This window comes from Budorcas taxicolor, chromosome 25, assembly GCF_023091745.1.
Source record: "Budorcas taxicolor isolate Tak-1 chromosome 25, Takin1.1, whole genome shotgun sequence".
Taxonomy (NCBI): Eukaryota; Metazoa; Chordata; class Mammalia; order Artiodactyla; family Bovidae; genus Budorcas; species Budorcas taxicolor.
In genome coordinates this window covers 27,046,884-27,118,972 of record NC_068934.1, presented here as the reverse complement: position 1 = coordinate 27,118,972, position 72,089 = coordinate 27,046,884, and the positions used below count along the sequence as shown (strand labels likewise).

At 39.5% G+C, this 72,089-nt stretch overlaps 3 protein-coding genes and 2 pseudogenes across 3 annotated transcripts; 1 reads left to right on the top strand and 4 right to left on the bottom strand.

The window, feature by feature from the left end:
* Positions 1–4,055: 4,055 nt before the first annotated feature.
* LOC128068958 (olfactory receptor 10G4-like) lies at positions 4,056–4,991 on the bottom strand. Its single transcript, XM_052662240.1, has one exon. The coding sequence runs from the start codon at positions 4,989–4,991 to the stop codon at positions 4,056–4,058; it is 936 nt and encodes a 311-aa protein (XP_052518200.1).
* A 12,043-nt stretch (positions 4,992–17,034) lies between these two features.
* On the bottom strand, positions 17,035–17,970 carry LOC128068959 (olfactory receptor 10G4-like; annotated as a pseudogene).
* A 20,970-nt stretch (positions 17,971–38,940) lies between these two features.
* On the top strand, positions 38,941–39,873 carry LOC128068969 (olfactory receptor 10G4-like). The gene has a single exon (XM_052662249.1). The coding sequence runs from the start codon at positions 38,941–38,943 to the stop codon at positions 39,871–39,873; it is 933 nt and encodes a 310-aa protein (XP_052518209.1).
* A 10,268-nt stretch (positions 39,874–50,141) lies between these two features.
* On the bottom strand, positions 50,142–51,440 carry LOC128068783 (olfactory receptor 145-like; annotated as a pseudogene).
* Positions 51,441–62,422: 10,982 nt separating this feature from the next.
* On the bottom strand, positions 62,423–63,358 carry LOC128068986 (olfactory receptor 10G9-like). Its single transcript, XM_052662271.1, has one exon. It carries the CDS (start codon positions 63,356–63,358, stop codon positions 62,423–62,425), a length of 936 nt encoding a protein of 311 aa, XP_052518231.1.
* Between the last annotated feature and the right edge of the window lie 8,731 nt (positions 63,359–72,089).

Sequence of the window (72,089 nt, the reverse complement as noted above, 5' to 3'; positions counted from 1 at the left end):
TACACAGTAGGCACTCAATAAATAACTCTGTACATTACATTGTTCTCTGGTAAAAGCCTTCCAAATGTTTCTCACCTTTCTCACATGCTCGGCGTTAGGGTCAACAGACACACTGACTTCCATCCTTTTCTGTCAGCCACCACGCAAGTTCAGAGCTTTTTAGGTTTTTACTGAACTATATGCTTAAATGTAATGATGTCAGTTATACTTATAGCTTTTCCCATATATTCCCTCTCATGTGGCCATATAAATAGCTGGAGAATATGTTCTGAAAACATACATCTGCCCCTTTCTAATTTAAAATTTTTCAGTGATCTTCAGTTACCCAATGGGCTACTGAAACATTGTAATAAAAATACAGCTATCAAAACTATGGTTAAGTTTTGGATAAAATTAAAGAAAAAGTTAAGTGAAATTCTATACTTAATCCAGAGGGTTTCCTTATTAGTTACAAAGTGCCAGGTTCTTCAGATGTTTCCACTGCTCAATATAGAGAGAGCCTCCAAAAGACATGGAGAAGGTAAAAGAACAGCACACAAAATGAGAGAAATGTGCAAATCATCTGTTTGATAAAGACTTATTATCCAAAATACGTAAACCACCTCCACTCAACAGTGAAAAAAAAAAAAAAAGAAAGAAAGAATCCAAGGAATTTACAAGTTCAGTAAGATGAGGTACAGAGTCCAGAAATAGATCTGCACTTATAGGAACAATAATTTTGACAAAAATACAAAGGCAGTTTATTGAAGAAATGATGGGCTTTACAATGCGGTAGAACAGTCTTTTGGACTCTGTGGGAGAGGATGAGGGTGGGATGGCTTGGGAGAATGGCATTGTAACAAGTATATTATCATACGTGAAATGAATCGCCAGTCCAGGTTCGATGCATGAGACAGGGTGCTCAGGGCTGGTGCACTGGGATGACCCAGAGGGATAGGCTGGGGAGGGAGGTAGGAGGTGGGGTTCAGGATGGGGAACACGTGTACACCCGTGGCAGGTTCATGTCAATGTATGGCAAAACCAATACAATATTGTAAAGTAATTAGTCTCCAATTAAAATAAATTAATTTTTTTAAATGTGGCAGGAATACTTAGATATTCATATAAAAAACAAACAAAATAGAGACTCAATCTGTACCTCACATTAACAAAAACTGTCACAAAATGAATCAGATATTAATGTAGAACATGAAACTTAAGAATTTTTAAATATAAAAAAGATTCTAACAGAGTGTCCATTGACAGATGAATGGATAAATATTGGTGTGTATGTGTGCTAAATTGCTTCAGTCATGCCTCTTTATGACCCCATGGACTGTAGCCCACCAGGCTGCTCTGTCCATGGGATTCTCCAGACAAGAATACTGGAGCAGGTTGCCATGCCTTCCTCTAGGGGATCGTCCCTACCCAGGAATTGAACCTACATCTCTTATGTCTCCTGCACTGGCAGGCAAGTTCTTTACCACTAGAGCCACCTGGGAAACATATATATATGTCACAATGGAATATTGCTCAGCCCTAAGAAAATAAAATAAAATCTTGTCACTTATGATATAAATGGATCTATGTGAAATGAGTCAGAAAGAGAAAGGCAGATACTGTATGATCTCACCAACTTGTGGTCTCTAAAAAACAGATAAAAGAAAACCAGATCTCAAACACAGAGAACAAGCCGGTAGCTGCCAAAGGGGATGGTGTTGGGGGAAGAGAGAAATAGGTGAAGGGAATTAAGAAATACAAATGTCCAGTTGCAAAATTTAAAAGTCATGGAAATATACAGCATAAGGAAAATGGTCAATAATATTATAATAACTTTGTATGGAGACAGATAGTTACCACATTTATCATGGTGATCAGTTCATAGTGTAATTAAATATTAAACTATTATGTTGCACACCTGAAAATAACATAGTACATCAAGTATATGCCAACAAAACAAAACAGCAACAAAAAGAAAATCTTGAAAGAAACCAAGAGCAAAGGATATTTTACCTACAGGAAACAGAGATAAGAACTACAGAGGAACTCTTATTGGAAACTGAGCAATCAAAAAAGAGTGGAGTAAAAAAATTAAAGTGTTAAAATGCAAAAAACACCAGCTTAAAATTTTAAATCCAATATTATCCTTCAAATTGAAGGTAAAATGATGACATTCTCAGATAAACAAAATCTGAAAGAATCTGTTACCCGAGGCCTGCCTTGCAAAAAATATTAAAAGAGTTTCTTTAGGCAAAAGAAAAATAATCTAGGTCAGATGCTTGAACTGACATTTTAAAAAATCGTCACAGAAGAATAAATATAAGTAAAATATTATTTTTCTTATTTTTAATTTATCTAAAACATAACTGTGAATTTTAAATAATGAGTAATACTATAAAACAATTGGAGGAAAAAGTACTCAGAAGACACTTTGACGTAAATTACAGCAAGATCTTTTTTGATCCACCTACTAAAATAATGAAGAATAAAAAAATGGGACCTAATTAGAAGATTTTGCATAGCAAAGGGATCCATAAACAAAAAGACAATACAAGCCCCAGAATGCGGAAAAAAGTGTGTAAATGAAGCAATCGAAAAGGGTTTAATCTCCAAAATATGCAAACAACTCATGTAGCTCTATGTCAAAAAACAAACAAACTCAATCAAAAAGTGGGCAGAAGATCTAAATACACATTCCTCCAAAGAAGACATACAGATGGCCACAAAGTACATGCAAAGATGATCAATATCACTAATAATTAGAGAAATACAAATCAAAACTACTTTGAGATATCACCTCACACCAGTCAGAATGACCATCATCAAAAAATCTACCAACAACAAATGCTGGAGAGGGTGTAAAGAATGAGGAACCCCCTACACGGTTGGTGTGAATGTCAATTTGTGCAGTCACTATGGAGAACAGTATGTAGATTCCTTAAGAAACTAAAAATAGAGCTACCATATGAGCCAGCAATCTCATTCCTGGGCCTATATCTGGAGAAAACCCTAATTTGAAAAGATACATGCACACAAATGTTTGCTGTAACACAATTTACAACAGCCAAGACATGGAAGCAACCCAAATGTCACTCAGAGAACTCAAACAGGGCCACTGAGACAACCTAAAAGGGTGAGATGGGGAGGGAGATGGAAGGGAGGCTTGAGAGGGAGGGGACATGGGTGTACCTCTGGCTGAGTCTTATTGATGTTTGACAGAAAACAACAAAATTCTGTAAAGCAATTATCCTTCCATTAAAAAAATTAATTAATATTTTTAAAAAGATGATGTGGTACATATATACAATGGAATATTACTCAACCATTAAAAAGAATGAAATGATGCTATTTGTAACAACATGGATGGACCCAGAGATTCTCATGCTAAGTGAAGTAAGTCAGACAAAGAAAGATAAATATCAAATGATATGACTCACTTGTAAAATCTAATTTCTAAAATGATATAAAGGAACTGACAGACTCAGATTTCAAAAACAAAAATATGGTTACCAAAGGAGAAACATGGTGGGAGAGAAAGGGGAGAGGGAAGACCCTGGGTTTAACACAAACACACACACACACACTACTTATATATGAAATAGATAACCGACAAGGACCTACTATATAGCCCAGGGAACTTTATTCAATATTCTTTAATAACCTAAGTGGGAAAAGAACCTGAAGAAGAATGAATATATATATATATATATATGTATAACTGAATCACTATGCTGTACACCTGAAACTAAAACATTTTAGATCAACTATACCCTAAAACAAAAATTATAATGCTTCAATTTAAAAAAAAGATTAAACCAAATTATATTATAAGGAGCTATGCAGTTTAAGACAATATATGTTTTCATTTTACTAAATTAATAAACTGGAAAATCGTGTTCAAAAATATAATATAATTTTTATAATAAAATTCCTCAGGAACATTTGTAAAAATAATATTCCTGAGTAGCAGGTTTGGATAAAGTTAAACACCGAGAAATATAACTGTAATACACTTCTTATTGATCACAAAGTTATATTACTAACTTCGTTAAATGAGTGTATCTTCATTACAGAGATTATTTGCTCTGTGAATGCACTACTTTGTCTTTAAGTGTCAACAGAGCTTTCTTCACTTCTTTGTTCCTCAGGGTGTAGACCACAGGGTTCAGAAGGGGTGTCATCACAGTGTAGAAAACAGCCACAATACTGTCCATAGCCTCCTTGGAGCCTGGTCTCAGGTAAATGAAAACACCAGGGCCAAAGAAGCAAAGGACCACAGTGCAGTGGGAGGCACAGGTCTGGAAGGCTCTCCATCTCCCCTCTGACGTGCGGATCTTCAGGATGGAATGGACGATGGACACGTAGGACAGCACTATCAGAAGAAAGCAGCCTGAAGCCACCACCCCAATGTTGACAAAGATCACCAACTCATTGGCAGAGGTGTCTGCACAGGCCAGTTTGAGGATGGGTGGTGCATTGCAGAAGTAATGCTGGATCTGGTTGGGCCCACAGAAGGGCAAATGGAATGTCAGTGTGGTCTGGACAGCAGAGTGCAGAGAGCCACTGAGCCACGTGGTTGTGGCCAGGGTGGCACACGTCCTCCCACTCATCATGCTGGCATACCTGAGAGGGTAACTGATGGCCAGGAAGCGGTCATAGGCCATGACGGTGTAGAGGAAGCACTCGGTGCTGCCCAGGAAGTGGAAGGAGTAGAGCTGGGCCACACAGCTGGGAAAGGAGATAGGACTGCCTTCTGGGGACACCAGGGTCATCAGCATTTTGGGCACAGTGACTGTGGAGAACCACATGTCAATGAAGGACAGGTTGCTCAGGAGATAGTACATGGGGGTGTGCAGACGGGGATCCACTGTGATCACCAGCAGGATGAGTAGGTTCCCCAGCACAGTGAGGACATAGATCACCAGGAAGATTCCAAAGAGGAGCGTGTCCAGCTCTGGTGTATGGGGAAGGCCCGTGAGGATGAACGTTGTCACTACGCTCATGTTCGTCATATCTCCAGGCTTTTGGTCTCTCTCTCTCTCTATGGGAACATCAAAAGCATCCAACATTTTATTGAGAACTGAGAACTGAGAACTGCACTATACAAGTCATATTCAACTTTGCTTACCACAAACCTCTCTTGAAAAAGGAGATAAAGCGATTTCATCTTCTCTCTCTTATATCCCTCTCACTCTCTCTCTCTCTCTCTCTCTGTCTCACACACACACACACACACACACACATAGGCACACACAGATAGATGTGAAAAAGGGAGAAACCACACAAATTTCTATTGATATATCATGAATACTAACTTAGCACCATAAAACAAGCCAAATTTTCTATTTTATACTTTCTCCGGATCATGTTAGCTTGTTGTATGCTCCAGGTCTCACAATGTTGAAATCAAAGTTTCAGGTTGCTCTCTCATCTCATCTGAAGTTCAGGATCACCTGCTTCAGTGACAATGTCAGAGTGAAGTAAGATAATAAATGACAACTACTTAGTAAAGTAATGACATTCACAGGTATTCAGTAAATGATACCAAATTATATGGAGCTGTTGCCTTGCTTTTTAAATGTATAGATATAGCTATGGAGGGAGAGAAAGACAGAGACAGAGAGGGAGGAGAGAGAGAAGATAAATTCTCATTGTGCAATAGAGACTTCTCAATTTCAAAGCTACAATTTTGAGGAAAATTTCATCACTGGTATTGGTACTGGTGTCTCACTAACTACCACTAATTGTTTACATAGGAAATAATCTTAGAGCAGGTTAAGAAACTATAAACTTCATATAGAATCCTGACAACCTCTTATGTGATCCAGAAAATATCAACCATCACAACACTGCAAGCCTCAAACTTTTCTTTTATGCAGTCATTGATAAGGCACTGAAAATATAAACTTGATACGTGTTCTCCCAACCACAATCCAGTGGGAAGTGGTGGTTTCTCACATACATTTCTATCCTAAATATTTAAATATAATATTTTCTCTTATCAGCTTTGTTAGAGATTATATTCTCCCCCAACTTCCATTCCTTATACTCATAAATCCAGGAAATGAACTCAAAAGAGAAGACAATTAACTCTATGAAGCATATGATTCTTATGTAAAACCTACTACCTGTAACAAGGAAGAACAAAAGAAAAGGATCTATGTTAACTTAATATCAAGAAATATTGGACAAATAACACCAGAAAGAAAGAAGAGATGGAGCCAAAACGAGAACAACACCCAGCTGTGGATGTGACTGGTGATGCAAGTAAAGTCTGATGCTGTAAAAAAAAAAAATATTGCATAGGAACCTGAAATGTTAGGTCCATGAATGAAGGTAAATTGGAAGCCGTCTAACAGGAGATGGCAAGAGTGAACATTAAAATTTTAGGAATCGGTTCAGTTCAGTTCAGTCGCTCAGTCGTGTCCGACTCTTTGCGAACCCATGAATTGCAGCACGCCAGGCCTCCCTGTCCATCACCAACTCCTGGAGTTCACTCAGACTCGCGGCCATCGAGTCAATGATGCCATCCAGCCATCTCATTCTCTGTCGTCCCCTTCTCCTCCTGCCCCCAATCCCTCCCAGCATCAAAGTCTTTTCCAATGAGTCAACTCTTCGTATGAGGTGGCCAAAGTACTGGAGTTTCAGCTTTAGCATCATTTCTTCCAAAGAAATCCCAGGGCTGATCTCCTTCAGAATGGACTGGTTGGATCTCCTTGCAGCCCAAGGGACGCTCAAGAGTCTTCTCCAACACCACAATTCAAAAGCATCAATTCTTCAGCGCTCAGTCTTCTTCACAGTCCAACTCTCACATCCATACATGACTACTGGAAAAACCATAGCCTTGACTAGACAGACTTTTGTTGGCAAAGTAATGTCTCTGCTTTTGAATATGCTATCTAGGTTGGTCATAACTTTTCTTCTAAGGAGTAAGCGTCTTCTAATTTCATGGCTGCACTCACCATCTTCAGTGATTTTGGAGCCCAAAAAAATAAAGTCTGACACTGTTTCCACTGTTTCACCATCTATTTCCCATGAAGTGATGGGACCAGATGCCATGATCTTCGTTTTCTAAATGTTGAGCTTTAAGCCAACTTTTTCACTCTCCTCTTTCACTTTCATCAAGAGGCTTTTTAGTTCCTCTTCACTTTCTACCATAAGGGTGGTGTCATCTGCATATCTGAGGTTATTGATATTTCTCCCAGCAATCTTGATTCCAGCTTGTGTTTCTTCCAGTCCAGCGTTTCTCATGATGTACTCTGCATATAAGTTAAATAAGCAGGGTGACAATATACAGCCTGGAATCAGCAAATTTAACTCAGATGACCATTATATCTACTACAGTGGGCAAGAATCCCTTAGAAGAAATGGAGTAGACATCATAGTCAACAAAAGAATCTGAAATGCAGTACTTGGCTGCAGTCTCAAAAATGACAGAATGATCTCTGTTCATTTCCAAGGCAAACCATTCAATATTAATGCTGAAGAAGCTGAAGTTGAACAGTTCTATCAAGACCTACAAGACCTTCTAGAACTAACACCCAATAAAGATATCCAATTCATTATAGGGGACTGGCACGCAAAAGTAGTAAGTCAAGAGATACCTGGAGTAACAGGCAAATTTGGTCTTGGAGTACAAAATGAAGAAAGGGAAACAGCTAACAGAGTTTTGCCAAGGGAACGCATTGGTCATAGGAAACACCCTCTTCCAAAAACAGAAGAGAAGACTCTACACATGGACATCACCAGATGCTCAATAAGGAAATCACGTTGACTATATTCTTTGCAGCTAAAGATGGAGAAGTGCTATACAACCAGCAAAAACAAGATGGGGAGCTGACTGTGGCTCAGATCATGAACTCCTTATTGCAGAAATCAGACTTAAATTGAAGGAAGTATGGAAAACCGCTAGACTGTTCAGGTATGACCTAAATCAAATCCCTTAGACTTATACAGTGGAAGTGACAAATAGATTCAATGGATTAGATCTGATAGACAGTACCTGAAGAACTATTGATGGAGGTTCCTGACATTGTACAGGAGGCAGTGATCATGACCATCCGCAAGAAAAAAAAACACAAAGAGGCAAAATGGTTGTCTGAGGAGGCCTTACAAATAGTTGAGAAAAGAAGAGAAGCTAAAGGCAAATGAGAAAAGGAAAGATATACCCATTTAAATGCAGATCCAAAGAATATCATGGAGACATAAGAAAGCTTTCCTCAGTGATCAATGCAAAGAAATAGAGGAAAACAATAGAATGAGAAAGACTACAGATCTCTTCAAGAAAATTAGGGATACCAAGGGAATATTTCATGCAAAGATGGGCATGATGAAGGACAGAAATGGTATGGACCTAACATAAACAGAAGATATTAAGAAGACGTGGCAAGAATACAAAGAACTATACAAAAAAAGTCTTCATGACCCAGATAATCACAATGGTGTGATCACTCACCTAGATTCAGACATTCTGGAATGGGAAGTCAAGTGGACCTTAGGAAGCATCACTATGAACAAAGTTGGTGGAGGTGCTGGAATTCCGGTTGAGCTGTTTCAAATCTTAAAAGATGATGCTGTAAAAGTGCTGCACTCAATATGCCAGCAAATTTGGAAAACTCAGCAGTGGCCACAGGACTGGAAAAGGTCAGTTTTCATTCCAATCCCAAAGAAAGGCAATGCCAAAGAATGCTCAAAATACCAGACAATTGCACTCATCTCACATGCAAGCAAAGAAATGCTCAAAATTCTCCAAGCCAGGCTTCAGCAGTACATGAACCATGAACTTCCAGATGTTCAAGCTGGATTTAGAAAAGGCAACGGAACCAGAGATCAAATTACCAACATCCATTGGGTCATCGAAAAAGCAAGAGAATTCCAGAAAAACTTCTGCTTTATTAACTGTGCCAAAGCCTTTGACTGTGTGGATCACAATAAACTGTGGAAAATTCTGAAAGAGATGGGAATACCATACCACCTAACCTGCCTCCTGAAATCTGTATGCAGGTCAAGAAGCAACTATTAGAACTGAACATGGAACAACAGACTGGTTCCAAATAGGGAAAGGTGTATGTCATGGTTGTATACCGCCAACCTTATTATTTAACTTACATGCAGAATATATCATCCGAAATGATGGGCTGGACAAAGCACAAGCTGAAATCAAGATTGCTGAGAAAAATATCAGTAACCTCAGATACAAAGATGACACCACCCTTATGGCAGAAAGTGCAGAAGAACTAAAGAGCCACTCGATGGAAGTGAATGCAGAGAATGAAAAAGTTGGCTTAAAACTCAACATTCAAAAACTAATTTCATGACATCCAGTCCCATCACTTCATGGCAAACATATGGGGAAGCAATGGAAACAGTGACAGACTTTATTTTCTTGGGATCCAAAATCACTGCAGATGCTGACTGCAGGTATGAAATTAAAAGCCGCTTGCTCCTTGGAAGAAAAGCTATTAAAAAGCAGAGACATTACTTTGCCAACAAAGGTCTGTCTAATTAAAGCTATGGTCTTCCCAGTAGTCATGTATGGATGTGAGAGTTGGACTATAAAGAAAGTTGAGTGTCCAAAGAATTGATGCTTTTGAACTGTGGTGTTGGAGAAGACTCTTCAGAGTCCCTTGGACTGCAAGGCGATCCCACCAGTCCATCCTAAAGGAAAGCAGCCCTGAATATTCATTGAAAGGACTGATGCAGAAGCTGAAACTCCAATACTTTGGCCACCTGATGTGAAGAAGTGACTCAATGGAAAAGACCCTGATCCTGGGAAAGATTGAAGGCAGGAGGAGAAAGGGATGACAGAGGATGAAATGGTTGTATGGCATCACCAACTCAATGGACATGAGGTTGAGCAAGCTTAGGAAGTTGGTGATGGACAGGGAAGCCTGGCATGCTGCAGTACATGGGGTCGCAAAGAGTCAGACACAACTCAGAGACTGATCTGAACTGAACTGAATATCAAGAAAAGCTGGAACTGTGTACAATGGAAAGTGAGGCAGAAATGATGTTTTTAGTTTAATCCAAAATATTGTTGAATTCAAGATTGTTGCTATTTTTCAAGGAAAGATTCACCAATGTGAGAGAAATGAGGTTCTCTTCTGTTAATAAAGTCCCCACAGAATAGATACTATCTCCAGAAAATCTGGCTTAAGCTAAACTAAAGCTGTATTCTTCAAACGAAAGAGTAAATAGCAGTGACAGTTACTCTAATATCCTATGTGGGTATCAGAACCAAAAAAATGAAACAAACGTTATCTCTAAAATTTCTGCTGTACCAGTGGGACCCCATTACCAGGATAAATCACATAGATCAGATAAAGTATGAAATTTTTCATCAGGTGAATTGCAAGGCAGCCTGAAACCTAAAGCTGATGTTATCAGTGAGAGATAACAGGCTTTGACTTGTCTGTTTATACTCTAGCAACTTTGTCCCTTTTCCTAGGTCCCTATTACTAATCATGCATATAAAGATATATATATGTTGTGTGTATATACATATATGCCTATATATATATATGTGTAGTTTGCATGTGTGTATTACACATACAGAGAGAAAGAATAAAGAATAGAAAACAAAGTGAAAGAGAGACAGTCAAGACTTGATAACCACGAGTGGTTATCAATGTCTTATCTAACAATGTTAGATAACAATATCTTATCTCTCAATAAAAGCTTAAGAGGGAAAGCAAAGAGAGAAATTTACCTTTCTAAGAACACACCTTCACTGCATGATTATTTCAATATAAAATTCATTTGTGTTTATGCTTCACCCTGGAGAATGTTGAACACTCAGCATGCTATGTCAAGGTGCTTATTTGCAAGTTACTACTCAAAGAGCTGGTGTATCTGTGATTGCTTGTTGAGAAAGAGTGGTTCATTTCTGTTCAAGGACCCAATTAACTTAAGGGCAGAGAATGGAAACTCATGTAGCTAGAAAGGTGGAATGTAACTTGATTTGCTTCCTCAGGGAATAGGATTACTCTTGGGTGTTCAGGCTCCCTAGATGAACAGAAAAACAACAGAAAGGGACTAATGAAAGATTTTTAATAATTACCTACATATTTCCCTATGTGTTTGTTATCTGAACACTTGTGAGAGGAGTTCATGACTTTCTGGAGCTAGTACTTATGCCTAAGAGGAAAGGTCTCTGTAACCCTTATCAGTGATACAGATAAACTCACAACTGTTTATTCTAACCATAAAATTGCCCAGAACCCATAAATGGTCATCTCACTTTTTCCCCTTTAATTTGCCATGAAGTGATGGGACCAGATGCCATGATCTTAGTGTCTTGAATTTTGAGTTTTAAGCCAGCTTTTCCACTCTAAGTCATCCCTATTCATTTTGGAGTTGAGCCAGATTTTATGTTAACTATTTATTTCTTTTTTTTTAATTTTTATTTTTACTTTATTTTACTTTACAATACTGTATTGGTTTTGCCATACGTTGACATGAATCCACCACGGGTGTACATGCGTTCCCAAACATTTAGGATCCTTTTCAAGTACTAATAAACTCAGAGAAAACAGCTTCAATGAATCAATCATACACATCATGTTATTACAAACAATATTTTTAAATATCAGGTTAACAAAGGAACAACACCATAATAATGTCTCCAAGGATAAGCTCAGGGCTCCACAGAAGTTATTTCAGTTATTTCAGGGAGAGTCTCAAGCTGCTGCTGCTACTAAGTTGCTTCAGTGATGTCCAACTCTGTGCAACCCCATAGACGGCACCTCACCAGGCTCCTCCAGCCCTGGAATTCTCCAGGCAAGAACACTGGAGTGGGTTGCCATTTCCTTTTCCAATGCACGAAAGTTAAAAGAGCAAGTGAAGTCTCTGCTGCTGCTGCTGCTAAGTCACTTTAGTCGTATCCAACTCTGTGCAACCGCATAGACCACAGCCCACCAGGCTTCCCTGTCCCTGAGATTCTCCAGGCAAGAACACTGGAGTGGGTTGCCATTTCCTTCTCCAATGCATGAAAGTGAAAAGTGAAAGAGAAGTCGCTCAGTCGTGTACGACTCTAGTGACCCCATGGACTGCAGCCTACTAGGCTCCTCCATCCATGGGATTTTCCAGGCAAAAGTACTGGAGTGGGGTGCCATTGCCTTCTCCAGAGAGTCTCAGGAGAATACATCAAAATACAGCACAATGTGTTGAAAGTTTCACTCAGCTTTCATCATTCCTGAGAAACCTGTATGCAAATCAAGAAGCAACAGTTAGAACTGGACATGAAAAAATGGACCGGTTCAAAATTGGGAAAGGAGTTCATCAAGGCTGTACATTGTCACTCTGCTTATTTAACTTATATGCAGAGTACATCATGAGAAATGTCATACTGCATGAAGTCCAAACTAGAATCAAGATTGCTAGGCAATGGCAACCCACTCCAGTACTCTTGCCTGGAAAATCCCATGGACAGAGGAGCCTGGTAGGCTACAGTCATCCATGGGGTCGCTAGGAGTAGGACATGACTGAGTGACTTCACTTTCACTTTTCACTTTCATGCGTTGGAGAAGTAAATGGCAATCCACTCCAGTGTTCTTGCCTGGAGAATCCCAGGGATGGGAGAGCCTGGTGGGCTGCCATCTCTGGAGTCACACAGAGTTGGACATGACTGAAACGACTTAGCAGCAGCAGCAGAAATATCAATAACCTCAGATATGCAGATGACACCACCCTACGGCGGAAAGCAAAGAGAAGCTAAAGAGCTTATTGATGAAGGTGAAAGAGGAGAGTGAAAAAGTTGGCTTAAAACTCAACATTCACAAAACCTGTGGCAGATTCATGTTGATGTATGGCAAAACCAATACAATATTGTGAAGTAATTAACCTCCAATTAAAATAAATAAGTTTATATTTTTAAAAATGAATAATGAAAGGTGTGAAAAAGAAAAAAAAATCTAAGATCATGGCATCCGGTCACATCACTTCATGGCAAATAGATGGGGAAGCAATGGAAACAGTGACAGACTTTATTTTCTTGGGCTCCAAAATCACTGCAGATGGTGACTTCAGCTGTGAAATTAAAAGATGCTTGCTCTTTGGAAGAAAAGCTATTACCAACCTAGACAGCATATTAAAAAGCAGAGATATTACTTTGTCAACAAAGGTTCATCTAGTCAAGGCTATGGTTTTTCCAGTAGTCATGTATGGATGTGAGAGTTGGACTATAAAGAAAGCTGAGTGCTGAAGAATTGATGCTTTTGAACTGTGGTGCTGGAGGAGACTCTTGAGAATCCCTTGGACTGCAAGATCAAGCCAGTCAATCCTAAAGGAAATCAGCCCTGAATATTCATTGGAAGGACTGATGCTGAAGCTGAAGCTCCAATACTTTGGCCACCTCATGCAAAGCACTGACTCACTGGAGAAAACTATGATGCTGGGAAAGATTGAAGGCAGGAAGAGAAGGGAATAACAGAGGACAAGATGGTTGGATGACATCACCAACTCAATGGACATGAATTTGAGCAGGCTCTGGGAGATGGTGAAGAACAGGGAGCCCTGGTGTGCTGCAGTCCATGTGGTCAAATAGAGACAGACATGACTGAGCGACTGAACAACAGCATCATTCCTTAAGTGCAATGCACAAACCAACTGTGAATTATTTTACTCTTTTTATTTTCCTGTTTTGAGAACAGCATTTGTAACTCTTAGGGCATAATAATGACATAATGAAAAATTTACAAATAATGCTGTTCCAATTAATATTTGATAATGTAAAGAATTCATTAATGAAGTATTTCAATTATCCATTATTTTACTTATTTTCCAGAGCTTTTTCATGTTGTCCCATCTGTCTCATCTTTCTCTATTTATCTCTCTTACTGTACTTTCCATTTTAAAAGAAGGGTATAAGGAAGGATTATGGGCAGACCCTCTGAGCTTCAGCATATATTTTGCTGGGACAATCATAGCACATAAGAGGCAAATGTTGAATAAGAGGCAAAAATGTTTAAACACATGAAATTTGATGCAATAGCTTTACTTACTAACAGAAATATCTGAAAAATTAAAGTTATTAGGGACTTGAACAAAGAAGGCAGAAACAGCATGGACAGAAAGAGAAGGCCCCTGTTTAGAAGTGATATCTAAAATTATGAGTGTGCATCAGAAGTTGAGTCCCTCAGAAAGTATAAACATACTGGGAAGTGGAAAGTGTCTGTAGCAGGGAGAGCATCTTAAAGAAATGAGACCAACATTTATGAAAGTGGATTACTACAAGAAAAGACAATATTTTTCCTTGAGAAGTCCACAACTTAATTTGGAGCTCAAAAATAGTGTTATAAAGCACTTAGAATCTAAGTCAGGCAGAGTTAGGGTAGCTAAAGTGCTTTTCATAGTATATGGGGGAAAATTAGCTTTTGAAAAAATGCCTATATTTGATATATAAACCACACATAACTGTACAAAATTCACTTCTTTGTTATTTCAGTGCTTATTGATGTTAACTGATGTTTTGTCCTCAAAGAATTAAAAGGTCCCTGAAATTCTCTTATACCAATACAGGCTAGAATTTGACTCCATGTGTTTCTGTGCTGGATATTTGGGTATTTGTGTGCAGGGCTTCCCTGGTGGCTCAGATGGTACAGCATCTGCCTGCAATGCGGGAGATCTGGGTTTGATCCCTGGGTTGGGAAGATCCCTTGGAGAAGAAAATGACAACCCACTCCAGTACTCTTGTCCAGAAAATCCATGGACAGAGGAGCCTGGAAGCTTACAGTCCCTGGGGTCACAAAGAGTCAGACAAGACTGAATGATGTAACCCAACCCATTTGGGATTAAGCCTTAACTACATTCCATACTAACTGTGAATTTGAGTAAGGAACCTAATCATCTTCCGTTTTCTCATATTATGTATCAATAGTACCTATGGCATAGGGTTTGGGTAATAATAAAGTCTCTAGTAAAGAATAAATAAGGTGTCCGGTATATCCCAAGCTCAATAACATTTATGTTTTTGCCTCTGCATTGTTCCAGAATAATTTAATTCCATATAATTTTAATGTTTCATGGACTTCATTGCAGTTAAATTACTTGAAAACTAGTAAATACAGAATATTAAATTTATCAAAACATTTGGAATAATTGCATTGTCAATAATGGTGTTAATCATGATACTAATTTATTATCTGTGACTTAAAGAAAATTACATTCATGCATCTTCAAAATTACTGTACTTTTGAAGATGCATGAATCACCAGTCATTCACGAAAATAGTTTGTAAAAGCATTGAACTGAGAATCAGGCTATCTAACTGGTGGTCCCAGATTTGAATTTTAAAACTTGAATTAAGAAACTATTGTGAACAGTACTACTAGAGTCCACAGAGTCACAAAATGTCAGATGAGACTGAATGTCCAAAACTTTCACTTCTCAAAGCACTTTTACTTCTACTAACTCATTGAATCCTCCAAACAGTATTGCTAGAGGTCTTTCACAGCTGAAAAACAGAGATACAGAGCATAAAACTATTTCTAACCTTATTTGAACCAATATTTGCTTTTGTTTACATGCAGTTATAGCACTTCACCCATTGCACGTGGAAGTCCACTTGTATGGGCTGTGCAGCTATGCACTGGGAAGGGGGGGGGGAGGTTTAGGGTGTTTTGTCTTTACTAGGCCTGATTTTTCTAACTTGTGAAAGAAATATGTTGAAATCCCATGATGCTAAGTGATTTAATTACACATTAATTTTTCTACTTTCTTTATAAATAGGAAGCACCCTTGGCTCCAGCCTACAATGTAGGGTGTCCCTGTCCCAGAGGAGGTTGAGGTTTGGTGAATCTGAATTTCCAAGACTCTGAAATATTGAGAGAAGGTGCTCTCTGAGCAGCATGACTTTCATCACCATCCATAGTAAAATGACCCAGCATAGAATGGTTGTGCTGAATATGAGCATCTGGTCCATTAATACAGCAATTTAAGGTCAGATTATGTGATGGAGACTGGAGATGTCTGATGGTAGCTTCCTCCTGATCACAGGGACCAAACCTGAGGAACTTCAGGGCTCTATGAAAGTGGCAATGGTTCCCAGTCTCTGAAAGGTGCCTCTCAGATCCATAGCTTGTCCTGAGACCTACCTGGAGAGACAACAATCCTCTCAGACATGTGGGACTCTCAGTGTGGGAGCACTAACCAGGGTCAAGATGTCCTGGGAAGCAGGGCAGTTACCTTGGGACCTTCATGCAAACACACACACAGGCATGCACACACATGCGCACACACACACACACACACACACACGCAGCCACAAAAAGAACTGAGGAGGCAGGTTCACAGCTGCCTCCGTAAGTGACTGATAATTTTGGCTGTTCTTAAGCAGTGTCCCCCGTTTGTGTGCATAAGACAAAAGCAAAAAAGCATATTATCAACTTAGGTATATATAAATAGCTCACTATTCTACATCCAAGATCCCAGTTGAATATTCACACCTTAAAAAGGTAAAAATCATGTTATATGTCAGTTGTATATGAAAAAATAGAGGAAAAAGTAAAATAAACATGTTGCAGAGAAAAGACTTCATAGATCAAAATTTAGCATGTTTATCATAAAAAAAATATTTGTAATTTTTTCAATTTGAAAAAAATCCTTGGAACAAATATTTCTGACTAAGAAGTTTGGATAAAGATTAACACTGAGAACTTTATATACAAAATATTTCACACTGATAAAATCATATATTGTACTGCTGCTGAGTCACTTCAGTCGTTCCAACTCTGTGCGACCCCATAGACAGCAGCCCACCAGGATGCCCCGTCCCTGGGATTCTCCAGGCAAGAACACTGGAGTGGGTTGCCATTTCCTTCTCCAGTGCAGGAAAGTGAAAAGTGAAAGTGAAGTTGCTCAGTTGTGTCCGACTCTTAGCGACCCCATGGACTGCAGCCTACAAGGCTCCTCCGTCCATGGGATTTCCCAGGCAAGAGTACTGGAGTGGGGTGCCATTGCCTTCTCTGATATATTGTACTATACACTCTTATATTTCTATGTTTCATCATACTATTCTATTACTATGTTTGTTAAATGAGCAAGTCTACATTGTAGAGATTATTTGCTCTGTGAATGCACTACTTTGTCTTTAAGCTTCAACAGAGCTTTCTTCACTTCCTTGTTCCGCAGGGTGTAGACCACAGGGTTCAGAAGGGGCGTCATCACAGTGTAGAAAACAGCCACAATCCTGTCCATAGCCTCCTTGGAGCCTGGTCTCAGATAAATGAAAATACAGGGAACAAAGAAGCAAAGGACCACAGTGCAGTGGGAGGCACAGGTCTGGAAGGCTCTCCATCTCCCCTCTGACGTGCGGATCTTCAGGATGGAATGGACGATGGACACGTAGGACAGCACTATCAGAAGAAAGCAGCCTGAAGCCACCACCCCAATGTTGACAAAGATCACCAACTCATTGGCAGAGGTGTCTGCACAGGCCAGTTTGAGGATGGGTGGTGCATCGCAGAAGTAACGCTGGATCTGGCTGGGTCCACAGAAGGGCAAACGGAACGTCAGTGTGGTCTGGACAGCAGAGTGCAGAGAGCCACTGAGTCACGTGGTTGTGGCCAGGATGGCACACGTGCTCCCATTCATCATGCTGGCGTACCTGAGAGGGTAACTGATGGCCAGGAAGCGGTCATAGGCCATGACGGTGTAGAGGAAGCACTCGGCGCTGCCCAGGAAGTGGAAGGAGTAGAGCTGGGCCACACAGCTGGGAAAGGAGATAGGACTGCCTTCTGGGGACACCAGGGTCATCAGCATTTTGGGCACAGTGACCGTGGAGAACCACATGTCAATGAAGGACAGGTTTCTCAGGAGATAGTACATGGGGGTGTGCAGACGGGGATCCACTGTGATCACCAGCAGGATGAGTAGGTTCCCCAGCACAGTGAGGACATATATCACCAGGAAGATTCCAAAGAAGAGCGTGTCCAGCTCTGGTGCATGGGGAAGGCCCGTGAGGATGAACGTTGTCACTAGGCTCATGTTTGTCATATCTCCAGGCTTTTGGTCTCTCTCTCTCTCTCTCTCTATATGGGAACATCAAGAGCATCCAACATTTTATTGAGAACTGAGAACTTCATTATACATGGTCTGTAATTCGAGTCATACTCAACTTTGCTTCACAAACCTCTCTTGAAAAAGGAGATAGAACAATTTCATCTTTTCTCTCTTATATCCCTTCATTCTCTCTCTGTGTCACACACACACCAAACACACAGGTATACACAGATAGATGTGAAAAAGTGAGAAAACCATACAAGTTTCTATTGATATATCATTAATACTACTAACTTAGCACCATAAAACAAGCCAAATTTTCTATTTTATACTTTCTCCGGATCATGTTAGCTTGTTGTATGCTCCAGGTCTCACAATGTTGAAATCAAAGTTTCAGGTTGCTCTCTCATCTCATCTGAAGTTCAGGATCACCTGCCTCAATGGCAATGTCAGAGTGAAGTAAGATAATAAATGACAACTACTTAGTAAAGTAATGACATTCATAGATACTCAGTAAATGATATCAAATTATTTGGAGCTGTTCCCTTGTTGTTTTAAATGTATAGATATAGCTATGGATGGAGAGAAAGACAGAGACAGAGAGAGAGTAGAGAGAGAAGATAAATTCTCATTGTGCAAATAGAGACTTCTCAATTCAAAGCTACAATTTTGAGGAAAATTTCATCACTGGTATTGGTACTGGTGTCTCACTAACTAACACTAATTATTTATATAGAAAATAAACTCAGAGCAGGTTATGAATCCCTAAACTTCATATAGAATCCTGACAACCTCTCATGTGATCCAGAAAATAAGAACCATCACAACACAGCTAGCTGCAAACTTGCCTTATTTTATGCAGTCACTTAGGAAGCTCTGAGAACATAAACTTCATATGTGTTCTCCCAACCACAATCCACTGGGAAGTGGCTGGTTTCTCACATATAGATTTTTATCCTAAACATTTAAATATAATACTTTCTCTTATAAAGCTTTGTAAGAGATTATATTCTCCCCCAATCTTCCATTCCTTATACTCATAAATCCAGGCAATGACCTCAAAATAGAAGACAATTCTATGAAGCATATGACTCTTATGTAAAATCTACCACCTGTAACAAGAAAGAATCAACATAAGAGAAAAGGGTCTATGTAAACTTAATATCAAGAAATATTGGAGAAATAACAGCAGAAGAAAGAAAGAGATGGAGCCAAAGCGAAAACAATACCCAGTTGTGGATGTGACTGGTGATGGAAGCAAAGTCGTATGCAGTAAAGGACAATACTGAGTAGGAACCTGGAATGTTAGGTCCATGATCAAGGCAAATTGGAAGTGGTCAAATAGGAAATGGCAAGAGTGAACATAGACATTGTAGGAATCAGTGAACTATATGGACTGGAATGGGTGGATTTAACTCAGATGATCACTATATCTACTACTGTGGGCAAGAATCCCTTAAAAGAAATGGAATAGCCATCATAGTCAACAAAAGAGTCTGAAATGCAGTACTTGGGTGTAGTCTCAAAAACGACAGAATGATCTCTGTTCATTTCCAAGGCAAACCATTCAGTATCACAGTACCATCTCTATGCCCCAACCACTAAGGGTGAAGAAGCTGAAGTTGAACCATTCTATCAAGACCTACAGGACCTTCTAGAACTAACACCCAAAAAAAATGTCTTATTCATTATAGGGGACTGGAATGTAAAAGTAGGAAGTCAAGAGATATCTGGAGTAATGGGCAAATTTGACCTTGGGGTACAAAATGAAGCAGGGAAACAGCTAACAGTTTTGCCAAGGGAACACACTGGTCAAAACAAACACCCTCTTCCAACAACACAGAAAAAACTCTACACGTGGACATCACCAGATGCTCAATACCAAAACCACATTGATTATATTCTTTGCAGCCAAAGATGGAGAAGCTCTATACGGTTAGCAAAAACAAAACTGGGAGCTGACTGTGGCTCAGATCATGAACTCCTTATTGCCAAATTCAGACTTAAATTGAAGGAAGTAGGGAAAACCACTAGACGATTCAGGTATGACCTAGATCGAATGCCTTATGATTATACAGTGGAAGTGACGAATAGATTCAAGGGATTAGATCAGATAGTGGGCCTGAAGAACTATAGAGAGAGGTTCCTGACATTGTACAGCAGGCAATGATCATGACATCCCTAAGAAAAAGAAACACAAAAAGGAAAAATGGTTGTCTGAAGAGGCCTTACAAATAACTGAGAAAAGAAGAGAAGCTAAAGGCAAAGGAGAAAAGGAAAGATACACTCATTTAAATGGAGAGTTCCAAAGAATAGCATGGAGACAAGAAAGCCTTCCTCAGTGATCAATGTAAAGAAATAGAGGAAAACAATAGAGTGGGAAAGACTAGAGATATCTTCAAGAATATTAGTGATACCAAGGGAACATTTCATGCAAAGATGTGCACAATAAAGGACAGAAATGGTATGAACATAACAGGAGAGGATATTAACAAGAGGTGGCAAGAATATACAAAGTATACAAAAAAGATCTTCATGACCCAGATAACCATGATGGTGTGATCACTCACCTAGTGTCAGACTTTCTAGAATGCGAAGTCAAGTGCACCTTAGGAAGCATCACTACAAACAAAGCTAGTGGACTTGATGGAATTTCAGTTGAGCTATTTCAAATCCTGAAAGATGATACTGTGAAAGTGCTGCACTCGATATGCCAGCAAATTTGAAAAACTCAGCAGTAGCCAAAGGGCTGGAAAATGTCAGTTTTCATTCCAATTCCAAAGAAAGACAATGCCAAAAAAATCTTCAAACTACTGCACAATTACACTCATCTCTCACACTAGCAAAGTAATGTTCAAAATTCTCCAAGCCAAGCTTCAGCAGTACATGAATCGTGAACTTCCAGATGTTCAATCTGATTTTAGAAAAGGCAGAGGAATGAGAGATCAAATTAGCAACATCCTCTGGATCATGGAAAAAGCAAGAGCGTTCCAGAAATACATCTTCTTTTGCTTTAATGACTACCCCAAAGCCTTTGACTCTGTAGATAACAACAAACTATGGAAAATTCTGAAAGAGATGGGAATACCAGACCACCTTACCAGCCTTCTGGGAAATCTGTATGCCAATCAAAAAGCAACAGTTAAAACTGTACATGAAACAACAGAATGGTTCCAAAGAGGCAAAGGAGTATGTCATGGTTTTATATTGACAATCCACTTATTTAACTTATATGCAGAGTATATCATGCAAAATGCCAGGCTAGACAAAGCACAAGCTGGAATCAACATTTCTGGGGAAAATATCAGTAACCTCAGATATGCAGATTACACCGCACTTATAGCAGAAAGTGAAGAACTAAAGAGCCTCTTGATGAAAGTGAGAAAGAGTGAAAAAGCTGGCTTAAAACTCAACATTAAAAAACTAAGATCATGACATCTGGTCCCATCACTTTATGGCAAATAGATAGGGAAGCAATGGAAACAGTGACAGACTTTATTTTGGGGGGCTCCACAATCACTGCAGATGGTGAATGCAGCCATGGAATTAAAAGACACTGGCTCCTTGGAAGAAAAGTTATGACCAAACTAGACAGCGTATTAAAAAGCAGCGACATTACTTTGCCAACAAAAGTCTGCCTAGTCAAGGCTATGATTTTTCCAATAGTCATTTATGGATGTGAGACTTGGACTATAAAGAAAGCTGAGTGCCAAAGAATTGATGCTTTTAAACTGTGGTATTGGAGAAGACTCTTGAGAGTCCCTTGGACTGCAAGGAGATCCCACCAGTCCATCCTAAAGGAAAGCAGCCCTGAATATTCATCCTAACTGATGCTGAAGCTGAAACACCAATACTTTGGCCTCCTGATGCAAAGAACTGACTCATTGGAAAGACCCTGATCCTGAGAAAGATTGAAGGCAGGAGGAAAAAGGAATGACAGGGGATGAAATGGTTGGATGACATCACTGACTCGATGACATGAATTTAAACAAGATTCGGGAGCTGGTGATAGACAGGGAAGCCTGGCATGCTGCAGTATGTGGGGTCGCAAAGAGTCGGACACAACTGAGTGACTGATCTGAACTGAACTGAATATCAAGAAAAGCTGAAATTGTGTACAATGGAAAGTGGGGCAGAAATGATGTTTTTAGTTTAATCCAAAATATTGTTGAACTCAAGATTGTTGCTATTTTTTAAGGAAAGATTCACCAATGTGAGAGAATTGAGGTTCTCTGCTCTTTTTCTAATATAAATTTATTTTAATTGGAGGTTAATTACTTTACAATATTGTATTGGTTTTGCCATACATCAACATGAATCAGCCGCAGGTATACACGTGTTCCCCATCCTGAACCCTCCTCCCTCCTCCCTCCCCATACCATCCCTCTGGGTCGTCTCAGTGCACCAGCCCCAAGCATCCAGTATCATGCATCGAACCTGGACTGGTGATTCATTTCATATATGATATTATACATGTTTCAATCCCATTCTCCCAAATCATCCCACCCTCTCCCTCTCCCACAGAGTCCTAAGACTGTTCTGTACATCTGTGTCTATTTTGCTAGGTTCTCTGCTCTTAATAAAGCCCACACAGAGTGGATACTCTCCCCAGACAATCTAGCTGAAGCTACATTAAAGCTATATTCTTCAAATGAAAGAGTAAACAGCAGTAACAATTACTCTAATATCCTATGTGAGTATCAGAACCAAAAAAATGAAACAAACATATCTCTAAAATTTCTACTGTACCAGTGGGATCCCATCACCAGGATAAATCCCATAGATTAGATAAAGTATGAAATTTTTCATCAGGTGAATTGCAAGGTAGCCTGAGACCTAAGGCTGGCATTATCAGTGAGAGATAACAGGGTTTTTTACTTGTCTGTTTATGCTGTAGCAACTTTATCCCTTTTCGTGTGTCCCTATTACTAATTGTACACATACAGATATGTATATGTTGTGTGTATATACATATATGTGTGTATATATATATGCAGTTTGTGTTATGTATGACACATACAGAGAGAAAGAATAAGTATAGAAACAGAGGCAGAAGTGAAAGACAGTCAAGACTTGATAACCACGAGTGATTATCAATAACTTATCTAACAATATTAGATAACAATATTTTATCTCTCAATGAAAGCTTAAGAGGGAAAGCAAGAGGAAATGAGAGAAATTTACCATTCTAAGAACTCACCTTCACTGCATGATTATGTATATATATTTTATAAATTTATGAATATATAAATATAACTATATTGAAAATTTTAATTTAATATATTTACATTTATAAAATTATAACTATTTAAATTTATTAAAATATAAAATTCATTTGTGTTTACCCTTCACCCTGAAGAATGAACACTCAGCATGCTATGTCAAGGCACTTATTTGCAAGTTACTACTCAAAGAGCTGGTGTATCTGTGATTGCTTGTTGAGAAAGAGTGGTTCATTTCTGTTCAAGGACCCAATTAACTTAAGGGCAGAGAATGGAAACTCATATAGCTAGAAAAGTGGAATGTAACTTGATTTGCTTTCTTAGGGAATAGGATTACTCTTGGGTGTTCAGGCTCCCTAGATGAACAGAAAAACAACAGAAAGGGACTAATGAAAGATTTTTAATAATTACCTACATATTTCCCTATGTGTTTGTTATCTGAACACTTCTGAGAGGAGTTCATGACTTTCTGGAGCTAGTACTTATGCCTAAGAGGAAAGAAGGACTCAGTAACCCTTATCAGTGATACAGATAAACACAACTGTTTATTCTAAACATAAAATTGCCCAGAACCCATAAATGGTCATCTCACTTTTTCCCCTTTAATTTGCCATGAAGTGATGGGACCAGATGCCATGATCTTGGTGTCCTGAATGTTGAGTTTTAAACCAGCTTGTCCACTCTCAGTTATCTGTATTTATTATGGAGTTGACCCAGATTCTATGTTAACTATTTACTTCTTATAATTTAACTGTTTACTTCTATAATTTAGGATCCTTTTCAAGTACTAATAACTCAGAGAAAACAGCTTCAAGGAATCAATCACACAGCATGTTACTACAAACAATATTTTAAAATTCAGGTTAACAGAGGAACAACACCATAATAATGTCTCCAAGAACAAGTTCAGGGCTCCACAGAAGTTATTTCAGTTATTTCAATTAGAGTCTCAAGAGAAAACATCAAAATACAGCACAATGTGTTGAAAGTTTCACTCAGCTTTCATCATTCCTGAGAAACCTGCATGCAGGTCAAGAAGCAACAGTTAGAACTGGACATGCGGTGTGGTCCTAAGATGGCATAGGAATAGGACAGTGAGACCACTTTCACCCCCAGAAATTCATCAGAAGAGCACTTGAAAGCTGAATAAATTCCACAAAACAACTTCTGAATGCCAGCAGAGGACATCAGTTCAGTTCAGTTCAGTCACTCAGTCGTGTCCGACTCTTTGCGACCCCATGAATCGCAGCACACCAGGCCTCCCTGTCCATCACCATCTCCTGGAGTTCACTCAGACTCACGGTCATAGAGTCAGTGATGCCATCCAGCCATCTCATCCTCTGTCGTCCCCTTCTCCTCCTGCCCCTAATCCCTCCCAGCATCAAAGTCTTTTCCAATGAGTCAACTCTTCTCATGAGGTAGCCAAAGTACTGGAGTTTCACCTTTAGCATCGTTCCTTCCAAAGAAATCCCAGGGCTAATCTCCTTCAGAGTGGACTGGTTGGATCTCCTTGCAGTCCAAGGGACTCTCAAGAGTCTTCTCCAACACCACACTTCAAAAGCATCAATTCTTTGGTGCTCAGCCTTCTTCACAGTCCAACTCTCACATCCATACATGACTACTGGAAAAACCATAGCCTTGACTAGACGGATCTTAGTTGGCAAAGTAATGTCTCTGCTTTTGAATATACTGTCTAGGTTGGTCATAACTTTTCTTCCAACCCAGAAAAACAGCCCATTGTCTTCAAAAGGAGGTAGGAAAAAATATAAAAGAGAAAAAGAGAGACAAAAGAGACAGGGACGGAGATCTGTCCCAGGAAGGGAGTCTTTAAAAAGAGAGAAGTTTCCAAACACCAGGAAACACTTTCACTAATGAGTCTGTAGCGAACCTTGGAAGCTCAGAGAGCAACATAACCAGGAGGAAAAATAAATAAATAATTAAAACCCACAGATTACGTGCCCAGTGGTAACTCTCCCAGTGGAGAAGCAGCACAGACGCCTGCATTCGCCACTAGCAAGCGGGGAGGCGCAGGCTGCATTGCTTAGAGTAAGGACCAGTCCTGAATGCCCCGAGGGCAATCTGAAGGAACTAACTTGAGATTGCAAACCAGACTGTGGGATAGCTAACCCGCGAAAAGCCCTAACCTAAGACACTGGTAGGCCCGCTCACAGAACAAAGTACTGACTAGAGCTAGCCGGCTGCGGACCGGCCCATTCCATGCTGGAGACAGGAAGGCGAGAGCAGCCAGAGCTGGAAAGGGGCAATTGCGGCCCCAGAGAGGCATCATCTACCAAACTGCAAGCAGGCTTCATTGCTAACTAAGATTTCTTGGGATTCTGCATGATCGACATTCGCCTGAGAAGGTGCGTCAGTTGTACACCCAGAAAACTGAGCGGCAGGGGTCACAGCGACCACTCTCACCAAACACCTGGTCATCTGAGCTGCTGGACCTGGGAAGGGCACAAAACGTAGGCCCAACCGAATCTGCACCTCTGAGGAGTACCGAGTACCTGAACCTGAGCTGCTTAGACCTGGGAAGTGCATGCAACCCAGGGCCAGCCTCAGACAGTTCCCAGTAGAGCACCCTAGAGCCTGAGCAGTGTAGACAGGGAAAGCACACACGCTGTGAGCGGGGGCAAACCCAATGTGGCTGAGACACCGCGAGCACATGCCAGTGTTATTTGTTTGCAGTGTTTCTCCCTCCCCACAGCACGACTGAACAGGTCAGCCTAAAACAGTGTCCACCACCGCCCCCTTGTGTCAGGACGAAAATTAGACACTAAAAAGACCAACAAACAGAAGAAGCTTAAAACAGAGGGAACCGCCTTGGAAATGACAGGTGCAATAGATTAAAACCCTGTAGTTAGCACCTACTACATAGGAAGGGGCCTATAGATCTTTAGAAGCATCGGTGGAGAAGTCTTGAAGCTACTATAAGAATAAGACTGAAAACAAGAGGCAGGAGGCTTAAGTCCAAATCCTGAGAACACCAGAGAACTCCTGAATCCAGGAAACATTAATCAATAAGAGCTCACCAAACACCTCCATTCCTACACTGAAACCAAGCACCACCCAAGGGCAAGCAAGTTCCAGAGCAAGACATACCATGCAAATTCTCCAGCAACACAGGAACATAGCCCTGAGCTTCAATATACAGGCTGCCCAAAGTCACTCCAACCCCATTGACATATCATAACTCATTACTGGACACTTCACTGCACTCCAGAGAGAAGAAATCCAGCTCCACCCACCAGAACATGGACACAAGCTTCCCTAACCAGGACACCTTAACAAGCCACCCATACAACCCCACCCACAGTGAGGAAACTCCACAATAAAGAGAACTCCACAAACTGCCAGAATACGGAAAGGCCACCCCAAACACAGCAATATAAACAAGATGAAGAGACAGAGGAATACCCAGCAGGTAAAGGAACAGGATAAGTGCACACCAAACCAAACAAAAGAGAAAGAGATAGGGAATTCTTTATCTACCTGATAAAGAATTCCGAATAATGGTAGTGAAAATGATCCAAAATCTTGAAAACAAAATGGAGTTACAGATAAATAGCCTGGAGATAAGGATTGAGAAGATGCAAGGGAAGACAATGGCACCCCACTCCAGTACTCTTGCCTGGAAAATCCCATGGACAGAGGAGCCTGGTGGGCTGCAGTCCCTGGGATCGCTAGGAGTCAGACACGACTTCACTTTCACTTTTCACTTTTATGCATTGGAGAAGGAAATGGCAACCCACTCCAGTGTTCTACCCTGGAGACCCCCAGGGATGGGGGAACCTGGTGGGCTGCCATCTATGGGGTTGCACAGGGTCAGACACGACTGAAGCGACTTAGCAGTAGCAGAAGAAATAAAAAAAGAGTCAATATACAATGAATAATGCAATAAATGAGATTAAAAAACACTTTGGAGGGAACCAACCGTAGAATAAGGGAGGCAGAAGATAGGATAAGTGAGGTAGAAGATAGAAAGGTAGAAATAAGTGAGCCAGAGGGGAAAAAAGAAAAATGAATTAAAAGAAATGAAGACAATCTCAGAGACCTCTAGGACGATGTTAAATGCCCCAACATGCTAATCATAGGAGTCCCAGAAGAAGAAGACAAAAAGAAAGACCATGAGAAATTACTTGAGGAGATAATAGTTGAAAACTTCCCTAAAATGGGGAAGGAAATTATCACCCAAGTGCAAGAAACCCAGAGAGTCCCAAACAGGATAAACCCAAGGCAAAACATCCCAAGACACACATTAATCAAATTAACAAATATCCAACACAAAGAAAAATATTAAAAGCAGCAAGGGAAAAACAACAAATAACACACAAAGGGATTCACATAAGGATAACAGCTGATCTTTCAATAGAAACTCTTCAGGCCAGGAGGGAATGTCAGGACATACATAAAGTGATGAAAGAAAATAACCTACAGCCCAGATTACTGTACCCAGCAAGGATCTCATTCAAATATGAAGGAGAAATCAAAAGCTTTACAGACAAGCAAAAGCTGACAGAATTCAGCACCACCAAACCAGCTCTCCAACAAATGCTAAAGGATCTTCTCTAGACAGGAAACAAAGAAAGGGTGTATAAACTTGAACACAAAACAATAAAGTAAATGACAACAGGATCATACTTATCAATAATTACCTTAAAAGTAAATGGGTTGAATGCCCCAACCAAAAGACAAAGACTGGCTGAATAGATACAAAAACAAGACCCCTATCTATGTTGTCTACAAGAGACCCACCTCAAAACAAGGGACACATACAGACTGAAAGTGAAGGGCTGAAAAAAGATATCCCACGCAAATAGAGACCAAAAGAAAGCAGGAGTAGCAATACTCATATCCAATAAAATAGACTTTTAAACAAAGGCTATGAAAAGAGACAAAGAAGGACACTACATAATGATCAAAGGATCAATCCAAGAAGATATAACAATTATGCACCCAACATAGGAGCACTGCAATATGTAAGACAAATGCTAACAAGTATGAAAGGGGAAATTAACAATAACACCATAATAGTGGAAGACTTTAATACCCCACTCACACCTATGGATAGATCAACTAAACAGAAAATTAACAAGGAAACACAAACTTTAAATGATACAATAGACCAATTAAACCTAATTGATATCTATAGGACATTTCACCCCAAAACAATGAATTTCACCTTTTTCTCAGTGCAACGGAACCTGCCCCAGAATAGGTCACATCCTGGGCCATAAATCTAGCCTTGGTAATTCAAAAAAATTGATATCATTCCAAGCATCTTTTATGACAACAGTGCAGTAAGATTAGATCTAAATTACAGGAGAAAAACTATTAAAAATTCCAACATATGGAGGCTGAACAACACGCTTCTGAATAACCAACAAATCATAGAAGAAATAAAAAAAGAAATCAAAATATGCATAGAAAAGAATGAAAATGAAAACACAACAACCCAAAACCTGTGGGACACAGTAAAAGCAGTGCTAAGGGGAAGGTTCATAGCAATACAGGCATATTTCAAGAAACAAGAAAAAAGTCAAATAAATAACCTAACTCTACACCTAAAGCAACTACAAAAGGAAGAACTTAAGAACCTCAGGGTTAGTAGAAGGAAAGAAATCTTAAAAATTAGGGCAGAAATAAATGCAAAAGAAACAAAAGAGACAACAGAAAAAATCAACAAAGCCAAAAGCTGGTTCTTTGAGAGGATAAATAAAATTGACAAACCATTAGCCAGACTCATCAAGAAAGAAAGGGAGAAAAACCAAATCAATAAAATTAGAAATGAAAATGGAGAGATCACAACAGACAACACAGAAATACAAAGGATCATAAGAGACTACTATCAGCAATTATATGCCAATAAAATAGACAACACGGAATAAATGGCAAATTCTTAGAAAAGTACAACTTTCCAAAACTGAACCAGGAAGAAATAGAAAATCTTAACAGACTCATCACAAGCACAGAAATTGAAATTGTGATCAGAAATCTTCCAACAAACAAAAGCCCAGGTCCAGATGGCTTCACAGCTGAATTCTATCAAAAATTTAGAGAAGACCTAACACCTATCCTACTCAAACTCTTCCAGAAAATTGCAGAGGAAGGTAAACTTCCAAACTCATTCTATGAGGCCACCATCACCCTAATACCAACACCTGACAAAGATGCCACAAAAAAAGAAAACTACAGGCCAATATCACTGATGAACATAGATGCAAAAATCCTTAACAAAATTCTAGCAATCAGAATCCAACAACACATTAAAAAGATCATACACCATGACCAAATGGGCTTTATCCCAAGGATGCAAGGATTCTTCTATATCCACAAATCAATCAATGTAATTCACCACATTAACAAATTGAAAAATAAAAGCCATATGATTATCTCAATAGATGCAGAGAAGGCCTTTGACAAAATTCAACATCCATTTATGATAAAAATTCTCCAGAAAGCAGGAATAGAAGCAACATACCTCAACATAATAAAAGCTATATATGACAAACCCACAGCAAACATTATCATCAATGGTGAAAAATTGAAAGCATTTCCCCTAAAGTCAGGAACAACACAAGGGTGCCCACTTTCACCACTACTATTCAACATAGTTCTGGAAGTTTTGGCCACAGCAATCAGAGCAGAAAAAGAAATAAAAGGAATCCAAATTGGAAAAGAAGAAGTCAAACTCTCACTGTTTGCAGATGACATGATCCTCTACATAGAAAACCCTAAAGACTCCACCAGAAAATTACTAGAGCTAATCAATGAATATAGTAAAGTTGCAGGATATAAAATCAACACACAGAAATCCCTTACATTCCTATACACTAATAATGAGAAAGTAGAAAAAGAAATTAAGGAAACAATTCCATTCACCATTGCAACGAAAAGAATAAAATACTTAGGAATTTACCTACCTGAAGAAACTAAAGACCTATATATAGAAAACTATAAAACACTGATGAAAGAAATCAAAGAGGACACTAATAGATGGAGAAATATACCATGTTCATGGATCGGGAGAATAAATATAGTGAAAATGAGTATACTACCCAAAGCAATCTACAGATTCAATGCAATCCCTATCAAGCTACCAACGGTATTTTTCACAGAGCTAGAACAAATAATTTCACAATTTGTATGGAAATACAAAAAACCTCGAATAGCCAAAGCAATCTTGAGAGAGAAGAATGGAACTGGAGGAATCAACTTGCCTGACTTCAGGCTCTACTACAAAGCCACAGTCATCAAGACAGTATGGAGCTGGCACAAAGACAGAAATATAGATCAATGGAACAAAATAGAAAGCCCAGAGATAAATCCATGCACCTATGGACACCTCATCTTTGACAAAAGAGGCAAGAATATACAATGGATTAAAGACAATCTCTTTAACAAGTGGTGCTGGGAAAACTGGTAAACCACTTGTAAAAAAATGAAACTAGAACACTTTCTAACACCGTGTGTGTGTGTTAGTTGCTTAGTCATGTCCGACTCTTTGCAACCCCATAGACTGTAGCCCATCAGCCTTCCATCCATGGGATTCTCCAGGCAAGAACACTGGATTGGGTTGCCATTTCCTTCTCCAAACGAACTATAGAAAGAAAGAAAGTGAAGTTGCTCAGTTGTGTCCGACTCGTTGCTACCCCATGGACTCTAGCCTACCAGGCTCCTCCATCCATGGAATTTTCCAGGCAATAGTACTGGAGTAGGTTGCCATTTCCTTCTCCATTCCAAAAATAAACTCAGTATGGATTAAAGATCTAAACGTAAGACCAGAAACTATAGAACTCCTAGAGGAGAACATAGGCAAAAAACTCTCTGACATAAATCACAGCAGGATCCTCTATGACCCACCTCCCAGAAAATTGGAAATAAAAGCAAAAATAAACAAATGGGATCTAATTAAAATTAAAAGCTTCTGCACAACAAAGGAAACTATAAGCAAGGTGAAAAGACAGCCTTCAGAATAGGAGAAAATAATAGCAAATGAAGAGACTGTCAAACAACTAATTTCAAAATTATACAAGCAACTCCTGCAGCTCAATTCCAGAAAAATAAATGACTCAATCAAAAAATGGGCCAAAGAACTAAACAGACATTTCTCCAAAGAAGACATACAGATAGCCTACAAATACATGAAAAGATGCTCAATATCACTCATTATCAGAGAAATGCAAATCAAAACCACAATGAGGTACCATTTCACACCAGTCAGAATGGCTGCTATCCAAAAGTCTACAAGCAATAAATGCTGGAGAGGGTGTGGAGAAAAGGGAACCCTCTTACGCTGTTGATGGGAATGCAAACTAGTACAGCCACTATGGAGAACAGTGTGGACATTCCTTTAAAAATTGAAAATAGAACTGCCATCAGTTCAGTTCAGTTCAGTTCAGTTGCTCAGTTGTGTCCGACTCTTTGCGACCCTATGAATCGCAGCACGCCAGGCCTCCCTGTCCATCACCATCTCCCGGAGTTCACTCAGACTCACATCCATCGAGCATACGACCCAGCAATCCCATTTCTGGGCATACACACCTAGGAAACCAGAGTTGAAAGAGACATGTGTACCCCAATGTTCACCACAGCACTATTTATAATAGCCAGGACATGGAAGCAACCTAGATGTCTATCAGCAGACAGATGGATAAGAAAGCTGTGGTACATATACACAATGGTGTATTACTCAGCCATTAAAAAGAATACATTTGAATCAGTTCTAATGAGGTGGATGAAACTGGAGCCTATTATACAGAGTGAAGTAAGCCAGAAAGAAAAACACCAATACAGTATACTAACATATATATATGGAATTTAGAAAGACGGTAATGATAACCCTGTATCAGTTCAGTTCAGTCGCTCAGTCGTGTCCGACTCTTTGCAACCCCATGAATCGCAGCACACCAGGCCTCCCTGTCTATCACCAACTCCCAGAGTTCACCCAGACTCACGTCCATCGAGTCAGTGATGCCATCCAGCCATCTCATCCTCTGTCGTCCCCTTCTCCTCTTGCCCCCAATCCCTCCCAGCATCAGAGTCTTTTCCAATGACTCAACTCTTCACATGAGGTGGCCTAATTACTGGAGTTTTAGCCTCAGCATCATTCCCTCCAAAGAAATGCGAGACAGCAAAAGAGACACAAATGTATAAAAATAGTCTTTTGGACTCTGTGGGAGAGGCAGAGGGGTGGGATAATTTGGGAGAATAGCATTAAAACATGTATACTATTATACATGAAACAAATCGCCAGTCCAGGTTCGATGCATGATACAGGATGCTCGAGGCTGGTGCACTGGGATGACCCAGAGGGATGGTATGGGAAGGGAGAGGGGTTCAGTATGGGGAACACATGTATACTCGTGGTGCATTCATGTTGATGTATCGCAAAATCAATACAATAAAGTAATTAGCCTCCAATTAAAATAAATAAATTTATATTAAAAAATAAAATAAAATTAATTATGCTTCAAAAAAAAAAAAAGTGTTTTTGGGGCTGAATATGTGGTTGTGGCCACATTTGTGGGGAACTAGGTAAAGAGAGGCCAGAATTTTTCATCTTATTTTTTATTTATTTTTGCTTTATTTATTATTTACTTGTTTCTCTTTGTTAACCACTTTATACTGAAGTATAGTTAATTTATAATGTTTTGGCAGTTTCAGGTGTACAAAATGTGATTTAGTTACATATATACATATATGTGTATTCATATATATGTATATATGCATATATATTTTTAAAATTCTTTTCCATTATAGGTTATTATAAGATATTGAATATAGTTACTGTTCGATAAAATAGGCCCTTGTTATTTATTTATTTTATATATAGCAGGGTGTTTACATTAACCACAAACTTCTAATTTATCCTGAAGTTTCTTTTATTTCATTTTATTATTGAAGCACTAAATAAATAGTTCAAATAATCTCAATGAGGTCCTGATATAGAAGGGAAAACATGCCTTCCTATTTTCGTATGGAGAGATTTTCTTGGCGTAATGTATTATAAGAGTTATCTGGCCTGTCATAAGAACACAAAATTGTAGAATGACTGGCTTTTATCCCTCTACTGAACAACATGCTGATACTGTACTAATACATAGGCACTAACTTTGTACTTTGCCCTCTTCCTTACTCAGACAGTGCAGTGCTGTGCTCAGTTGCTTCAGTCATGTCCAACTCTTTGCGACCCTATGGACTGTAGCCCACCAGGCTCCTCTGTCCATAGAATTCTCCAGGCAAGAATACTGGAATGGGTTTCCATTCCTCTGCCAAGGGATCTTCCTGGCCTAGGGATTGAACCTGTATCTCCTGCATCTCCTGCATAGAGAGGAATTCTTTACCACTAAGCCACTGGGTAAGCCCAATCCAGACAGTGGATCTAGGTGACTCCATGGGATGCCTCTGCATTTGACTATATCCAGAAGGAAAAATTAATAACAAATGACTGTAACCTAATTTATCAAGCTCAAACATGTTTGTGTGTTGCAGAAATAATGGTTTGATTCACCTTTTTGGCAACACTGGCATGTTGAATTTCCTGATTATTAAGTGTTGAAGAAGAGAGTGTCATGAATATTAGCTGTTACTTCTTAATCATTTGGAAAATTAGTATCCAACCTTCTCCATGTGTTTTCTACATTGTTTCAGTGTATATTTACTTTTGTGTTTTAATTTTCTCCCCTCCATTCACTCCATTGTCACATATAAGACAGGTTCATGATAACTTCATTATTTTATCCATGTGTCACGTTTTGTGATTTATGGACAAAATGCATCTATACATTTTTTGAGACTCCAGATTTGATCTGTATGAAATAAACGGTGATATACTGGCATGACATTTTCTCTGAAAGGAGTGACATGAGGAATTAACTTGCACTGTTTTAGGTGCTGATATTGTGTGTGTATAAATCCAAGGGGTAGTGTGTATGTGATCTTTGTGGTGAACTGTCATGGATTGTTATAGATGTATTTGCTTATTCATATATTTTGGCTGTGTATCTTCTATACTCTCTGTGTACGTGGTACTGCTTTCTGCTATAGAAGCCAAAATACCAGATAGTTTCCCATTCACATAGCTCAGCTGGTAAAGAATCCGCCTGCAGTGCAGGAAACCCCGGGTTGATTTCTGGGTTGGGAAGATCCCCTATAGAAGGGAATGGCTCCCCACTCCAGTATTCTTGGGCTTCCCTGGTTGCTCAGCTGGTAAAGAATCTGCCTGCAATATGGGAGACCTGGATTCGATCCCTGGGTTGGGAAGATTCCCTGGAGAATGGACTGGCTACCCACTCCAGTATTCTGGCCTGAGAATTCCATAGACTGTATAGTCCATAGGGTAGCAAAGAGTCAGACACGACTGAGCGACTTTCACTTTCACAGCAAATACAGAACAAGGGTATGGGATCTAGCCTTGAACAGCAAAATTTATCAACCTTGACTTTGGATCAGAAGCAAGCAACAATAACAAGCACATATAAGGGAGAATGAATTTGAATGATGCAGTGACAGCACTGGCAACATCTGGTTTTGACAGGCAGGACTGACTTCATGCCAACCATGCTTTAGGATGTTTACGTTTGTGGTGATCCTCTGTGGGGCTAAACTGCATGGAGATAGCATTGGACCCTCACCAGATATTCATTGGCATGATTTTGCAATAATTCTACCAGTTTCCTATTCCTTTTACAAGTTTGGTTCTTTGGCTTTTCTGGGTTGTTATGTGTGAGTGTATATGAGAGAGAGTATAATGGTATGCTTTAGCTGACACATAAAATTTTGTTTACCCTTCTTTCTTTCACTTAAAAATTATATTATGGGCCACTCTGAAATCAGTAGATCAATATCTAATTCTTATATTTTCTGGTTTCTTTATGCATATGATAATGTACATAATTTAACAACTACATTATATCATATATGCTATGTTATTATTTTTGCATTTTTGCATTTTTTAGTTTTCCTTCACTCCCACCCCTCGACCCCAGACTAGTTTAATAATTATATTTTTCTGCTCCTTTATCAATACTTTTATAATATAGAAACTGTCATTGTTTTCTTTACAAAAATGGCACAATATTATCTACACTCTGTGCACCACATATGTCCCCATGAAAATATCTCATGGAAATCCTACAAAGTTAACTGCTGTTTTTACAATCTTTTAAACATCTGCTTGGTATTTTATAATGTAGCATATTTTGTTCACCCATTCCTCCTTGGGGATATTCTGTTGGCTTTCAGTTGTCATGCCATCATAAACCATGTGTCAGCAATAGAATCTTATTATTGTTAATTGTCAGCTTGGAAATAATTATCTTCAGGTATTTCTATAGGAAAAGTCCTTCTAAAATTCTAAATAATAAAAAATCTTTGGAAATGTAGATGTTTTAAGCCACCTGAAAAAGATGGTGGAAGAGAGACAGTGAGATGAAGAGTGGCAGCAGGTGATGAGAGTTATAATTTCTGGACCATTTTAAGTTGAGAGAAAACAGTTACGAGTCTACCTGCATCCCCTTTGAGGGGATGGGGTAATTGGATCCTTCTTTCTTCTTAGGTATAAATATTAGTTTCTGAAAGAATGAACTCTTCTCAAGATGATTCAAGTAACCAGCACATAGGAGAAATATGCGTGATTATTAAAAACCTGTTATTAATCTTTCTGCTGTTCTTCTGCTCATCAAGGGAACCTGAAGACTCAAGAGTAATTCTATCCCTTGAGACACTAAATCAAAATAATCTCCTACCCATCCAGCTGTGTTAGTTCCCATTCTCTGCATTTAAACTAGTGGGGTTCTTGAACAGAAATCAAGCACTCTTTCTCACTGAGCAGTCACAGGAGTATCTGTTCCTTTAGTTGTAACCTACAAACAAGTATCTCAACATAGCATGTAGGAAGTAAGATTTTGGTATAAACAACAACAACCAAAAGCACAGATCAGTCTTATACTGAAATGAATCACATACTAGAAGGTGAGTTCTTAGAAAGCTGTAATTCTCTTATTTCCTCTTGTTTCCCTTCTTAAACTTATTCAGAGTTAAGTTACTTCGGGATTCTTAGACTTCCGTCTAAATGTAGTCATCAAGTCTCTCTCATATATGTATACACACACACACACAAAGACATACACACACACACACATATGGTTAAACCTTGAATAAAACAAGTTTGAGCACTCATCCATTTAGAGTTTTTCAATAAATATATTGGTAAGTTTTTGGAGATTGCAACAATTTGAAAACAATCACCTAGAAATTATAGCCTAGAAATATCAAAAAAATTAAGAAACTGTTAAGTATGTCATGAATACATAAAACATACGTAGATACTAGCATATCCTTAAAGAGGCGAAGATGAGTGACATTTAACATAAAACTAATATTGTGTTAGCTTTTGCACCATTTTACAACTTTACTTTCAAAGACTTACATTCCTATATAGAATGCCTCTCTTCATCATAATGGAAGAAAGTACGTTAGCCTATCATCACAGATACGTGTGTTTTTTTATAACAATGTTGTTAATATTGTACAATGAATACAGCTGTAATACTGTATCACATAAGAGTTTTCTAACAATTCATTCATTAGTGTATGGACTAGGCTACCTTGAAGCAATCATTTAGCTACATCTTCATTATCACTGCATGAATTGTTATAGCTGTAAATAAATGTGAATTTCTTTTTCACTTATCTTTTCATTTTGATGTCTAATATTAGTGATATGAGTAACACCTACAGTGTCTTCCATCCTAAAAGACAACATTAATATAGTGCTAAAACAGGTGATTCCTTTTGTAAACAGTTGACATAAACTTGCAGCATCCATAAATACAGTACAGTAAGAGTATTTTCTTATAATTTTCTTTATAATATTTTCTTTTCTTTAGTTTATTATACAAGTATAGTATATGGTACATATAACATACAAAATATTTGTTAATTGATTGCTGTGTATCAGTAAGGGAAGGTTAGCAGTAGATTATTGGTCATTAAGTTTCTGGGAAGTCAAAGTTTTATATGGATGTTTGACTGTGCAGGGGCTGGGTGAGAAGTTGGTGCCACTAAGCCCTGCATTGTTCACAACATAAATACATAGATGTATGTATGAAATGGTAATAAGGACTGACGAATAGGGACTAAGTTGCTATTGCATGGACAGAGAAGTCAAATACATACTCTCAATGATATTCCTGACTTAGGTCTCAGGCTACCTTGCAATTCACCTGATGAAAATTTTCGTATGTTATCTAACATGACTGTGATTTATGCTGGTGATGGGATCCCACTCGTACAGTAGAAACTTTAGAGATACATTTGTTCCATTTTTTGAGTTCTGATATCTGTCTACATATATAGGGTAACTCTGACTCTGTTATTTATTCTCTTATATGATATAGCTTTAATGTAGCTTAAATCACACTATCTGCAGATCAGAATCATTTTGTATAGGCTTTGCTAAGAGTAGATATCCTCAATTCTCCTATCTTGGTGAGTCTTCCCTCAAAAAATAATTCATAATAACCCTGACCTCGACAGTATTGCATTAAGTTACAAACATCATTTCTGCCTCACTTTCCATTGTACACAATTCCAACTTTTCTTGACTTCAAGCTGGCATATGTTCTTTTCTCTTATGTTGCCTCTCTCTTTCTTGTCACAGGTAGTAAGTTTTAAATAGGAATCAAATACTTGACAGAATTGTCTTCTCTTCTAGGAGTATCACCTGGATTTATGAGGAGTGGAAAATGGGGGGAGGAATATCATCTCTAACAAAGCCAACACTAAAGAATACACATATATTTAAGATAGTAATATGTATCAGTATATTAGAAAACAGTCCCTACCCAGGGACTGTGGTTGGGATAACACATATTAAGTTTATGTTCTCAGAGCCTCATGAAAAACTGTCTAAAAGAAGACAAGCATGAGGCCAGCAGTGTTGTGAGGGTTGCCATTTTCTGGATCATATGGGAGGTTGTAGGGATTCTGGATGGAGTTTAGATTCTTAACCTGCTCTTAACTTACTCAAAAAACTGTAAGACAGTAATTTGAATTGCCTTATGCTACTAAATTTGTGGTATTCACTGGAAGGAATGATGCTGAAGTTGAAGCTCCAATACATTGGCCACCTGATGCAAAGAGCTAACTCATTGGAAAGACCCTGATGCCGACAAAGATTGGCAGCAGGAGGAGAAGGGGACGACAGAAGATGAGATGGTTGAATGGCGTCATTGACTCAATGGGCATGAGTTTGAGCACACTCTGGGAGATGGTGCAGGACAGGGAAGCTTCGTGTGCTGCAGTTCATGGGGTTGCAAAGAGTCAGACAGGACTTAGTGACTGAACAACAATAACAATGATGCCTCAATAAATATATGCAATGGATTTCTTGTACTTTCATCTGCATATGTGTATATATATAATCTCAATTTTCGTGCGTGAGAGAGAGAAAGAGAGAGAGACAGAAATAGAGAGAGAGAGAGAGACAGAGAGAGGCACAGAGGATGATAATGAAGGTATTCCATGCAGAAACAATCACAACATTGAAATTAACCCCCAATTAAAAATAAAATTTAAGGAGAAAAATCAAAGAAGTTTTATAATAAAGTGGAGAATAATTATAGAATTATCTACCATGTATAATGCAATTTCTATATAGAGAATAGTTCTCAATTAAATACTGGATGCTCTTGATATTCCCATAGAGAGAAAGAGAGATCAAAAGCCTGGAGAAATGACAAACATGAGCTTAGTGACAACGTTCATCTTCACGGGCCTTCCCCATGCACCAGAGCTGGACACGCTCCTCTTTGGAATCTTCCTAGTGATCTATGTCCTCACTGTGCTGGGGAACCTACTCATCCTGCTGGTGATTATAGTGAATCCTCACCTGCACACCCCCATGTACTACTTCCTAACCAACTTGTCCTTCATTGACATGTGGTTCTCCACGGTCACTGTGCCCAAAATGCTGATGACCCTGGTGTCCCCAGAAGGCAGTCCTATCTCCTTTCCCAGCTGTGTGGCCCAGCTCTACTCCTTCCACTTCCTGGGCAGCACCGAGTGCTTCCTCTACACCGTCATGGCCTATGACCGCTTCCTGGCCATCAGTCACCCGCTCAGGTACGCCAGCATGATGAATGGGAAGACGTGTGTTCTCCTAGCCACAACCACATGGCTCAGTGGCTCTGTGCACTCTGCTGTCCAGACCACACTGACATTCCATTTGCCCTTCTGTGGACCCAGCCAGATCCAGCATTACTTCTGCGATGCACCACCCATCCTCAAACTGGCCTGTGCAGACACCTCTGCCAATGAGTTGGTGATCTTTGTCAACATTGGGGTGGTGGCTTCAGGCTGCTTTCTTCTGATAGTGCTGTCCTACGTGTCCATCGTCCATTCCATCCTGAAAATCCGCACCTCAGAGGGAAGATGGAGAGCCTTCCAGACCTGTGCCTCCCACTGCACTGTGGTTCTTTGCTTCTTTGTTCCTTGTGTTTTCATTTATCTGAGACCAGGCTCCAAGGAGGCTATGGACAGGATTGTGGCTGTTTTCTACACTGTGATGACGCCCCTTCTGAACCCTGTGGTCTACACCCTGAGGAACAAGGAAGTGAAGAAAGCTCTGTTGAAGCTTAAAGACAAAAGAGTGTATTTGCAGAGCTAGTAATCTCTGTAAAGTACACTCGCTCATTAAACAAATATAGTAATAGAATAGTACAATGAAGCATAGAAATATAATATAGTATAGTACAATGGCACCCCACTCCAGTACTCTTGCCTGGAAAATCCCATGGATGGAGGAGCCTGGTGGGTTGCAGTCCATGGGGTCGCTAAGTCGGACATGACTGAGCAACTTCACTTTCACTTTTCACTTTCATGCATTGGAGAAGGAAATGGCAACCCACTCCAGTGTTCTTGCCTAGAGAATCCCGGGGACGGGGGAGCCTGGTGGGCTGCGGTCTATAGGGTTGCACAGAGTCGGACACGACTGAAGCGACTTAGCAGCAGCAGTGCAATATATGATTTTATCAGTGTGAAATATTTTATTTATATAGTTCTCAGTATTAAACTTTATCAAAACTTCTTAGGGGAATTTGTTTTAAGGATATTTTTGAAATTGAAAAAATTACAAAATTTTTATTTATGATAAACATGTTAAATTTTGATCTATGAAGTCATTTCTCTGCAACATGTTTATTTTACTTTTTCCTCTAATTGTATTCATATATAATTGACATATAACGTGATTTTTACCTTTTTAAAGAGTGAATATTAAACTTGGATCTTGGATGTAGAATAGTGAGCTATTTATATATACCTAAGTTGATAATATGCTTTTTTCTTTATGTCTTATGCACACAAGTTGAGGACACTGCTCAAGAACAGCAACAATTATCAGAGGTCACTTACTGATCAATACAGCTGTGCACCTGTCTCCTCAGTTTTTTTTTGTGTGGCTGCATGTGTGTGTATGTGTGTGTGTGGGCACACCTGTGTGTGTGTTTGCATGAAGGTCCCAAGGTAACTGCCCTGCTTCCCAAGACATCTTGACCCTGGTCAGTGCTCCCACACTGAAAGAGTCCCACACATCTGAGAGGCTTGTTTTCGCTCCAGGTAGGTCTCAGGACAAGCTATGGATCTGAGAGGCACCTTTCAGAGACTGGGAACCATCACCATCTTCATAGAGCCCTGAAGTTTCTCAGGTTTGGTCAGTGTGATCAGGAGGAAGCTACCATCAGACACCTCCAGTCTCCATCACATAATCGGACCTTAAATCGCTGTATTAATGGACCAGATGCTCATATTCAGCACAACTATTCTATGCTGGGTCATTTCACTATGGATGGTGATGAAGGTCATGCTGCACAGAGAGCACCTTCTCTCAATATTTCAGAGTCTTGGAAATTCAGATTCACCAAACCTCAACCTGCTCTAGGACAAGGACACTCTACTTTGTAGGCTGGAGCCAAGGGTGCTTCCCATTTAGAGAGAAAGTAGAAAAATTAATGTGTAATTCAATCACTTGGCATCATGGGATTTCAACATATTTCTTTCACAAGTTAGAAAAATCAGGCCTAGTAAATAAAAACCCCCCAGTGCATAGCTACACAGCCCATACAAGTGGACTTCCACGTGCAATGGGTGAAGTGCTATAACTACATGTAAACAAAAGCAAATATTGTTCAAATAAGGTTAGAAATAGTTATGCTCTGTATCTCTGTTTTTCAGCTGTGAAAGACCTTCTCTAGCAATACTGTTTGGAGGATTCAATGAGTTAGTAGAAGTAAAAGTGCTTTGAGAAGTGAAAGTGTCGGTCATTCAGTCTCATCTGATTTTTGTGACTCTGTGGACTGTGGCAGTACCGATATGCAATAGCTTCTTTTTTAATTTAAATTTATTTTAATTAATTAAAGTTTTAAAATTCAAACCTGGGACCACCAGCTAGATAGCCTGATTTCTCAGAATCAATCCTTTTACAAACTATTTTTGTGATTGACTAGTGATTCATCCATCTTCAAAAATGCTGTATTTTTGAAGATGCATGAAAGTAGTTTTCTTTAAATCACTGATAATAAATTAGTATCATGATTAACGCCATTATTGACAATGCAATTATTCCAAATGTTTTGATAAATTTTATATTCTGTATTTACTAATTTTCAAGTAATTTAACTGCAGTAAAGTCCATGAAGCATTAAAATTACATGGAATTAAATTATTCTGGAACAATTCAGAGGCAAAAACATAAATGTTTTTGAGCTTGGGCTATATTAGACACCTTATTTATTCTTTACTAGAGACTTTATCATTACATTAACACTATGCCATAGGTACTATTGTTACATGATGTAGAAAACTGAAGATGATCAGGTTCCTTACTCAAATTCACACAGTTAGTAAGAAATGTGGTTAAGGCTTAATCCCAAATGGGTTGGGTTAAGTTGCTCAGTCGTGTCTGACTCTTTGCAACACCAGACTGTAACCTACCAGCCTCCTCTGTCCATGGGATTTTTCAGGCAAGAGTACTGGAGTGGGTTGCCATTTTCTTCTCCAGGGGATCTTCCCGACCCAGGGATGGAACCCAGGTCTCCCACATGCAGGCAAATGCTTTACCGTGTAAGCCCCCATGGAAGCCCTGCACCCAAATACCCAGCATCAAAACCCATGGAGTGAAATTCTAGCCTGTATTGGTATAACATAATTTCAGGAACCTTTTAATTCTTTGAGGACAAAACATCAGTTAACATCAATAATCACTGAAGCAACAAAGAACAGAATTTTGTACAGTTGTGTGTAGTCTATATATCAAATGTAGGTTTAAAAAAAAAAAAAAAACTTATTTCCCCCCTATAACATAACTCTGCCTGACTTAGATTCTAAGTGCTTTATAATACTATATATTTGTGAGCTCCACATTAAGTTGTGGACTTCTCAAAGAAAAATATTGTCTTTTATTGTAGTATTCCACCTTCATAATTGTTGGTATCATTTATTTAAGATGGTCTCCCTGCTACAGACTCTTTCCACTTCCCAGTATGTTTATACTTTTTGAGGGACCCAACTTCTGATGCTCACTCATAATTTTAGATATCAACCCTAAACAGGGACCTTCTCTTTCTGTACATGCTGTTCCTGCCTTCCTTGTTCAAGTCCCTAATAACTTCAGCTTGTCAGATGTTTCCATTAGTAGATAAAGTTATTAAATCAAATTTCATGTATTTAAACTTTTTTCCCTCTTATTCTACATTTGCCTCTTATGTGCTGATTGTCCCAGCAAAATGTACCCTGAAGCTCAGAGGGTCTGCTCATAATCCTTCCTATATCTTTCTTCTTTTAAAACTGAAAAACTGTAAGAGAGATGAATAGAAAATGATGAGACATGGGACAGCATGAAAAATCTCTGGAAAATAAAATAAAATAACGGATAATTGAAATACTTCAGTAATGAATCCTTTTTATCAAAAGAAAGTGAAAGTCACTCAGTCGTAACTGATCCTTTGTGACCCCAAGAACTGTATAGTCCCTGGAATTCTCTAGGCCAGAATACTGGAGTGGGCAGCCTTTCCCTTCTCCAGGGGATCTTCCCAACCCAGGAATTGAACCCAGGCCTCCCACATTGCAGGCAAATTCTATACCAGCTGAACCACAAGGGAAGCCCAAGAATATTGGAGTGGGTAGCCTATCCCTTCTCCAGCAGATCTTCCCGACCCAGGAATCGAACCGGAGTCTCCTGCATTGCAGGCAGATTATTTACCAATTGAACCATCAGGGATGCCCATATTATCAAATATTAATTGGAACAGTGTTATTTGTAAATACTTCTTTATGTCATTATAATGCCCTAAGAGTTACAAGGGCTGTTTTTCAAACAGGAAAATAGAAAGAATAAAATAATTTACAATTGATATGTGCATTGCACTTAGGGAATGATGCTATTGTTCAGTCGCTCAGTCATGTCTGACTCAATATGACCGCATGGACTGCAGCACACCAGGCCTCCCTGTCCTTCACCGTCTCCCATAGCCTGCTCCAATTAAGGTCCATTGAGCTGCTGATGCCATCCAACCATCTTATCCTTTGTTATCCCCTTCTCCTGCCTTCAATCTTTCCCAGCATCATGGTTTTCTCAAATGAGTCAGGGTTCACATCAGGTGGCCAAATTGAAGTTTCAGCTTCAGCATCAGTCGTTCCAATGAATATTCAGGACTGATTTCCTTTAGGATTGACTGGCTGGATCTCCTTGCAGTCCAAGGGATTCTCAAGAGTCTTCTCCAACACCACAGTTCAAAAGCAATTCTTCAGTGTTCAGCTTTCTTTACAGTCCAACTCTCACATCCATACATGACTACTGGGAAAACCATAGCTTTGACTGGATGGACTTTTGTTGGCAAAATAATGTTTCTGCTTTTGAATATGCTGTCAAAGTAGGTCATAGCTTTTCTTCCAAGTAGCAAGCGCCTTTTAATTTCAGCTGCTGTCACCATCTGCAGTGACTTTAGAGTCCAAGAAAATAAAGTTTGTCAGTATTTCCATTGTTTCCCCATCAATTTGCCATGAAGTGATGGGACCTGATGCCATGACCTTAGTTTATTAATGTTGAATTTTAAGTTAACTTTTTCACTCTGCTCTTTCACCTTCATCAAGAAGCTCTTTAGTTACTCTTTGTTTTCTGCCATAAGGGTGGCGTCATCTGCATATCTGACGTTATTGATATTTCTCCCAGCAATCTTGATTCCAGTTTGGGCTTCATGCTGTCTGGCATTTCTCATGGTGTACTCTGTATATAAGTTAAATAAGCAGGATGACAATGTATAGCCTTGATGTACTCCTTTCCCAATTTTGAACCAGTCCATTTTTCCATGTCCAGTTCTTTTTTTTAATCTGGAAAAATCTTATTTATTTTTTTAATATAAATTTATTTAATTTTAATTGGAGGCTAATTACTTTACAATACCGTATTGGTTTGGTTTTGCCATACATTGACAGGAATCCACCATGGGTGTACACATGTTCCCCATCCTGAAACCCCCTCCCACCTCCCTCCCCATAGCATCCCTCTGGGTCATCCCAGTGCACCAGCCCGAGAATCCTGTATCATGCATCGAACCTGGACTGGCGATTTGTTTCATATATGATATAATACATGTTTCAATGCCATTCTCCCAAATCATCCCACCCTCTCCCTCTCCCACAGACTCCTAAAGACTGTTCTATACATTTGTGTCTCTTTTGCTGTCTCACATACAAGGTTCTCATTACCATGATTCTAAATTCCATATATATGTGTTAGTATACTGTGTTGGTGTTTTACTTTCTGGCTTACTTCCCTCTGTATAATCAGCTCCAGTTTCATCCACCTCATTAGAATGATTCAAATGTATTCTTTTTAATGGCTGAGTAATACTCCTTTGTGTATATGTACCACTGCTTTCTTATCCATTCGTCTGCTGATGGATATCTAAGTTGCTTCCATGTTCTGGCTATTATAAACAGTACTGCGACGAACATTAGGGTTCACATGTCTCTTTCAATTCTGGTTTCCTCGGTGTGTATACCCAGCAGTGGGATTGCTGGGTCATATGGCAGTTCTATTTCTAATTTTTTAAGGAATCTCCACACTGTTCTCCATAGTGGCTGTATTAGCTTGAATTCCCACCAACAGTGTAAGAGGATTCCCTTTTCTGCACACCCTCTCCAGCATTTATTGCTTATAGACTTTTGGATCGCAGCCATTCTGACTGGCGTGAAATGGTACTTCATTGTGGTTTTGATTTGTATTTCTCTGATAATGAGTGATATTGAGCATCTTTTCATGTGTTTGTTAGCCATCTGTATATTTTCTTTGGAGAAATCTCTGTTTAATTCTTTGGCCCATTTTTTGATTGGGTCATTTATTTTTCTGGAATTGAGCTGCAGGAGTTGCTTGTATGTTTTTGAGGTTAATTCTTTGTCAGTTGCTTCACTTGCTATTATTTTCTCCCATTCTGAAGGCTGTCTTTTCACCTTGCTTAGAGTTTCCTTTGTTGTGCAGAAGCTTTTAATTTTAATTAGGTCCCATTTGTTTATTTTTGCTTTTATTTCCAATATTCTGGGAGGTGTGTCATAGAGGATCCTGCTGTGATGTATGTCGGAAAGTGTTTTGCCTATGTTCTCCTCTAGGAGTTTTATAGTTTCTGGTCTTACATTTAAATCTTTAATGCATTTTGAGTTTATTTTTGTGTATGGTGTTGGAAAGTGTTCTAGTTTCATTCTTTTACAAGTGGTTGACCAGTTTTCCCAGCACCACTTGTTAAAGAGATTGTCTTCTCTCCATTGTATATTCTTGCCTCCTTTGTCAAAAATAAGGTGTCCATAGGTGTGTGAATTTATGTCTGGGCTTTCTATTTTGTTCCATTGAACTATCTGCCAAGATATTGATCTATATTTCTGTCTTTCTGCCAGCACCATACTGTCTTGATGACTGTGGCTTTGTAGTAGAGCCTGAAGTCAGGCAGGTTGATTCCTCCAGTTCCATTCTTCTTTCTCAAGATTGCTTTGGCTATTTGAGGGTTTTTGTTAAGGATTTTTGCATCTATGTTCATCAGTGATATTGGCCTGTAGTTTTCTATACAGCACCATTGGTAAAACGTCTAGGTTAAAGATGAAAAGTTTCTCCACAGTGAAGGACACCCAGAGAGGTTCACAGAGTTACATGGAGAAGAGAAGAGGGAGGAGGGAGATAGAGGTGACCTGAACGAGATGAGGTGGAATCAAAAGAGGAGAGAGCACGCTAGGCAGTAATCACTTCCTTATGTGCGCTCCACAGTCTGGACCTCTCAGAGATGTTCACAGAGTTATACAGAGAAGAGAAAGGAAGGAGACAGAGGTGGCCAGGAGGATAAAGGGGGGAATCAAAAGGAGAGAGACAGATCCAGCCAGTAATCAGTTCCCTAAGTGTTCTCCACCGTCCGGAACACACAAAGAGATTCAGAGTTGGGTAGAGAAGAGAAGAGGGAGGGAGGAGATAGAGGCGACCTGGTGGAGAAAAAGGAGAGTCCAAAGGGGGAGAGAGCAGTCAAGCCAGTAATCTCACTCCCAAGTAAAAATGGATACTGAAGATTGGGTTCCTAAAGGTACAAAATTGATAACAAATACCAAAAAGCAAAGGTTAAAAATCTAGAGTAGAGGTTGGATTTTCAGAAATACAATATTAAAAAAAAAGAAAAAAAAAGCCACAAAAATTATAAAATATATAATATGAAGTTTGCTTTAAAAAATAGGGTCTTTTTTTTGCAAAGTAATAGTAGGTTATAAAAATGAAAATTAAAGGAGTAATAGAGGACTTAAAAACTAAAAAAAATAAAGAATGATAGTAAAAATAGTAAAAAAAAATATATATATATATATATCTAGGACTTTCTCTGGTGTTGTTGTGTGCAGTGTGGGGTCAGTTCATTTTCAGATAGTTCCTTGATCCAGCTTATATTTCTCAAGACCTATAGGCACCTTCCTAAGTAGTCGGTACCAATTACAGGGTTTTAATCTATTGCACCTGTCACTTCCAAGCCGGTTCCCTCTGTTTTGGCTTCTTCTGTTTGCTGGTCTCTCCAATGTATAATTTCCGCCCTGACACAAGAGGGTGATGGTGGATACTTTTTTAGGCTCACTTGTTCAGTTGTGCTGTGGAGAGAGAGGGACACTGCAAACAAATAACACTGGTGTGTGCTCACAGTGTCTCAGCCACACTGGGTTTGCCCCCGCTCACGGCGTGTGTGCTCTCCCTGTCTACACTGCTCAGACTCTAGGTTGCTCTACTGGGAACTGTCTGAGGCCCGCTCTGGGTTGCATGCACTTCCCAGGTCTAAGCCGCTCAGGCTCAGGTACTCAGGTACTCCTCAGAGGTGCAGACTCAATTGGGCCTGTGTTTTGTGCCCTTCCCAGGTCCAAGAAGCTCAGGTGACCAGGTGTTTGGTCGCTGCGACTTATCTCCTCCCCCATCCCTGCCACTCAGTTTTCTGGGTGTACAACCGGCACACCTTCTCAGGCGGATGTTGACCGTCCAGAATCCCAAGAAATCTTAGTTAGCAATGAAGCCTGCTTGCAGTTTGGTAGATAATGCCTTTCTGGAGCCGTGATTGCTCCCTTCCAGCTCTGGCTGCCTGTCACCAGAGGGGGATGGTCTGCAGCCAGCTAGCTCTGCTCAGTCCTTTGTCCTGTGAGCAGGCCTGATGGTGTCTTAGGTTAGGGCTTTTCGTGTGGTAGCTATCCCACAGTCTGGTTTGCTATCTCAAGTTAGTTCCCTCAGATTGCCCTCAGGGCATTCAGGCCGGGTCCTTACTCTAAGCAATGCAGCCCGAGCCTCCCTGTCCAGCCCCTGCTTGCTAGTGGTGGATGCAGACATCTGCACTGCTTCTCCACTGGGGGAGTTACCACTGGGCACGTAATCTGTGGGGTTTAATTATTTATTTATTTTTCCTCCTGGTTATGTTGCCCTCTGTGGTTCCAAGGCTTGCCACAGACTCGGCAGTGAGAGTGTTTCCTGGTGTTTGGAAACTCCTTTTTTTTTTCATATAAATTTATTCATTTTAATTGGAGGTTAATTACTGTACAATATTGTATTGGTTTTGCCATACATCAACATGAATCTGCCACGGGTATACACGTGTTCGCCATCCTGAACCCCCTTCCTCCTCCCTCCCCATACCATCCCTCTGGGTTATCCCAGTGCACCAGCCTCAAGCATCCAGTATCATGCATCAAACCTGGACTGGCAATTCATTTCATATATAATATTATACATGTTTCAATACCATTCTCCCAAATCATCCCACCGTCTCCCTCCCCCACAGAGTTCAAAAGACTGTTCTCTCTTTTTAGACTCCCTTCGCGGGACAGAACTCCACCCCTACCTCTTTTGTCTCTCTTTTTGTCTTTTATATTTTTTCCTACCTCCTTTTGAAGACAATGGGCTGCTTTTCTGGGTGCCTGATGTCCTCTGCCAGCATTCTGAAGTTGTTTTGTGGAATTTCCTCAGCGTTTAGATGTTCTTTTGATGAATTTGTGGGGAAGAAAGTGGTCTCCCCATCCTATTCCTCCGCCATCTTAGCCAAAACCACTATTAATGTGATCATTCTATATTATGAGTTTTAGACACAGCTTTATGGAAAACACAGCTTTATGGAAAATGAGGATAATTACAGTACTCTACCATCATAGTAAAAATTCACAATGAATTGTGGTTTCTAAATCTCATTGACCATCCCCTACTGAGGACCTTATTTATTATCCTGTGTCTCTTTGGATCATGGACTAATGACACATTCCAGGAATTATTTTTCTTCCATGCCCTGAAAATACTTCATTTCACATTCTTAGAAAAAGTCTGCTTTCAAAACAAATCTTTTCTCACATTTTGCCTTTACTAAAATAAAAATAAAATGAAGTAGTGGCTCAGTGGGTAAAGAATCCTCCTGAAATGTAGGAGACAAAGGAGGCAAGGGTTCAATCCCTGGGTTGGAAAATCTCTAAAGGAAGAAATAGCAAACCACACCAGTACTCTTGCATGGAAAATCCCGTGGACAGAGGAGACTGGTGGGCTACAGTCCATCGGATCACAGAGTCAGACATGACTGAGCATTAGCATGAGTCATGAGATATAAAGAATACCAGAAAGAGTGGTAGACTTGAAATCAAAAAGCTAATAGTCTGCTGTGGGGCTTCCCTGGTGGCTCCGTGGTAAAAAAAAAATCTGCCTGCCAGTGCAGGAGATGCTGGTTTCACAGTTCAGCCCCTGAGATGAGAAGATCCCCTGGAGAAGGAAATGGCAATCCACTCCAGTATTCTTGCTTGGAAAATTCCAGGGACAGAGGAGCCAGGCCAGCTACAATCCAGGGGGTCACAGAGTTGGACATGATGGAGTGACTGAGCACACACACAGGTAATTGTGAAACACTGGCATTTGGAGGAATCATACTCCTGACCACTGTAGGACTATAGAAAAGGGTAAGACAGATTGTCCAATTCCTACTTCCGCTGGCACAAGTGGCATTTAAGAAATGCCCTAATGCCCCTAAGCAGATAGTATTAATTTTAACTTTATTGATAACTAAAAATAAATGCTTTAAAAAGACTTTAAAGATACAGCAATGTTACTTTTTTAATCATTAGCAGAACCATTTATCTTTTTCTAAGGGAAACAAACAAAGCCCATAATGACAATGGGAAAAAAAATGGAGATGAATGTATTTCTTAATGCTATTCTTAAATAGGAAATAGAAAAAGAACAGTAAATTCTGAAAGCGATGAAGATAGAAGACCTACTTTGACAGATGACTCCAATTTTCTTCCCCATGGTGAGGAAGAAGTAGGATAAGAAGGATGCCAATAGAACAGTTGTAAATAAACACAGACACTCCTGTCCTATGACTACCTGCATGGAGACTGTGATGCTAATCAATACTTTCTTCTCAGGGTTTTACTCAAAGCAATTTGAACATCTTTGTTTCTCAAACTAAAAATTAAGGGGTTCATCATGGGAACTACAATGGTATAAAAGACAGAAGAGATTCTTCATCCATAGATCCAGTAGAAGATGGGTTTAGATACATAAATGCCCCTGATCCAAAAAACAGAGAAACAGCAATGATGTAGGAACTGCAGGTGCTGAGGGCTCTGGGTCTGCCCTCCATGGACATGATGTGGAGGATGCCGGAAAGGACGAGACCGTAAGAAACAAAGATGGTGAGACTGAGCACAGTGATGTTGATGCCCACCACAAGGAACACTTCCACTCACTGATGTAGGAACTTGTGCAGGAGAGCTAGAGCACGGGGAGGATGTCACACAAATAATGGTTGATGGTGTTTGCATTGCACAAGGTCAGTCTCAGCATGCATCCAGTGTGAGCCATGGCAGCAGAAAATGCCATCAAGTAGGAACCAAGTATAAGACTGGAACACACTTTAGGGGACATACCAACATTATACAAGAGTGGGTTACAGATGGCCACATAGCGGTCATGGACCATTGATGTTCAGTTCAGTTCAGTTCAGTTCAGTTGCTCAGTCATGTCTGACTCTTTGCGACCCCATGAATCACAGCACGCCAGGCGTCCCCGTCCATCACCAACTCCTGGAGTTCACTCAGACTCACGTCCCTCGAGTCAGTGATGCCTTCCAGCCATCTCATCCTCAGTCGTCCCCTTCTCCTCCTGCCCCCAATCCCTCCCAGCATCAGAGTCTTTTCCAATGAGTCAACTCTTCGCATGAGGTGGCCAAAGTACTGGAGTTTCAGCTTTAGCATCATTCCTTCCAAAGAACACCCAGGACTGATCTCCTTTAGGATGGACTGGTTGGATCTTCTTGCAGTCCAAGGGACTCTCAAGAGTCTTCTCCAACACCACAGTTAGCACACAGCATTCAGAAATTTTTAAAAAAGAGAGAAAAAGTACAGTTGGGTCATGCATTACACGTAAGAAATAATACTTTTCTTTGATATACAGTTAATCAGCATGTTGGGTGTAAATACAGAAGAATAACAGATGTCTATCAAAGACAAACTAAAGAGTAAAAAGTACATCAGGGTGTGTAGGTATGAATTCAACCAAACTAGAGTGATCAAGCCCAAATTTCCCATCACAGTGACCATATACATTCCTATAAAAAGAAAAAACAAGGGAAGTTGGACATCTGGTCAATCTGTTAATCCCACCAGAATGAATTCAGTCACAAAAGAACCAATTCCAGGAGCCATTCTTCTCTAGGGGAATCTGTGGAAACAGTAGAAAGACTTCCATTAGAGAACAACTCAGCTCTTCTGACAATGTCTCATCCTACAAAAGAGTGTATATACTGAGCGTGTCTGAGACTAGCCCAAACTGGACCCATATAATCTGCCTTTACCATTATCATGATTGTGAGTGACATGGATTTTTAATTACTGGAGTCTTGTTAAGCTAAAGAAGGCAAAGAGCATCGCAAACTTGCCTACAGAAGGAAGGCAGTGCTGCCATATGCAAACATGACTGCTGGAAAAATCAAGGGAGGAGAGAGGGATGCAGTAAGACAGAATCTTCCTTCTTATTTATTCATTCACTTGAGTCTTCCCCCTGATCAATATCATTGGAGACAGAGACCCTAGCTCAATGGTGCTGCCCTCTAAAGCAGATTAGATCTGGTGTGAGTCAGAACAAAGAAGGTTGTCTCTAACCAAAAACAAAGGTACCAAAGGCTAGAAGAGGTTAAGTTACTGCTCCTAGTAGAAAAGTGAGAGTCTGTCCATGGAGAGGGAACTTACTGACTGAGATATTTCACTTTCTGAGCTTCTTAATCTCTGAACACTCTCTGATCCCCCTTGAATACATTCTTCTAAGAGTTTCACTTGAAACTCAGGACTGCACAAAATGGAGGCCCAGAGGAATGGCAGATATTACATCCCTGAACTTCTTTCTCAAAATAGGAAGGAAATTAATATTAACAGAATTCTGAAACTCACCCTCCTTTGGCCAGAAACCTTAGAGTTCTCCCTTGGTGTTTAACCCTGTGGTCCCAGAAAGGCAGTTTCTGGTTTGAGGCTTTAGTTCCTTTTATTCTAAAAGGATGCAACCCAGACTTAACTTCAGGCATGACCTGGAAATCTTTTTGACCTACAAATATTAAGTTCAGATTATGACTTTGAGTCTTCTCAAGCAGCAGAGGAAAATAAAGAGCACTGTGATCAAGTTTGCCACTTGATGAGACCTAGAAGTTTGAATGTGAGTTTAATGATGTAGTGCACGTGGTTATCAAGAGTAGAAGCTTGCTAAGTCTCTCCCCCAGGGAATAGATTCTATTTATAAAAAAAGAAATAAAAAAGGTGGGTTTACACTCCAGACCATGTTCTCTATTTAGGTGCTTAGGGATTCAATATTTTAATCCAGTTTACATGTCACTACAGGGACTGTACATCCCCCAGGTAGAGGCAAAAATAAACTTGCATCTTCCTATCATCTTCCTCTCTTAAGAAAATGTATTGTACAGGTTCTCTGTCTTCCCACATCCTACACTGAAATTTCCCAGAGTATGACTGCAGGTTTCTTCATATCCTCCCCTGAAATTTTTGTAAAATTTAATGACTCATTTCATTTCTAATAACTCATTGTCATCTCAAAAGAAAATGCAATAGCTTTCTCCTTTCTGAAGGTTTTATGTTTAAACATCTCCTGGAAATTTATACCTGAGGATCCAGGTGGTTCCTTAAATGTATTATTTCATTAACAGAGGTCACCAATTTCTTCTCATCATAGAATAGAGTTTAGGCTATACAATTAGAGGGTATGAGTTTGAATCCTACCCCCTTACTTACTGACAGGGACTCATGCCTCAGATTCATAAATTCTAAAATACTGATGATAAAAATAGAATCTCTTCTGCATTTGTGACCTAAGATGTGATCTATCCTGAAAACTGATAAAGTCACTATGAAGAACAGTATGGATGTTGCTTTAAAAACAAATAGGGCTACCATTGCTTCCCAGGTGGCTCTAGTGGTAAAGAAACTGCCTGCCAATGCAGGAGACATGAGGAACATAGGCATCCATACATGACCACAGGAAAAACCATAGCCTTGACTAGACGGGCCTTTGTTGGCAAAGTAATGTCTCTGCTTTTGAATATGCTATCTAGGTTGGTCATATTTTTCTTTCAAGGAGTAAACGTCTTTTATTTCATGGCTGCAATCACCAACTGCAGTGATTTTGGAGCCCAAAAAAATAAAGTCTGACACTGTTTCCATTGTTTCCCCATCTATTCCCCATGAAGTGATGGGACCAGATGCCATGATCTTCGTTTTCTGAATGTTGAGCTTTAAGCCAACTTTTTCACTCTCCTCTTTCACTTTCATCAGGAGGCTTTTTAGTTCCTCTTCACTTTCTGCCATAAGGGTGGTGTCATCTGCATATCTGAGGTGATTGATATTTCTCCCGGCAATCTTGATCCCAGCTTGTGTTTCTTCCAGCCCAGCATTTCTCATGATGTACTCTGCATATAAATTAAATAAGCAGGGTGACAATATACAGCCTTGATGTACTCCTTTTCCTATTTGGAACCAGTCTGTTGTTCCATGTCCAGTTCTAACTGTTGCTTCCTGACCTGCATACAGATTTCTCAAGAGGCAGGTCAGTTGGTCTGGGATTCCCATCTCTTTCAGAATTTTCCAGTTTATTGTGATCCACACAGTGAAAGGCTTTGGCATAGTCAATAAAGCAGAAATCGATGTTTTTCTGGAACTCTCTTGCTTTTTCCATGATCCAGCGGATGTTGGCAATTTGATCTCTGGTTCCTCTGCCTTTTCTAAAACCAGCTTGAACACCTGGAAGTTCATGGTTCACGTATTGCTGAAGCCTGGCTTGGAGAATTTTGAGCATTACTTTACTAGCATGTGAGATGAGTGCAATTGTGCAGTAGTTTGAGCATTCTTTAGCATTGCCTTTCTTTGAGATTGGAATGAAAACTGACCTTTTCCAGTCCTGTGGCCACTGCTGAGTTTTCCAAATTTGCTGGCATATTGAGTGCAGCACTTTCATAGCATCATCTTCCAGGATTTGAAATAGCTCAACTGGAATTCCATCACCTCCACTAGCTTTGTTCGTAGTGATGCCTTCTAAGTCCCACTTGACTTCACATTCCAAGATGTCTGGTTCTAGGTGAGTGATCACACCATCGTGATTATCTGGGCTGTGAAGATCTTTTTTGTACAGTTCTTCTGTGTATTCTTGCTACCTCTTCTTAATATCTTCTGCTTTTGTTAGGTCCATACCATTTCTGTCTTTTATTGAGCCCATCTTTGCATGAAATGTTCCCTTGGTATCTCTAATTTTCTTGAAGAGATTTCTAGTCTTTCCCATTCTGTTGTTTTCCTCTATTTCTTTGTATTGATCACTAAGGAAGGCTTTCTTATCTCTCCTTGCTATTCTTTGGAACTCTGCATTCAGATGATATATCTTTCCTTTTCTCCTTTACTTTTCACTTCTATTCATTTCACAGCTATTTGTAAGGCCTACCCAGACAGCCATTTTGCTTTTTTGCATTTCTTTTCCATGGGGATGGTCTTGATCCCTGTCTCCTGTACAATGTCATGAACCTCCATCCATAGCTCATCAGGTACTCTGTCTATCAGATCTAGTCCCTTAAGTCTACTTGTCACTTCCACTGTATAATCATAAGGGATTTGATTTAGGTAATATCTGAATGGTCTAGTGGTTTTCCCTACTTTCTTCAATCTAAGTCTGAATTTGGCAATAAGGAGTTCATGATCTGAGCCACAGTCAGCTCCTGGTCTTGTTTTTGCTAACCGTATAGAGCTTCTCCATCTTTGGCTGCAAGGAATATAATCCGTCTGATTCCGATGTTGACCATCTGGTGATGGCCATGTATAGAATCTTCTCTTGTGTTGTTGAGAGAGGGTGTTTGTTATGACCAGTGCATTCTCTTGGCAAAGCTCTTTTAGCCTTTGCCCTGCTTCATTCCATATTCCAAGGCCAAATTTGCCTGTTACCCCAGGTGTTTCTTGACCTCCTACTTTTGCATTCCAGTCCCCTATAATGAAAAGGACATCTTTTTTGGATGTTAGTTCTAAAAGGTCATGTGGGTCTTCATAGAACCATTCAACTTCACCTTCTTCAGCTTTACTGGTTGGGGCATAGGCTTGGATTACTGTGATATTGAATGGTTTGCCTTGGAAACGAACAGAGATCATTCTGTTGTTTTTGAGATTGCATCCAAGTACTGCATTTCAGACTCTTTTGTTGACCATGATGGCTACTCCATTTCTTCTAAGGGATTCCTGCCCGCAGTAGTAGGTATAATGGTCATCTGAATTAAATTCACCCCTCCAGTCCATTTTAGTTCGCTGATTCCTAGAATGTTGACATTCACTCTTGCCATCTCTTGTTTGACCACTTCCAATTTGCCTTGATTCATGGACCTGACATTCCAGGTTCCTATGCAATATTGCTCTTTATAGCATTGGACCTTGCTTCTATCACCAGTCACATCCACAACTGGGTACTGTTTTGCTTTGGCTTCATCCTTTCATTCTTTCTGGAATTATTTCTCCACTGCTGTCCTGTAGCATATTGGGCACCTACCGACCTGGGGAGTTCCTCTTTCAGTATCCTATCATTTTGCCTTTTCATACTGTTCATGGGGTTCTCAAGGCAAGAATACTGAACTGGTGCGCCATTCCCTTCTCCAGTGGGCCACATTCTGTCAGACCTCTGCACCATGACCTGTCTGTCTTGGGTGGCCCCACACGGCATGGCTTAGTTTCATTGAGTTAGACAAGGCTGTGGTCCATGTGATCAGATTGACTAGTTTTCTGTGATTATGGTTTCAGTGTGTTTGCCTTCTGATGCCCTCTCGCAATACCTACCATCTTACTTGGGTTTCTCTTACCGGCGGCTGAGCCAGCACAGGAGGGCCAAGAGGAGCTACTCCACATTCAAGGTCAGGAGGGGCAACCTCTTCCAAGGTAAGGAGCAGCGGCTGTGCTTTGCTGGAGCAGCCATGAAGAGACACCCCACGTCCAAGGTAAGAGAAACCCAAGTGAGATGGTAGGTATTACAAGAAATTCCACTACTGGGCATATATCCTGAGAAAACCATAATTCAAAAAAAAAAAAAAAAGCCACATGTACTCCAATGTCCATTGTAGCAGTATTTACAATAGCCAGGATACAGAAGCAACCTAAATGTCCATTTACAGATGAATGGATGAAGAAGATGTGATGCATATATACAATGGAATATTATTCATCCATGCAAAGGAGAAAAAAATGATTCATTTGTAGTGATGTGGATGGACCTAGAAGCTGTCATACACAGTGAAGTAAGTCAGAAAGAGAAATACAAATATTATATATTAACGCATATATATAGTCCATAGGGTTGTAAAGAGTTGGACATGACTGAGCGACTAGCACATGAAATCTGGAAAGATGGTACAGACGTGATTATTTTCAGGGTAGGAATAGAGACTCAGATGTAGAGAATGGACGTGTGGACACAGTGGGGGAAGAGGGGGAGGGTGGGAAGAATCGAGAAAGAAGCATTGGTTCACCGCCATGTATGAAACAGATAGCTAGTGGGAACCTGCTTTATAACACAGGGAGCTCAGCGCAGTGCTCTGTGATGACCTAGAGGAGTGGTATGGGGGGCTGGTGGGATAGAGGCTCAAGAAGGAGAGGATATATGTATACTAATAGCTGATCTTCAGTTACCCAATGGGCAATTGAAACTTTGTAATAAAAGTACATTGCAACACTGTAATAAAACTATGATTGTTTTAGATTTTAAAAAAATTTAAGTCAAGTAAGATGCTATACTTAATAGAGAGGATTTCCTTATTAGTCAGAAAGTATCAGGCTCCTCAGCTTTCCACACTGCTCAAAATAAGACACCCTCCAGAAGACATCATGAAGAAGGTAAAAAACAGCACATAGAATGAGGGAAATGATCTCAAAATATCTATTTGATAAGGACCTAGGATTCAAAACGCATAAACCACTCTGAATTTCAGAGGAAATATGATTAGAAACCACACAATCAAGAAAAGAGTGGAGTGAAATATTTAAAGTGTTGAAAAAAATTATCACCTGGAACTTCTAAACCCAATATTATTATCCTCCAACTTGAAAATAAAACAATAACTTTCTCAGACAAACAAATTTGTTGCCAACAGAACTGCCTTGCAAAAAATATCAAGAGAACTTCTTTAGGCAAAAAAAAAAAAAAAAACTATTGTTCGGAAGATATTATCTGATGTTTTCACATTGTTGTTCAGTGCGAAGAGAAAGGAAGTACAGAAAAGCAGAGGAAAAAAAGTTTTATTCATAAAACAGATATTACAGAATTTTTTTTTAATTTTAAGTAACTACAGACACCAAAGTCAAATATTTTAAACATAATTTTTAGGTTAAAATGCTGCTGCATGGTTCCATTTATATGAGTTCAAAACAGGAATGAAACATAGTTGGCAAACTTATTGGAAAAAGAAAATCAGTGGGAGTGCTAACAGTAATGTCAGGGTAGTTATTATCTCTCATACCAAGAGAAGAGATTACTATGGGAGAAAATCACAAAGGATGCTCCAGGCTTTCAAGCAACATTTTATTTTCAAACTGGATCATGTTCACACATATCTCATTTTAGCATTATGAAATATGTGTTATGCATGTAACTATTCTGTATATGAAAATTTTTATGTGTGAGATTGTGTTTTGGAGATTTTCACAAATTAGAAGTGATTAACAACTGGAGATCACCTTGCTCATGGCTGCCATAACACACACTAATCAGACCACATCTAGATCAGGAGCTGCGACTTTAGTCACTACACCATTAAATCTATGATCCTGTATCATTCTGCACCTGTAGAGTTAAATAGGAATGTAATCAAAATTTTCATCCTGAATCTTTCTAATTTTTGATAGTAGTATTAATCTCTGTGAGTCTCCTCAAAAACCAAAAGTTTTTATGACTCTTCTTGAAAGTGGGAAGACCAAGGACTTCCACATGGCCTAGAACAGCTCCTACTTACTCCAGGGTCAGAAAGCCAACAAGAAGACTCTCTCAGATGCTGAGATATCAATTCCTACTCCACACTTATGAACTAGGAATTAATTGCAGGGTAAAGTATTCTTCCAAGGTGGACTTGGTTCAGCGCTCCATTTATCAGCTGGCAAAGCCAAAACTTAAGAAATTTAAAATGGTGTGGTATTTTCCTTTACTAATTACTCTATGGAAAGAACATGGATCCATTTGAGGAAGGCTAGGAAAAATGTTCAGAGTACAATGCTTATGTTGTGACTGTAGGGAATACCTTATCTTTCATTCTTGACTGTGGTAGATAGATATAGATATAGATATATCTCACCACAGTATATATATGTGTGTGTATATATGTGTACACACACACACACACACACACACACATGCACACATATATATAATGGGATATTTAATATAAGTTAGCAATGAGAAAGAAGGCAATCCTGCCATTTGTGACAACATGAACAGACCTTGAGGACATTAAACTAAGTGAACTAAGTCAAGGATAAATATATTATGATCACACATGTGCGTGGAATCAGCAACAACAACAAATAGTCAAGTTTATAGATATAAAGAAACAGAATAGTAATTGCTAATGTGGTAGTGGCAGGTGACGGAGAGTGAGCAAAATGAATGAAGGGGGTCAAAAGGTGAAAACTTCCAGTTATTAAATAAGTAAGTCATGGGACAGCACAAACAATGTGGTAATCAACTTAATAACATTCTATTTTATATTTGAAAGTTGCTAAATAACAGATCTTGAAAGTTCTTACAAAAGAAAAAAAAATTGTCACTATGAATTTTAACAAATGTTAACTAAGCTTACTGTGGTATTTCGCAATATATACCAATATTGAAATATTATTTTGTATACCCACTACTAGTGTTATATGTCAAAAGGCAATCTACAGATTCTTAGCAATCCCTATCAAATGACCAATGACATTTTTCACAAAACTAGAGTAAAAAAATATTTAAGTTATAAGGAAACAGAAAAGACTCTGAAGAACCAAACCAATCCTGACAAAGATAAATGAAGATGGAGGTATCAGGCTCCCTGACTTCAGACTATAATACAAAGCTACAGTAATCAAACAGTACAGTACTATACAAAAACTTAAATTTAGACCAATGGAACCAGATAGAAAGCCCAGAAATAAATCCATACATGTATGGCCAAGTAATCTATGACAAAGGAGGTAAGAATATACAGTAGAGAAAAGACAGTCTCTTCATAAGTGGTTCTGGGAATACTGGAAAGCTACATGTAAAAGAATTAGTTTGGAACACTCTCTAACACAAAAATAAAGTCAGCATGGTATATATAAGGCTGGACACTACAAAACTCTTAGAGGAAAATAAAGGCAGAATACTCAGACATAAATCACAGAGGTAGCTTTCCTATTCACCACTAGAGTAATGAAAATAAAAGCAAAAACAAACAAATAGGACCTAATTTAACTAAAAGCATTTGCACAGCAGAGAAAACTATAAACAAAACAAAAAGAAAAGCCATGGAATGGGAGAAAATACTTGCCAATGAAGTGATTGTCAAAGGATTCATATCTAAAATATGCAAGCAACTCTATGTCAAAAAAATAATAGCAACTCAATCAAATAATGGGCAAAAATCTAAATACACATTTCTCAAAGGAAGGCCTGCATGCTGCATTCTCAGCCATTCAGTTGTATCCAACTCTTTGCAGCCTCATGAACTGTAGCCTGCCAGGCTCTTCTGTCCATGGGATTATCCAGGCAAGAATACTGGAGAGAGTTGCCACTTCCTCCTCCAAGGGATCTTCCATGCCCAAGGACTGAACCCACATCTCCTGCATCTCCTGCATTGGCAGGCATATTCTTAACCACTTAGCCACTTGGGAAGTCCAAAGGAAGGCATGCTGCTGCTACTGCTAAGTCGTTTCAGTCGTATCCAACTCTGTGCGACCCCATAGACGGCAGCCCACCAGGCTCCCCCGTCCCTGGGATTCTCCAAGCAAGAACGCTGGAGTGGGTTGCCATTTCCTTCTCCAATGCATGAAAGTGAAAAGTGAAAGTGAAGTTGCTCAGTCGTGTCCGACTCTTAGCGACCCCATGGACTGCAGCCCACCAGGCTCCCCTGTCCATGGGATTTTCCAGGCAAGAGTACTGGAGTGGGGTGCCATTGCCTTCTCCAAAAGGAAGGCATACAGAGTGCCAAAAGCACATAAAAAGATGCTCAACATCACTAGTAATTAGAGAATTGCAAATGGAAACTACAATGAAGTATCACCTCCCACTGATCAGAACAGCCATCCTCAAAAAATCTACAAATAATAAATGCTGGAGAGAGTGTGGAGAAGGTGAGAATGTGAATTGTCACAACCTCTATGGAGAACAGTATGGAACTCCTTAAAATAGTAAAAATAGAAATATCGCAGGATCTAGTAATCCCACTCCTGTGCATATATCCAGAGAAAAACCATAATTTGAAAAGATACAGGCACTACAATGTTCATATCAACACTATTTTAGAATAACCAAGACATAGAACCAACCTAAATGTCCACGGACACATGGATAGAGAAAGTGATATTTTTAATGATATAAATGAACTTATTTACAAAACAGAAATAGACTCACAGATTCCAAAAACAAACTTATAGTTACCAAAGGGGAAACAAGGTGGGGTGAGAGATAATAGTTAGTAGCCTGGGATTAACATTCATATCAGTTCAGTTCAGTCACTCAGTCATGTCCAACTCTTTGCAACCCCATGGACTGCAGCACACCAGGCTTCCCTGTCCTTCACCAACTCCCAGAGCCTACTCAAACTCACACCCATCAGGTCAGTGATGCTATCCAACCATCTCACCCTCTGTCATCCCCTTCTCCTCCCACCTTCAATTGTTCCCAGCGTCAGGGTCTTTTCCAATGAGTCAGTTCTTTGCATCAGGTAGCCAAAGTATTGGAGTTTCAGCTTCAGCATCAGTCCTTTCAATGAATATTCAGGACTGATTTCCTTTAGGATTGGCTGGTTAGATTTTCTAGAAGTCCAAGGGACTCTCAAGAGTCTACTCCAACACCACAGTTTAAAAGCATCAATTCAATAGCACTCAGCTTTCTTTATGGTCTAACTCTCACATCCATACATGACTATTGGAAGAACCATAGCTTTGATTAGATGGACCTTTGCTGGCAAAGTAATGTCTCTTCTTTTTAATATGCTGTCTAGAAAGGTCATAGCTTTTCTTCCAAGGAGCAAGCGTCTTTTAATTTCATGGCTGCAGTCACCATCTGCAATGATTTGGAGCCCAAGAAAATAAAGGTCTGTCACTGTTTCCATTGTTTCCCTATCTATTTACCATGAAGTGATTGGACCGGATGCCATGATCTTAGTTTTTTTAATGCTGAGGTTTAAGCCAGCTTTTTCACTCTCCTTTTTCACTTCCATCAAGAGGCTCTTCAGTTCCTATTTGCTTTCTGCCATAAGGGTGGTGTCATCTGCATGTCTGAGGTTACTGATAATTCTCCTGCCAATCTTGATTCCAGCTTGTGCTTCATCCAGCGTGGCATTTCGCATGATGTACTCAACATATAATTTAAATAAGCAGGGTGACAATATACAGCCTTGATGTACTTCTGTCCCAATTGGGAACTTGTCCATTCATATACAACTATATATAAAATAGATAATGAATAAGGACCTATGATACAGCATATGATATGTGCCTTGGTTTCACTAAATTAATAAACCGAAAGTGTGAAAGTGTGTTAGCATGTTAGTTGGCCTGTTGTGTCTGACTCTTTTTGACCTCATAGACTGACAGACTCCTCTGTCCAGGAATTCTCCAGGCAAGAATACTGGAGTGGGTAGTCATTCTCTTCTCCAGGGGTTCTTCCTGACCCAGGGATCAAACCACAGTCTCCTGCATTGTAGGCAGGCTCTTTGCCATCTGAGCCACAAAGGAAGCCCAATAAACTGAAATCTCATGTTTAAAAAACCTAATATGGCCTTTAAAATTCCTCAGAAAAATTAGTCAAGCAAATATCCCTGAGTAGCTGATTTAGATAAAATTTCATAATGAGAACTATAAACATAATACATTTCTTGTTGATGATTAAATTATATTACTAAGTTTTTTAAATATGTGTATCTACATAATATAGCTTATTTGCTTTGTGAGTACACTACTTTGTCTTTAAACTTCAACAGAGCTTTCTTCACTTCCTTGTTCCGCAGGGTGTAGATCATAGGGTTCAGAAGGGGTGTCATAACAGTGTAGAAAACAGCCACAATTCTGTCCACAATCTCCTTGGAGCCTGGTCTCAGATAAATGAAAACACCAGGGCCAAAGAAGCAAAGGACCACAATGCAGTGGGAGGCACAGGTCTGGAAGGCTCTCCATCTCCCCTCTGACGTGCGGATCTTCAGGATGGAATGGACGATGGATGTGTAGGACAGCACAATAAGAAGAAAGCAGCCTGAGGCCACCACCCCAATGCTGACAAAGATTACCATCTCCACGGTGGACGTGTCTGCACAGGCCAGTTTGAGGATGGCTGGTGCATCACAGATGTAATGCTGGATCTGGTTGGGCCCACAGAAGGGCAAATGGAATGTCAGTGCGGTCTGGACAGCAGAGTGCACAGAGCCACTGAGCCATGTGGTTGTGGCCAGGATGGCACATGTCCTCCCACTCATCATGCTGGCGTACCTGAGTGGGTAACTGATGGCCAGGAAGCGGTCATAGGCCATGACGGTGTAGAGGAAGCACTCGGTGCTGCCCAGGAAGTGGAAAGAGTAGAGCTGGGCCACACAGCTGGGAAAGGAGATAGGACTGCCTTCTGGGGACACCAGGGTCATCAGCATTTTGGGCACAGTGACCGTGGAGTACCACATGTCAATGAAGGACAGGTTGGTTAGGAAGTAGTACATGGGGGTGTGCAGACGGGGATTCACTATAATCACCAGCAGGATGAGTAGGTTCCCCATCACAGTGAGGACATAAATCACCAGGAAGATTCCAAAGAGGAACGTGTCCAGCTCTGGTGCATAGGGAAGGCCCAAGAGGATGAACGTTGTTACTAGGCTCATGTTTGTCATTTCTCCAGGCTTTTGATCTCTCTTTCTCTCTATGGGGATACCAAGAGCACCCAGCATTTAATCAAGAACTGAGAACACATTTTCTATACAAAAATTGCATCATATATGCTACATGGTTCTAGGATCATACCAACTTTGTTTATAACAAGTCACCTTTGAAAAAAAGGATAGAATGATTCTGTCTTCTCCTTCTCTTATCTCTCTTACTCTTTCTCACACATAGAGACAGAAACACACACAGATATATGTAAAAAAAATAAGAGAAATCAATTTTAAATTTCCACTGTTGTATCATAAATATTGCTAGTTCAGTTCAGTTGCTCAGTCATGTCTGAATCTTTGTGACCCCATCGACTGCAGCACGCCAGGCTTCCCTGTCCATCACTAACTCCTGAAACTTGCTCAAACTCATGTCCTCACGTCGGTGATGCCATCCAACCATCTCATCCTCTGTAGTCCCCTTCTCCTCCCGCCTTCAATCTTTCCTGGCATCAGGGTCTTTTCCAGTGAGTTAGCTCTTTTCATCAGGTGGCCAAAGTATTGGAGTTTCAGCTTCAGCATCAGTCCTGCTAGTGAATATTCAGGACTGATTTCCTTTTGGATTGGCTGGTTTGATCTCCTTGAAGTCCAAGGGACTCTCAAGAGTCTTCTCCAACACCACAGTTCAAAAGCATCAATTCTTCAGGACTCAGCTTTATAGTCCAACACTCACATCCATACATGGCTGCTGGAAAAACCATAGCCTTAACTAAACGGACATTTGCTGGCAAAGTAAAGTCTCTGCTTTTTAATATGCTGTCTAGGTTGGTCATAGCTCTTCTTCCAAGGAGCAACTGTCTTTTAATTTCATGGCTGCAAGTCACCATCTGCAGTGATTTTGGAGCCAAAAAAAAAAAAAGTCTGTCACTGTTTCCGTTGTTTCCCCATCTATTTACCATGAAGTGATGGGACCAGATGCCATGACCTTAGTATTCTAAATGTTGAGTTATAAGCTAACTTTTTGACTTTCCTCTTTCACTTTCATCAAGAGGCTCTTTAGTTCTTCTTCACTTTCTGCCATAAGGGTGCTGTCATCTGCATATCTGAGGTTTTTGATATTTCTCCCTGAAAACTTGTTTCCAGCTTGTGCTTCATCCAGCCCGGCATGTCACATGATGTATTCTGCATGTAAGTTAAATAAGCAGGGTGACTATATGCAGCCTTGACATACTCCTTTCCCTATTTGGATCTAGTCTGTTGTTCCGTGTTCAGTTCTAACTGTTGCTTCTTGACCTGCACACAGATATCTCAGGCGGCATGTAATGTAAGATGGTCTGGTATTCCCATATCTTTAAGTATTTTCCACAATTTCTTGTGATCCACACAGTCAAAGGCTTTGGCATCGTCAATAAAGAAGAAGTAGAAGTTTTTTTGGAACTTTCTTGCTTTTTCTATGATCCAAAGGATGTTGGCAATTTGATCTCTGGTTCTTCTGCCTTTTCTAAATCCAACTTGAACATCTGGAAGTTCACAGTTCACATACAGTTGAAGCCTGACTTGAAGAATTTTGAACATTACTTAGCTACCATTGGTAAAGAATCCGCCTACAGTTCAAGAGACCCCGGTTCGATTCCTGGGTGGGGAAGATCCGCTGGAGAAGGAATAGGCTACAAACGGGCTTCCCTTTGGCTCATCAATGAATCTGCCTACAATGTGGGAGACCTGGGTTTGATCACTGGGTTGGGAAGATTCCCCTGGAGAAGGGAAAGGCTACCCATTACAGTATTCTGGCTTGGAGAATTCCATGGACTATACAGTCCATGGGGTTACAAAGAGTCAGACACAACTGAGCGACTTTCAGTTTGCTAGCATCTGAGCTGAGTGCAGTTGTGTGGTAGTTTGAACATTCTTTGACATTGCCTTTCTTTGGGTTTGGAATGAAAACTGACCTTTCCCAGTCCTGTGGCCCCTGCTGAGTTTTCCAAATTCGCTGGCATATTGAGGGCAGAACTTGGACAGCATTATCTTTTAGGATTTGAAATAGCTCATGTGGAATTCCATCCCTCCACTAGTTTTGCTCATAGTGATGCTTCCTAAGGCCCACTTGACTTCACATTCCAGGATGTCTGACTTTAGGTGAGTGATTATGCCATCGTGGTTATCTGGGTCATGAAGATCTTTCTTGTATAGTTCTTCTGTGTGTTCTTACCACCTCTTCTTAATATCTTCTGCTTATGTTAGGTCCATACCGTTTCTGTCCTTTATTGTGCCCATCTTTGCATGAAAGTTTCCCTTGGTATCACTAGTCTTCTTGAAGATATCTCTAGTCTTTCCCATTCTATTGTTTTCCTCTATTTCTTTGCATTGGGTATCTCTTCATGCTATTCTTTGGAACTCTTCATTTAAATGGGTATATCTTTCCTTTTCTCTGTTGCTTTTTGCTTCTCTTGTTTTCTCAGTTATTTGTAAGGCCTCCTCAGGCAACCATGTTGACTTTTTACATTTCTTTTTCATGGGGATGGTCTTGATCACTGCTTCCTGTATAATGTCATGAACTTCCATCCATAGTTCTTCAGGCACTCTATCAGATCTAATCCCTGATTTGATTATTTCCACTGTAAGGGAACGGATTTGATTTAGGTCATACCTGAATGGTTTAGTGGTTTTCCTTACTTTCTTCAATATAAGTCTGAATTTGGCAATAAGGAGTTCATGATCTGAGCCACAGTCAGCTCTCAGTCTTATTTTTGCTGACTATATAGATCCAATGGATGTTGGCAATTTGATCTGCAAAGAATCTTTGACTGCAAAGAATATAATCAATCTGATTTCAGTATTGACCATCTGGTGATGTCCATGTGTAGAGTCTTCTCTTGCGTTGTTGGAAGAGGGTGTTTGCCATGACCAATGCATTCTCTTGGTGAAACTCTGTTAGCCTTTTCCTTTTTTTATTTTATACTCCAAGGCCAAATTTTCCTCTTACTCCAGGTGTTTCTTGACCTCCTACTTTTTTATTCCAGTTCCCTATAATGAAAATGTTGGTAGGTGCCCAATATGCTACTGGAGAACAATGGAGAAATAAACCCAGAAAGAATGAAGAGATGGAGCCAAAGCAAAAACAACACCTAGTTATAAATGTGACTGGTGATGAAAGTAAAGTATGATGTAAAGAACAATATTGCATAGGAACCTGGAATGTTAGGTCCATGAATCAAGGCAAATTGGAAGTGGTCGAACAGGAGATTGTAAGAGTGAACATTGACATTTTCAGAATCAGCGAACTAAAATGGACTGGAGTGGATGAATTTAACTCAGATGACCATTATATCTACTACTCTGGGCAAGAATCCCTTAGAAGAAATGAAGTAGCCATCCTAGTCAACAGAAGAATCCAAAATGCAGTACTTGGATGCAATCTCAAAAATGACAGAATGATCTCTGTTCATTCCCAAGGCAAACCATTCAATATCACAGTAATCCAAGTCTATGCCCTAACCAGTAATGCTGAAGAAGCTGAAGTTGAATAGTTCTATGAAGACCTGCAAGACCTTCTAGAACTAACACCCAATATATATATTACTTAGCACTATAAAACAATTCAAATTTTCTGTTTGATTCTTTCTATGGGTCAGGTCACCTGAGTTCTCTGCTTCAGATCTGACAAAGTTGAAAATCAATGTGTCAGCTTCATCTGTAATCTCATATGGGGCACAAGATCACCTACCTCAGTGATCTTAGTAAAACCCATACACAATAGATAAGTAAGATAAATAATGTAAAGTAGTTAGCAAAGTACCCAATGCTTTGTAAGTTCTCAATAATAGATAGCAAATTATATGAAACTGTTGTCCTGCTTTAAAAAGCCATATAGGTATAGATAATATGGAGAGACAGAGACCGTAATAGAGAGAAGGAGGGAGGCAAAATAAATAAATTATCCTGTGCTATAGAGACTTTGCAGTTTCAAAGCTACAGCTTCAGGGAAAATTTCATCACTAGTATTGATTAGTTCTGCTGTTTCATTAACACACACCACCTGCTTATGTAGGAAATACTCTCGGTGCAGTTTAAGAATCTAAACTCCACTGAGAATCCCTGTAACCTCCCATATGATCCAGAAAATGCCAGCCCTTATAACACTGCTGGCTGCGTGCTTGTCTTTAAAATTTTAGGCTTGACTAACCTCTGTTGTTGTCGTTCAGTCGCTCAGTCATGTCTGACTCTTTGCGACCCCATGGACTGCAGCACACCAGGCTTCCCTGTCCTTCACTGTTTCCCGAAGACTAACCCTTAGGAGGCTCTAAGAACATAAACTTCATATGTGTTCTCACAACCACGATCCACTGGGTACAGGCTGGCATCTAATATTTTGATGCATATTTCTGTCTTAAATATCTAAATATTTTCCAGTATTGGCTTTGTTAATGATGATATCCCTCCCCCATCTTCCACTCCTCATACTCACAAAACACAGTGATGCCCTCATAAGAGAAGATAATTCCATTAAGTATCTGATTCTTGTTTAAAATCTACTCCTTGTGACAAGAAATACAGAACCAACATAAGAGAAAGGAAGCTATGTTACATGAATATCAAGAAAAGTTAGAATTGTGTACAGTGAAGAGTGAGGTAGATGTTCTTAATTTAATCCAAAATATAGTTGATTTCAAGATTGTTACTGTTTTTCAAGAAAAGACTCACCAATATGAAAGAAATGAGTTTCTCTGCTCTTAGCAAAACTCATACACAATGGATCCTATCGTCACACAAAGTGCCTTAAACTACATTAAAGGTCAGTTCAGTTCAGTCACTAAGTTGTGTCTGACTCTGCGACCCCATGGACTGCAACACGTCAGGCTTCCCTGTTCATCACCAACTCGCAGAGCCTACTCAAACTCATGTCCATCGCATCAGTGATGCCATCCAACCATCTCATCCTCTGTCATTCCCTTCTCCTCCTGCCTTCAGTCTTTCCCAGCATATATTATATAATGTATTAAAAAATATACATTAAAGGTATATTGTCCAAATAAAAGAGTAAATAACAGAGACAATTATGCTAATCACCTATGTGGATATCAGAACTCAAAAAAAGAACAAATATGTCTCTTAAATTTTTACTGCACCAGTGGGTCCCATCATCAGGATAAATCACATTTATATTAAGTATGAAATTTTTCATCAGGTGAATTGCAAGGCACCCTGAAACCTAAGGCAGGAGTATCAGTGAGAGGTATCAATGTTCAGCTTGTATGTTCATGCCATAGCAACTTAGTCGCTATTTGTAGGTCCTTATTACTAGGGAAGATCCCCTGGAGGAGAAGTATGGCAACCCACTCCAATATTCTTGCTTGGAGAATCTCATGGATAGAAGAGCCTGACAGGCTACAGTCCACGGGGTCGCAAAGAGTCAGATATGACTGAGCGACGAAGCACAGCACAGCAAATTACTAACTGTATATATACAGATATGTATGTCTGTGTGTATAAACATATACATACATATGTATGCAGTGAGTGTGTCTGTGTGTGTATGTGTATATATATATAGAGAGAGACAGAGTGAGAGAAAGAGAAAAAGAGAGAGTGAAAGAGAGACAAAGATTTGATAACCACATTTAGAAGGCAGTCTAACAATCCCCAAGTATCTTATCTCTGAATGGAAGTTTAGAAAGGAAAGCAAGAGCAAGAGGAAATGAGAGAAATCTACTTTTCTAAGAACTCACCACCACTATGTGACTCCTTTCAATACAAAATTCATTTGTGTTTATCCCTCATCTTGCCAAAATGTTTAACTTTCTACGTGCTATGTCGAGGCACTTGTTTGCAAGTTAATACTCAAAGAGCTGGTGTACCTGTGGTTGTTTGTGGAGTGGCTCATTTCTGTTCTAGGACCCCACTAGTTGAAGGGCAGAGAATGGAAACTCACACAGCTAGACAGGCAGAAGCATAACTTGATTTACTTTCTTAGGGAATAGGATTACTCTTGAGTTTCCCGGATGATCAGAAAAACAATTGAAAGGGACTAATTAAAGGTTTTTAAAAGTCACGCATGTATTTCCCTGTGTGTTTATTTGAACACTCCTGAGAAAAGTTCATGTATTTCTGGAGCTTGCAGTTTTACCTAAGAGGAAAGAAGGATTCAGCTATCCTATTCCCTCATCAGTGTTGCAGATAAACTCACAATGGTTTATTCTCAACATAAAATCACACAGAACCCAAAAGTGATCATCTCCTTTTGTACTCCCATCTTATATCTCACTGTCTCTTGCACCCTATTTTAAGGTGATTTAAAACTCCTGAATTTCTAAACATTTTTAAAAGCTGAATTTATACATAACTATGGCATTTTTTATTACAGTTGTTTAGGTAAAGATATTTTAAAGAAAACAAAGAAGGCTGACCATAAAAAATGCATTGAACTATATTGATTGCATTTTATTTGCTTTTGAAACTTTAATGAGAAAAAAATATATCAAGCTCAAGAACACTGTGTTGGGGGGGGGGGGGGCGTTGATTTCATTTTAGAGTACAAATTTAGATGTGACATGATAGAGGTGCTAACTATTGATACAATGGCAATTATAGTATATAAGTATATCAAGTCAACATGCTGTAAGCCTTAAATTTACACAGTTATATTTCAAATATATTTTAATAAGAAAGAACACTTGTGATGTAAGTAAATGAATCTTTGAAGAATTATTTAAAAACAAAACAAATTAAAAAATAAAATAAAAATTATGCAGCTAATTTTCTTTGATCTTATGTAATACAGCTAGAGCTTAATAACATACTACAGGTTGAGAAAAGAGTTGAGAACTTAAACCAATTTTCTAAACAGCACTTTAGTTAATAAGATAATTACAATTATAGCTCCTTATTTTGCAGAAAATACTGACAGTATGCCATATCTAAAATGAAATTAATTCCAGATGAAGTAAAGATTTAAATAAAGAAGGAAAAAACAAAGCATTAAGACAATATATAAACAAAACCAGAAAATCTAGGGAAAACCTTCATAATGAATTTTTATATCTGGTCTTTCAAATCTTCAAGCTTTTCCTTCTCTAGATTATCTATGCCATTTTGTGAGTCCCTCTCCATTTGAAAACACATTATAGGGTCCACATATCTACAGAATAAAGTGATGAGATTATATCTAGAATTTCATTGAATCTGTAAGCAATTTGAGGAGAATAAGAATCTTTAAAATCTTGTCTTTCAAGCCATGAGCAATTTATGATCCATCATTTCTTCAGCAACTTTTATATATCTCTCAAAAAACATTTTTCAGTTTCTATTATTGTGGTCTTATACATCATTACTTATATTTTTATCCAGATCAAGGTTTTTTCAACCTCAGCACTATTGACATTTGGAGCAAGACGAGTCTTGTGAGGGTCTGTCCCATGCATCATAAGATGTTCAGCAGCATCCATGATTTCTAGCCACTAGATGCCAGCCTCTGAGACAATCAACAACTTCTACAGACATTTTCAAATCACAGTTGAGAGCCACTGATCTAGATATTTAATTAACATTTGCTTTTTATTTTGAACCAAAACAGCTGGACACAAATTATAAGTGCATAAACCATTTTCACGTGTGTTATAGAGCACAGATTCTCTTTGCTATAATCCAATGTGTGGCTATACCACAATTTATTTTTAACTCAACAGTACATAGGCTGTTGAATAGCTTCCAATTTAGCCTGTTAAAAATAGTGCTATAAAAAATTAAAATATATGTTTCATGTGTATCAGTTCAGTTCAGTTCAGTCGCTCAGTCATGTCCGACTCTTTGCAACCCCATGAATCGCAGCATGCCAGGCCTCCCTGTCCATCACCAACTCCCGGAGTTCACGCAGACTCGCGGCCATCGAGTCAGTGATGCCATCCAGCCATCTCATCCTCTGTCGTCGCCTTTTCCTCCTGCCCCCAATCCCTCCCAGCATCAGAGTCTTTTCCAATGAGTCAACTCTTCGCATGAGGTGGCCAAAGTACTGCAGTTTCAGCTTTAGTATTATTTCTTCCAAAGAAATCCCAGGGTTGATCTCCTTCAGAATGGACTGGTTGGATCTCCTTGCAGTCCAAGGCACTCTCAAGAGTCTTCTCCAACACCACAGTTCAAAAGCATCAATTCTTCGGCGCTCAGCCTTCTTCACAGTCCAACTCTCACATCCATACATGACCACTGGAAAAACCATAGCCTTGACTAGATGGACCTTAGTCGGCAGAGTAATGTCTGTGCTTTTGAATATGCTATCCAGGTTGGTCATAACTTTCCTTCCAAAGAGTAAGCGTCTTTTAATTTCATGGCTGCAATCACCATCTTCAGTGATTTTGGAGACCAAAGAAATGAAGTCTGACACTGTTTCCACTGTTTCTCCATCTATTTCCCATGGAGTGATGGGACCAGATGCCATGATCTTCATTTTCTGAATGTTGAGCTTTAAGCCAACTTTTTCACTCTCCTCTTACGTTCATCAAGAGGCTTTTTAGTTCTTTTTCACTTTCTGCCATAAGGGTGGTGTCATCTGCATATCTGAGGTTATTGATATTTCTCCCGGCAATCTTGATTCCAGCTTGTGTTTCTTCCAGCCCAGCATTTCTCATGATGTACTCTGCGTATAAGTTAAATAAGCAGGGTGACAATATACAGCCTTGACGTACTCCTTTTCCTATTTGGAATCAGTTTGTTGTTCCATGTCCAGTTCTAACTGTTGCTTCCTGGCCTGCATACAGATTTC

Bases quoted from the DNA above. Each gene is read 5' to 3' on its own strand.
- LOC128068958 (XM_052662240.1), bottom strand. From the start codon at position 4,991: ATGACGAACATGAGCGTAGTGACAACGTTCATCCTCACGGGCCTTCCC.
- LOC128068986 (XM_052662271.1), bottom strand. From the start codon at position 63,358: ATGACAAACATGAGCCTAGTAACAACGTTCATCCTCTTGGGCCTTCCC.
- LOC128068969 (XM_052662249.1), top strand. From the start codon at position 38,941: ATGACAAACATGAGCTTAGTGACAACGTTCATCTTCACGGGCCTTCCC.